This window comes from Aythya marila (assembly GCF_965140915.1).
Source record: "Aythya marila genome assembly, chromosome: 3".
NCBI classification, from domain to species: Eukaryota; Metazoa; Chordata; class Aves; order Anseriformes; family Anatidae; genus Aythya; species Aythya marila.
The window spans coordinates 36,259,787-36,331,165 of NC_139044.1; the positions used below are offsets into that span (position 1 = coordinate 36,259,787).

The 71,379-nt window shown below is 50.5% G+C and overlaps 1 protein-coding gene across 2 annotated transcripts; it reads right to left on the bottom strand.

Annotated features, from left to right (window-relative positions):
- Positions 1–2,427: 2,427 nt before the first annotated feature.
- On the bottom strand, positions 2,428–53,277 carry LOC309876733 (uncharacterized protein). 2 transcript variants are annotated; one of them, XM_082757383.1, is made up of 5 exons: positions 52,894–53,277; positions 37,547–37,622; positions 35,966–36,456; positions 16,588–16,641; positions 2,428–4,814 (listed from the first exon to the last, which is right to left on the bottom strand). In XM_082757383.1, exons 1-5 carry the CDS (start codon positions 52,960–52,962, stop codon positions 4,686–4,688), a joined length of 819 nt encoding a protein of 272 aa, XP_082613509.1. In that variant the 5' UTR covers positions 52,963–53,277; the 3' UTR covers positions 2,428–4,685. The 2 variants fall into 2 exon arrangements, with proteins under 2 accessions (XP_082613509.1, XP_082613510.1); XM_082757384.1 differs by lacking the exon at positions 16,588–16,641 and having other exon boundaries at positions 52,894–53,275.
- Between the last annotated feature and the right edge of the window lie 18,102 nt (positions 53,278–71,379).

Sequence of the window (71,379 nt, forward strand, 5' to 3'; positions counted from 1 at the left end):
TACACATAAGAAAACAGACAATGCAGAAGAGCTGATGTTGTGCATTGGCTGCAAAGAGAACAGTCACCTGCCAGGTTACACATATAACAACCCATTTTGCCATTGCTGTGAGCTCAGTTCCGTTCTTTTATTTGTATAAGGCAACAGCACTAACCTGATTAATTTATTTTAACTCGAGAACAGTATTAGCCTAAATGGTTCCACTTAAATCCCAGAGAAGCCATGGGCAAGCTCTTCAAACAGCCGCCTGTCCCCGCTCACTCTCCTGCAGATGGTTAACACAGCTGAGCTCAGGGCGCCTGAGCTGCACCTTGGCACAACAGCCCTCCTCTCTTTGCAGGGTTTGTTTTCTGCTCTGAAGGGAAACACCTGCACGTCTCCAGCAAGATTGGATCAGAGCAGAGAAAGCTTTCGGCTTAGAAGTTACAGGCTTCCCTCCCACCAGCCACAACCCAAAGCTGGTGGGAGGACTCGCCGTGGAGCCGGGAGCTCCAACAAACCCAAGGTCCTGAGGGACCTCTGCCAAGCAGACCGCACTCGCTAGTTGCTTTGCTCACACCACAGCCTCACAGCCAGCAGCGAGGAGAGCATTTGCATGAGGTATTTTGGAAGCCACAAAGGTGAAAAGCCCCATGCCAGTGGAAGCAGTGGAGCGCACTCCATGAGATGCCCTCAGAAGACCACAGCTCTCATTTCTGATGGCTTCCTCAGTGGTCTTCAGGAAACCTTCCCCCATGCCAGGGTCCAGCATCCAAACAAGACTGATGTCCTTAACCCCCTTTGTAAGGTATTCTGGTAACTACAATGAAGAATTACCACAAAGAGCTTAGTGGATACCGTTAACCTGTTTTCCTTCAGCTTCAGAGCTGTTACTGCATCAAGGCTTACCACCCTGTTTCACCACAAAAACCGCCTTGTTTTGTCAGTAGCACAGAGGCCCAGCTTGCAGGGAGAGGTGAGGGGTGGGCACAACCTAATGCGACCCAAACACGTGCTGCAGAGCTCGACTACAGCCCTGAGGGCACCAGGAACAGCGCTGCGGCCCAGCTCAGGCAGGCCACGCAGCTGGCTGCGCCCCGTGAAGCACCACGCCAGCTTTCTGCTGGACTCCAGCACAGAGCACAGCTGATACAACATAAACACACCCCTCTATATGATTATATCCTCACAAACAAGCCTACAGATGAACAGGTGATGAAGCTGTGGTGGCCAGTGAATTCTTGAACTACGTCTAAGGCCTCTGAGATAAGCATGCAGAAGAGGCAGGCTGTTTTGGGAAAAAAAAAACACCACAGAGAACTGCAATCTTATACAGGAGGTTGGAGCAAAGGGCCCAGGGGAGCCACCAAGTGCACCTCACAGCCCATGGAAAACAGGCCAAGGCCAATTAACAACGAGCTGCAGCTGACAGAGAGGGGAGGCTGCGAGATAAGAGGGATGGCACAGAGCCAAGAGAGGACGGGAGCTTGGATGGAGGGGCAGGAATGGTCTCCTGGGAGCAAGCCTAAGGAGGGCTGCTCAGGGAAATTAAGCTGGTATCTCTGCGGGGCCTTGAAAAAGGGGCCAGCTCTTCAGGCCTTGTGAGATGTTGGTTAAGATAAATTGCTATGAGCATCAGGGAAGAGACGAGATTTAGTTCAGGGAGATAGCAAGGGAGGGAAACGCAGGTTACAAGTACCTGATATAATGTTTTTTGAGCAAGATCCTGAGGAAAGGATGAGCTAGAGCGATGCTGCTGAGGAAAGCAGCACGAGTGCTCTGCCATGAACAAAGGGACTGCTGAGAAACTCAGGAAAGAGGTACAAGACTTAGCAAGCATAAAATCACGAGCACGAGAGCAGATGTGGAGTTACCCTCCCCCCCCCCTTTTGCTTGTGGGATGGGGATCTCCAGCAAGGTGATGTTCAATCCCTGTGCAATAGGCAGGTTGCTCAAAAGCCAAAGGGACTTTTATTGGAGGGAGCACCAGTGAGGGCCAATATTCTGTACCAGGCCCAACTTCAAAGAACGGAAAGAGCATAGATTCAGATTAGATGTAAAGAAAATCTTGACCTATGAGGGCTGTTTGGCACCAGAATGGGTTGCCCAGAGAAGCTGTGGATGCCCCATCCCTGGAGGTGCTCAAGGCCAGGCTGGATGAGGCTTTGAGCAACCTGGTCTGGTAGAAGGTGTCCCTGCCCGTGGTGGGGGGTGGAATTAAGTGTCCTTAAGGTCTCTTCTGTGATTCCGGTTTATTTAAAAACAAAAATGTTTTAGAAAAGCTCTTGGTGGTATGTTTTTCGAGGCCATCCTCTTGCAGGCACAGCTTGTGATTTTGCCTGGGATTGTCTGTGCTGTGTCACAGCTTGCTCTGCTCCATCACCTCATATACCCCTGCCCATAAGCACCCAGAAGACAGCAAACACACGCGACCCACCAGAGGTGTGAATACAGCAGCTGTTACGCTTTATTTCATTATTTTTATTTTTCCTTCTGATTGAAAAAGAAGAGACAGAGAAAAGTTACAAAAGTACTAAAAGGCAACAATATTGGCAGGACATCCCATTTGCAGCCCTGGACCCCCAGGGAAGGCAGCCTGCAGCACCCATGGACCAGCAGAACACAGCTCCAGGGCCGAGCACTGCAGCAGCTCCCATTTCAGCAGCACCGAGGGAAGCACGGGGCCATGGGGGCTGCTACCTCGACTGTCTGCACAGGGAATGTGCCTCTTCAGATGGGCAGCAGGCTGTGGCTGTCCCTTCCCATGAGCATGGGGGTTCAGTTTGAGGTGGTGATGCTTCCCATCCTGCCCTGGCTAGCTCCCTCTGGCAGCAGATAAAAAGCTGAGGTGTGCCATCAAAACAAGATAAGCAGAGTCTCTACAGGAACAGGAAGAATGAGTAGAGGAATGGGCCTGTGTCAGAAGAAGGGACTATTTGCAGGGAACCACAGCACTCTGCCCGAGGCACCTCACCAGCAAACCCTGGCAGTGGCCTAGCTGCGATGGCCTGGGGACAAGGAGCAGGCAGAGCTGGGGCAGCCTCAGGACAGCCATCCCCTCACTGCCTGGCCCAGCCGCTCTGCCTGGGGAGGGAGGAGGGCAGTGGTGGGGCATTCAGGTCCCCAGGCCTTGGTGGCCTTCAGGCTTTTCCCCAGTTGTCTCAGGGAAGGGCCCAGAAAGTACCATGCATGCTGGTTCACTCTCTGGCCTCCCACTCCGAGCTAGACTGACCACTGGTCTCATCCAGAGTGCCATCAAAAACCTTCACAGTGGAACAGATTTAAAACTAAAATGGATCTAATATTACTCAGAGTTGCTCCTCTTGATCCAGACAAGTAAATTACTTGCACCCAGCCAGATACAAGCTCAAGGGGAGAATACCTAGACAAAGAGGTTACTCTCTTCACCAGGTGCTGGCAATGAAGATTCATCTGATGAAGCAAGAGGAAATGTTTTGTTCCTCTACCTCACCATGACAGAATGGTGAAGAGCTTCTCCCATTAGCTGCTGCCGCCTCATAGCACAAAGCGCCCACATGCCTCAAGGGCAGACCCCAGACAAACTCCAGTGGTAAAAAGGCCAAGCACCATCCTACCTCCTGTAGGACTGTCCATGGAGAACTGTCCCTCAGCTTCATTCAAAATCCCCTCCTGTTTCTTCCACCAACAGGTGACCACAAAACAAAGACCCCTTCCTCCCACTCCATGCTACATCTGGGAATACTCGCTCCACTGGTGCAGAAGTGGGGTCTATCTGAATTTAATAGCCAGCCTATCAGGGGAGGGGAAAACTTGCTGGACACATTTGATTTGGTTGAGTTTGGTGATGCCAGTTGCCTTCAGCATCACCACAGGTGCAGCAGAGTACTGGGACAATGGCATGGACAAATGCTGCGTAACACAAAACAGAGACAGAGACCCAAGAGCGCACAGATCACCCCACCACTTCTCCCCGGTGATACCAAGACTGAAGGTGGGCATTCTTTTTCTGTGGATGGCTGAACATGGACCCTCCATTCTGTAATCTTATCTTAGCCCCCATTCTAGAATTTCCTCACATTTAAATCCTATTTTAGATATTACTGAGTTGCCAGCAGAGCAACTGAAACATGTAACTAGATTTTCCAGTTACCCTGTCCCATATCCCTCTCCTGGAGTCTTCTGCTCAAGAGAGCTTGAAGTGAATGCCATCATAATCTCAGAGAGAGAGCTTCTTGCTTTGCAGGCAGCCCTGTACAGCCTCTGTCTCCGATCCTGAGCTCACTTCTGACTGGGAGAAGGGTCAGGTCTACACCAAAGCATTGTAGACCTAAGTACTCTTGGAAAATTGACTGGACTGGATGTCACAACCTGATCACTCATCACAGCCACAACGTGGACCACACTAGCCCCTGAAACCCTCAGGGATATCTTCAACTACCACATCCATGCGCTTGCCTTGATGGCTGCCCTTGCAGTTTGTGACTGTCTCATTTTGCCCTTGAAAGACAAAATCTCTCCAATTACCAGTATTCGGAAGTGGCAATGGTACAAAAGCAGTCACTGCTGCAGAGCCGTATGTTTCCTGCTGCCAGAGAGACTGTATTGCAAAGATGTGTCATTGCCCCCTTCTTCCCCCACCCAACCTCCCTGGGCATCACCACAGCCCTTCTCACTGCCCGGCAGGCGGTTGGTTGATAGTTCCTGAGGTTTCTGGAGAAATTCCTTCAGTAGGCACATGACGGTTCTTCCACTGGAGCTATCGGGCTCAGAGGCTTCAAGGTGCTGAGGGAACGGAAGGCAAAGGTGGATGGATCGTACACGAAGTGGGGCGGCGGGCGGCCTCCGTTGATGCTCTGCAGGGGAATAAGAAGAGGGATGAAGTCAGTGCTCACATAAGCTGCAAGCAGTGAAGTTCTTGCTTCAAACTCTTTGTCTTGCCCCCACCTCTCTGGTACAACCATACCTCCTCATGGATTCATGGCACCTGTAGCCATCCAGGTACATGGAACAGGGTGAGGAAATCAGCAATGAATTTGGAAACCCAGAGTCCCAAAAGCATCACTGCCAGAGTGTATCATACAGAAGAGCTGAATTCAGATTCTCTTGTCTATAAAGCAGGGATCTACACTTTCAGAGCAGGGAGATAAACCAGGCCACCTCTGAACCCTCACTCTTCAGTCTTATTTTTTCAACAGCTCTCCAGTAATAATTTACAGATCACCCTTTCTCAATCCATGAAGTCCCAGACACTGAAATGCTCCAGAGGTTTGGCTCTACAGTTTAGGCTTCACCACTGTTTCTTCTCCCATCCCATTTACCACACTTCCCCTTACCTGTTTTTTTTTTTGTTTGTTTGTTTGTTTTTTGTGTGTGTGTGTGTTTCTGTTTTTTTTTTCTGTTTTGATGGACTTTATTTGATGCTTAAATTTTCCCACTTCCCATCCACCTGCATCCTCTCTGCTCTTTCTTTCTCCTGAAATCACACCCAGAAGCATTTGACTGGCTTTTGGGGTAAGCTCCAGTCTCTTGTGGGCAGACTTGAAATTCAGAAGCTCTAGAGCTCTTTGGGCTCTTGTAGAAATCAGCCTAAGGGCCAGATGCTCAGCACGTCTGGAAATCAGGCCTTCCCTGGGTTTTAAGTGTAGGCTAGAAGGTGACACCCAAGCCAACTCTCTGTCTCATGCCAGTTATTGTCCAGGCCTCCTGGGAGGGAATTTCCCTGAATGAGGATTGCTTACGTGTAAAGAAAAAAATAAATGAAGACAGATTCCCAGAACAGTCCTGGCTGTGAAATGGATGCACATGCAGGACCTACAGTAGCTGACATTACCTGTAAAGCCTTGGGATTGTCTGAGCCATGGTTTAATTAACAAATTCCCAAAACAAGTCAGTGAGGAATGGCTGGGAAACGCTTGGTGCAAAAAAATCCCACCCGAAGGCTCTGCAGCTTGGTTTGTACCATGGCCTCCAAAGATAACTCTCTCCCCTTCCCCTCCTGGTGTTCAGAGCATGGTCAGAGCTCATCCGAAGTGAGGAGACCAGAAATACCCATGCACTGCGTGACTGGATAGGAATGCTGCCCCCCACTAGACCTTCCTGGGACCCACAGATCCCAGAAGAAAAACGATACCAAATTAACCTTTCAACCCCATAACATACAAAATGTTTTCCATTTAGATCTCAGGAACTGTGTTTTTTTCCATAGGCAAGCAGAAGCACCAACGGGGTGACCTCCTTGCAGATGCTCTTTGGCCAGGAGAGGAGGTCCCACCGCTCTCTGGGCCAGCAGAGTACTTACTCATGCTCCTGCAGAGCTCATTCCCAACAGACAGGTGCAAGCTACTGATAAAAAAGTTCAGCAGCTCAGAAGCTTATGGAAATGCCCCACCACTCATCTCACTCCCATCACTGCTGGGAGGTGTCACTTGTTTTCATGGAGAGTGGAAAAGGTCCAGCAAGAGGAGAGCTGGCATGGGCTTGAGTGTTACCTCCCTGTTGCCTTTTCCACTCCCTTTCTAGCAAGATCCACAGCATCTCCTCACCCAGCTTGCACTAAGGGGCTGTTTCTCAAATAATTAGGCTTTTTAGGAGCAATCACCAACTCTGCTGTTTCCTCTAAGACAGAGGCACTTCCAAGTCAGGTCTTTCAGACAGCTGCAACCACGTATCAGCACGGCACACTGATGTTTGGGTACCACCTGCCTCTGTCCTGGATGGGTTTTCACTTGTCATCATAGGACAGGTGCACACAGCTTTTCCTGGATAGCTGCCCAAACAGTCCAGCTCACCCAAACACTCACACCAGAAGAAAGCTTCCAAGCCTGGCCTTGTGTGCAGGAGGATCTGGGAGCCTCTACGTCCAGGATTTTGGTCACAGCTCAGCCCCAGGGGGCAGCCTTCGTGTCAGAAAGGGCTTCTAAAAAGCCAGCATGGGCAGCATGTTCCTGCCTGGTTGGTCCCTCCTCTGCAAATTGAGATGGGCGTTTGAGAATGGAAAATGCCAACATGGTGCTTGGCATCAGCCGTGCCCGGAGTTTCAGCCAGCAAATCATGCCCTGCTACAGCCCCCTGACACCTTGGCCAGCAACATAAGAAACAAGAGAGGCAGATTTAAGGGCCTTTCCTCAATAGCCACCTGCTGTGGGGTTATATATGGTGTGTGCTCTGGCAAGCCCCAGAGCTGTGGGGTAACGTAGCAACCCCTATTCAAAGCTAAGGGGCAGAATAAATCAGCACATTTGTCCTTCTGCAGAGCAGAGAAGGTCCCCTGCCAGTGCCAAGAGGGAGCGGGAACAAAGATCCTGGCAGTCCCCTCCATTTTGAAATGCCAGACGGGATTAGGGAAGGCAGCTGAAATCAGTTCATTTCTGGCGGACGGCAGATGGAAGAGAGGCTGGGGAGAGACGGCTCCAGAGAACAGACGAGAATTGTCCACAGACCTCACCAGGCTCTGGGCAGGAAGGAGCCGTGGGGCTGCAATCTGGGCCTTCTGGGGGCAAAAAGCCTCCCTAGGGCACCGTGAGGAACCTGCTCCACTAGTGATGACAGGGCACCTCCTCTGCTAGGGACCTTGCACGAAACGGCCCCGCTCTTCCCACAGGACTGCGTGTTTTCTCTGGAGCTTGTACCCTGCTCTAGGGATGACCAGGCCTGATCTGGCTTAGCCCACGACACCATTTGGGATCACAGCATGTGGTGGTCTGGCCCCACTGAGCAGTGCGAGGCAAAGCCCTGTAGGTCTGTTCCCAGAACGAGGAGAGAGATGGGGCCAGCTGCCAGAGCGGGGAACACGTCCCTCCCGGCCCGCTGCTTGGGCCAGATGCCTCCCAGCCAGCCTGCCCTTCCCTTTGGGCACCCAGCGCCAGCCTGTGACACCGGGGATGTCACTCCTTCTCCAGAAGGCTGTTTGAGTCACCCCTGCTGCAGCAGGCCCTGGGGAGCTTGCCACAGCCCTGCCTGACAGCCCCTGCTGAGCAAGCCCAGGCCGGCTCCTGCGGAGGCTCCTCAACACTTCAGCCGGCTGCCTTCACTCCGATGGCATCCAGGCAGCCGGCACCAAACGGAGCCTAATATGGGCCCCGCGCTAACGGCAATCATTAACCAGAGCCCTCCGTTTGTTAAGCAATGTATTTACACAGCTGGAGAACAGCCCGAGATACAGCCACGCAGCTGCTGGCAGGAAGGCACCCATGCCTGGGTGCCCCGTCACACACAGCCCTGTGTGCATGCTCACCTGCTCTCACACACCTCGTTTCGCCCCTGGTACACCTGCAACTCTTCCTTACTCCTCCAGGCACGTACCCACTTCTTCCTGACTCAAAACTACAAAGCAGCTGTCCCCCCTCACGTGGACCTTGTCCGCTCGTACCTCAGCTCGAGCCAAGGAGGGCCCTCAACTTCCAAACCTGTACTGTAGCGACCGACTGTACCACCACCATTAAATACAGCTGGTAAACCAGCAACCCGGCTTAAAATATCTCAAACATATCAATATAAAGCGCAGCTAGAGATGGTCCGGGCTGTGACTGGATGCAGGTGCCCCAGAGAAGAAGGGTGAGACTAGACAACACAGAAGAGATGCAGGACTTCAGTCCTATTAGCAGCCCTCAGAAAGCCAAAGACATGGGCAACTGCTGCATAAACCACCTGGGACACAACTGTACCTTCTGGCAGGGAAGAAGTACACAGGAAGAAGATAAACAGGTGAAGGGTAAATTACTAACACAAAAGCCCACTGCTCCTAGAAACCCCTCCCTTGCCCCTATGAAGTCTAGGAAAATATCCAAAACACTGATTGTGAAATAACTTAATTTTGGACTCATAATTCCACAGAAACGTGGTTCTCTTCTCTGGACAAAGCAAAGGCAAGCGTGGCTCCAAGCACACTTTCAGATGTGGGAATTACAATCCCCAAAGGAAGGGGAAAAATGAAGTTACCTAACACAACAATGTCCTAGAAGGGAGTGGTGTGCTAGGGGTGATACGAAACACAGATCTGCTTAATACTCTTTGCTTCTCTTTCATAAGAGCTGCAGGATCCTGGCGGGACTCAAAATCAGAGCAGCGTGTGCGCTCTGCCAACCTGTTCCCTACTCAGGGCCAAGCCAGCACAGGAGTCCCTTCTCTGCTTCCTGTCTTCCAGCGGTGGACACCTCTCAGCAGTGGGTGAACGATCCCTTTGCAGCCCGTAGACTCACTTGTTAAGAAGTCCTTTGGGATGAAAGGCAGCATGTAATTGCAAGTTGTAAAGGCGCATCCGATTCCCACCACCACCCCGTGTGGAAAGGAATAAATCCCCAGAGGAGCCTTGGCAGAGACAGGCGCCTGCCCGCAATGCTGCCCGGCTGGGGCACAGCCGCCCTGCTAACAGCTGAACGAGCCACGGCAGAGCCCTGAGAGGTGCAGTGCTTTTAATTCCACCTCATTCTCCTGCCTTTCACCCATGCCACGTTGTTAGGAGAGAAATTGGTGACTCTGCAGCTTTGATGTGTGAAACCAGCAGCTGCAAGCAGGGGATGGGGACCCCCGAGCCACACCTCTAATCCTGGACACAGTCCCAAGCAGCGGCTTCTCATCACCTGTGCCGCAGTTTCTCCTGCATAAAGCAGGAGTACAACACGTAAACCACACTCAGGCAGCCAGGATGAATAACACCTCTGTGCTTTGCGACCTCCTGATGAGAAGTAATTTCCTTTCAATGAGAGTCTGGCTTCAGGCACTCTTCAGGACAGTCGTTGATGAGCAGGACCAGCTCCACCCGTGGAACAGCAATTCACATCTAGCTGCTTCTTCATTAACTCCTGTTGGCCTCTGACAATTTATTCCAGTCACAAACCTGGAACAGCTCAAGAAATAACTTTCTGAAGGCAAGCCCCTTCCCTCTCAAAGGTCTCTCCATCACCACCACGTCCATGTGCGGTTTAACTTCAGGGAACAGCCAGATGGACCATGACAGTTTAGGACCACTCTTCTCCTTTTTCTTCTAAGAAAAACATCAACTCCAGCTGCTGTTCTAACAAGGAAGAGCAAAACTTTGCAGTTAGCCCTGTTTTTCTCTTTTCTCCATGAGCCTTCCCTACGAGGCCTGTCACCTCCACCAGCGCGAGGCTGCCCGACACCTACATCCTTCTGCGCAACCACGCCGCAGAGACCAGCTCAGCAGTTTACAAACACCTCGCTGTTCCTCTTACAAGGGAAGGAAAAAAAAAAATCCATCCAACATTTGCAAATGCGTGCACGAGAGTTGTCAGATGGCAACTACCAGACTTCAAGAGGTGCCACCAGGCAGACAACACTGAACTTTTCTGGGAGGCACTTCAAAGGGCTGGGCAAACGCTTGCTGGTCACTTGCCCAAGAGCAGGAACGGGCCAGCTCCAGCTCCAAGCCCTTGCTGGCACCGGTGTAACAAGCCTTTCTTCTCCTCCCTCACACATCTCTGAGATGTGTCTTTGAGAAAGCTGCCTGCAAGCTTTGACTTTGCCTGCCTGACAACCTGACGCATGGAGGGTGTGCGATGAAAAGGCACAGACGGGTCATTCAGAGGGTTTTTCAGTTTGGGAACTCACCACCCCAAGGTCCCAGAGAAGATGCTAGTCTGAAGGCCACATGAATCCCTTGGGTACAAGTGAACGAACCCCAGCTTCCCCTCTCTTCCTGGTGGGGCAAGAGCATCCTCCCTGCCTCCAGAGCGACAGCAGCAGCCTGCCCTCATCATCCTCCTCGTTTTAGGCCAGGAGCCCCAGGCATGGTTCCTCTCTTGAGGCCAGCACGTGGTGCCTACCTGAGCACGTGCTGCTCCCCGTGTGAGCCTGGGGACATCCTCTTCCCTGCGGCCAGGCAGGCTGGCACAGAGCAGAGCTCTGCTTTCAACTTAAAGGGAGCCCAAATTAACGCTGCAAAATGAGTATTAATTATCCTGGCACGAGCAGGCTGCGAACACATGCTGCCGCAGCGCGCTTGCCTCTGGACAAACCGCTCCAGCCGTGGAAGCCAAGCACAGGAAGCGGGCGTATTATGGGAGAGGTGTGTGGGAAAGGATTGCAGCGCTGGGGACTGGGATCGGGAACGGGTGCCAGGTTCCCACAGCCATGTGAACAAAGGGGAGCAGCGGGCCTGGATGCAGCGGTGAAAGACGTGCCCAAGCGACCATCCTGGGCCTGAAGCTCCGCCAGAAAAAGGAGAGGCAGGGCCACTGCGACCATCTGCTGTCCCCTGCCTTCCTCTCTCAGCTCCATCACGCAGGTGTAACCCCAACGCCTCCAAACCCAGCTCTCTCTCAACCCCACAACCCATTTCCTGGCCACGTTCCCTAGCCCCTGAACCACAGCACAGCCACCACAGACACACGAGGCTGCCCCAAGAGCAGCATGTCTCCAGGCTGCACCTCCGTCCTCACCTCCTTTCCACCTCCCCCTGTGCCTGCTCCTAAACCAGACCCACCCAAGCCAGGGGCTGAGCTGAGATCAGGATCTCAGCATCCTGATTCACGAGCCACTCACTACTTTCCCAGTGCTATGTGGATTGCACAGCTCTGGGTTATTCCACAGCATCTCCTCTGCAAGCACTTACATGATTTAATGGGTGCAAGGGCATCCATGGCAGGAATTTATGAAAAGCAGGCAGCAATAAACATTCTTTTCTTTAATGGAGCAAAGGAAAGAGACATGAAAGTTCCTCCTCAAACTGCTACGGACAGGCTGGAGGCTGGTTAGCCTTTGCTATGAGACCCAATAAAGGCAGTGCTAAATAAAACAGTGTCTGGAGCCAGATATTTGGGTTAGTTTTTAAACAGACGGAGGCATCCCATCCTTCCCCGCACTGAGAAAACTCTGGACAAAGTCTTTTTGTCAGGAAGTATTCGCATCAGGGCCTGGGGTTCTCCAGGCCTTGCCATCGCTGCACAGAGATCTTCAGCAGGCAGCTGGGTGGCTTGGCTGGAAGGAGCACGGGGGTAGCTGGTTTCACCAACTGGTCAGAGGACATTCATGCCCTCGGTTAGCAGAGGATCTTCTCCAGTTTGCTCAGCAGAGATGAGCGATCTTTTTTTTTTTTTTTTTTTTTTTTTGTCTCTAACAGGAGACAAAAGGCTGCCTAGGTATCTGGAGTGCTAAAATCCCCACAGGGGGACAGTGCCCAGCACATAAGCCAAGGATGTGACTCAGAAGGTGAGTCCTTTGGCTTCTAAAGGGCAGGTTCTGGGTTCGGCACTCAGTCACATACTGAACACAAGCAGGAGGGTTGGACAAACCGACAGGAAGCTGCAGTTTGGGATCTCTGCTCCCTGAGATATCGGAACTGTTTAGACTGCATGGTATGGAGAAGGACAGAGCTCCAGGAATGGGGGCTGAAGATCAAAGCTGAAACCTCAGCCTTCCTCACACCCTCTTAAAACAAGTCACAATCTTTGCTGGTTTCTCAGTTTAACCCGCTCTGAAATTGCAATCATGATATTTATCTGCCTCTGGGATGTTATATTTAGCCATGCTTGCGAAGCACCTTGGGAGCCTGCAATGGAAGGGGCAATATACATGTATGTATGGCTAAACACACACAAAGAGTCTTCTGACCTCTTGTGAAACCTTTACTGCTTCCTGTGCAGCCCGAACCAGAGGTCTGCACCAATATTACTGTCACCTAGCACGCCTTGCATTCGTGAACAGCTCAGCCAAAACAACTCAGGCCAGCGTATCTCCTGCTCAGCTCCAAGCTGAAAAGGTCCCTTGTTTCAGGGGAAGAAAACCCAGCATGTTTCTGCAGTGGTCTTTTAGGATACAGATGTGAGAGATAAGAGATGGGGAAGTCATTCCAGGGATCTGGCCCATGTCCAAGCCGAGGGTGTTCTCAAGCACCAATATGATCAAGGCAAGAGCACAGGAGGTTTATGTTCCGATTTAAAATTATTTTTTATTTTTTTACATAGCAGAAAACACCTCTCTGATCGGGCAGGTTATCAGATTGGCCTTGAAATCCTTACTCTCTTTCTGCATGTCGCAACAAGAGCTCTCAAGACTCCCAGGGGCTCACCAATTGTGTCTTCTACCCACTTAGCGCTCCTGAGATAAGCTCCATCAGTCACATTTAGAGACTGCAAGCAGGAGTTTGTGAAGGAGGAACAAGACAGGGGACCGAATTGCAACCCTCACCCCAAGAGGCTCTGGACAACTGAAGGCCTGTGGTATTATGGACAGACTCTGGAATTACAGATAGGTTATGGAGGCCAACCCCTCACCTTGCACTGAGGCGTGCTGTGCCACGTGCACCCGTTCTGCACAGATCCATACTTCATACGCACGCTGTCACCTCTGATTTGTCTCTGTGTGCCTGCCCAGAGGGCCTCGTTCTCCTGATCCATTATCCTTCACTGGGGGCGGGCAGGCAGAGGGACAGGAGGGAGATTTCTTTTAACACTATTTTTTCCTCACTTACAGGCCCTGCCCTCTCAAAGCTGTTATTCCCCCAAAATGTTTCAAACATGACTGAGCAGCCGCACATTTGGGAGGTTTATTAATGTCTGAATCCCTCTAGGTTCAGAGACTTGTCACATCGCTGCCTCATCATCCCATGTAAGAAGAAGAACCGCTGAGCGAGTGGAAAGGCTGCAGCCTAACACCATCTGAGCTGGCCCCCAGGAAGCTTAAGCACAGGGGACAATGACAAGGTGGCATCTTAGCATTCAAACAGCACATGGAAAAGCAAAGGCCAGCCTGGGCCACCTGCTCCAGAAAGGCTTTCCAGGAGCGTGATCACTTCCAAGGGATGAAACTGTGTCAATGCCCGAGGGCACAGACAGGGCTCCTCCATCTGACACTCATCTGGGAGGCTCTTCCAGAAGAAGAGGGCAGAACAGCATGGCTGGGATGATGCAGGAGAGAGCATCACCTTGGGTCCTGACACGCCAGCAAAGCCCCAAGATGTCAAGGCAATAAAAATATCAATCAGATGAGGGTATTTTTACAAGCGTATGTTATCTCACAACCACAGGAGACACTGTCCTCACCAAGAATAGCATGAAAACGCTTCACTGACATTACTGAGCTAAGCATGTCTGCTGGCTGGCAGGTCACTGCCACCATCACCCTCACACTGGAGGTAAAAACAAGGCATGCAGGGTGCATACATAATCCCTTCTTTCCTCCTTCCTCAGCAGCAGAACCATGGGAAGAAAGCAAGGATCTCCGATTCACAGCCCTTGCAAAAACACCTTAGGCAGCACTGCTTCTCTGCCTGCCCTTCAGATTGGTTTATTTGCTGCATCTCCACAGTTCTACTCTGTCTGGAGGTCACTGCCCATCTCAGATCAGTGAGAGGCTGGATGCTCTTTACCTGTACTGAAACAAGAGCACTTGTACATCAGGGCTTCCCTGGGCTACACAACACAAGCAGGCCTCTCACCTGGCCTCCTGCTACCATCCTCTGCAAGAGGCCACAGTCAGGAGGGCCTCAGAAGAACCCTCCCGAGTGTACCAAGGTCCCTGGTGTGCTCACAGTTTCTGAGTTTCAGAGGTCTGGGCAAAAAGCCAGAAATCACAGAATGGCTGAGGTTGGCAGGTGCCCGTGGAGCAGGCTCTAGTCCAAAGCTCCCGCCCAGAGCAGGGTCGGCTGCAGGATGTTGCCCAAGCCTCTGCCCAGGCATGTTCTGAGTATCTCCAAGGACAGAGACTCCACAAGTTCTCCAGGCAACCTGAATTTCCTGTGTTTCAGTTTGTGCCCATTACCCCTTGTCCTGTCCCGGGGCACCACTGTGAAGGAAAGCCATGCCAAGCCTGGATTGAGGTTTCCCTTTGTGTGCAAGCACAGCATCACCCTTCAGAGGTACCGACCTCCCTCAGCTGCTTCCAGAGCTGAGGCATGATACTCAGCCAGGGGCCTGCTGCCTCCTCTCTGAGCTGCGTACACAAAAGTTCCCACAATCGCCTGAAAAATGGAAGCACAAACACTCCTCTACGTCTGCCACCAGGCCAGAGGCTGACATACCACACGCTGTCGGCATGGAAACTGCACGAGCGCCTCAGGTAGCGCTGTCCCAGCTGGGCAGGGCTGGCCAGAGACCCGCAGACGCCACGCCATCTGTCAGAAAGGTGTCCTCTCCGTTCCTGCTGTTTATTTTAGTGTGAGCTGAGGCGAGCTCAGCAGAGAGCGAAGGGATAATTCTGTCTCTCAGCTTCTCCAGGGGTTCTCAAAGCCGCAGTAATGAGCTTGGGCCCTGGGGAATCACCTCACCACAGTGCCCCAGTCCAGGGACACCCAGGCAGAACCAAAAAAGAAAAAGGAAAGCACATGGGGCAGGGGTAAGAAGAATGTGATAAACACATTGGACTAGAACGGGATTAGACTGCCGATAGGTCTGAAGGACAGGCACCATCTGGGGAATGCTCACAAGGGAGACAGCTCCACTGAAAACAACGGAGGCAGGAGCACAAGAGGATACAAAACAGGTCAGGATTTGTCATGCAGTCAGAAGGATCAGGTCACAGTGGGGCTGCTGGAAGTCATGAAGTGCTATGGTAGAAGGTACACAAGGAGTCCAAGACATACCATCCAGCTCTGCTCCTGCTCTAGCCAGCCCTACCTGCTCCTCGGCCTCTCAAATAACCAAAGGCACCCCCAAAACTGTGGTGGGCAAGGGCACCCCCCAGCTGCATACATACACACGCTAGCACTTCTGGGTACACCAAGGCATCATCAGCCCCATTTCCTGACAGGCAAAGTGTAAACCCTGAGGGATCCCATTCCGCCATTCACCCCTCTTTAAGACATCGTTGCTGGCTATAATTAGTGCAGCAGTTTTATCACAAAGGATATCTGTTTTCTTCCCCCTGAGCTGGTTTTGCCTGCATATCACAAATATGTGGAGGATCACGAGGGGCTCAGGAGACTGAGGCACTTGTTTTGGCTGCAATGCGCAAGGTCATACACGCTTCTCCTGCAGTGCCATACAGTGTTGACTGAAAGATATCCAAGGTACCCACACAGGAGATGGGTGGTTGAAAAGTCAGGGATGGGGTACTAGACACGAAGACTCGGAGGTGCAGACAGCACGAAGTACAAGCAGGAGAGTGGGAACAAACCTAGACCAGCTACATGTGTGTGCAGTCAACAATGCAAGATGCTCAGACACTGCACTGCCACCCCAGCTGCAAAGCCATCCAAGCAATCTAGCACTCTCATCACCCAGTCCCACATCCCATACCCCTCTGCAGACACCAGCACAGCACACTACTGCTGTCCCTGACCAGAGCTGTCTACCACCAATGACACTCACTCTTGCCAAACACCACTTGCTACCCCAGATCAGCACATTCGGTCAAGAAGGATCCAAACGACACAGGACAGCGATGCATAGCAATATGAGTTCATCACAGGAGACGTAGAGTTTTGCTCCAAGGAAGCTTTGAACCCATGGCCTCCAAAATGGAAAATGCCTCTGTACGATTAGCTTCATCAGCACTCAACCTGAATTGCTACTACAGTCTATATACTCCGGATCAGCAACTTCTGTTATGCAACTGATCAAGCCAAAGGAAACCTCCAGAAATAAACTTGCAGGTGTAGATGTTTGAAGACAATCACCACATTCAGATATTTGTGGAAAGATGAAGGAAGTGCACCAGTAAAGGGCAACTTACACGAATTTTAATTACTCTAGTCTTCGTTCCACAATTCTTCTTGAGCAGCATCTTCTGAAAGAGAATTAGAATCCAGGGATTAGTAGCAGTAGCATGAGGGAACAGAAGGAGAGAGATTGTAGGGAGTCTCTTTTCATCAATATTTAATTATCGAACAAGATGGATGGATGGATGGTTAAGTGAGATATGAAAGACAGGACTAAGAACTACCAGAAGTGGCCATCAGGCAATCAGCCGAATCTGAGATTCTCTCGCCCAGCCTAGACAGAGTCCCTTAGCAGTGGCTGACACCCCAGGTTTCAAAAGGAAGTACAAGGAATGCCAAAGAGGAGGAAATGAAACAACTGCCTGAAAGGAATTTTCTTCCTAACTTCTGTCAGTTGGTGGTTAGACTCTGCCCTGAAGCAGGTGAATTCATCTTCCTTTTATGAAGAAAAAAATAGCCTATTTAATGCAAGTGTGGATGTTCCCATTATTTAAGTTACTTTCGTTATGTTTATTTCAAATTAGAAAAGAAGTAAAAAGCACCTGCCCACAGCCCTAAAACCCTTTGCTATAAACTGTAAGAACCATTAAAGTCATCATAAGGTATGAACCACACCATTCAGCCACCAGGACATACTTGAAACAGTAATTACTTCAGTGTAACTACAGAAATACATGGGTGAGTTGCAGCCCTATCCCAGTTCTGAGGCAGGGCTCTGAAAGTTGGCAAGTGAATAAAATCATTCTTTCCCCTCAAAAAAAAATCCCAAAAAACACTCCAAGTGGAAAAACAAGGCTTGAAGAGAAAACACATTCTCCATTAAAAGTACCTAATTTTTTACACTGAAAACCTTGGTGAGGGGGACATGACAGGAAGAAATTTCTCCAGCAGTTTTTCAAAGAAATAATAGATTTTCCTAGCTCCTGACTGTTTTCTACACTTTCCACTTGGAAAGCTGTGTAAAGGGTGGGAAAACACTTCTCCCTCCACACACACACACTTTAACAAAGCAACTGAAGTGTTTTTCAGATGACATTCTTATGACAGAAGACCTGTGGAAAAACGTCCCACCACCCTCCTAACATGAACAGTACATAGCGAGATCTTCCTATTTCCTTGCTTCTTTTGTTTGTAGTCTTGTTGCTTTTTCCAATAAAAGGACAAGATAAAAGCAAGAATAAAAGACTCAAAACACTTTTTTAAAAAATAATACACTTATAGCATCCCCCCCCCCAAAAAAAAACAGAACCAACGAACAACTGAAGACAGTTCTCAGGTGAAATATATTATTTTTTTCCAGTAGAATGTACTTGCGCAGTGGGAATCCCACTCCTCCAACATCTTCTGTCATTCTGTGCTCCACAAACGCATTTTTACAGTGCTAATCCACACAGCCACCCAAAATTTGGAAAGGGGACTGGAAACCCACACACTTTTTCTACATGCACTAGCCTCTCTGATCCAAAATCCATCCCTCAGCATGCTTACAGCATGCATGTGTGTCTGGAAAAAAGACAGACACTGCAGCACATCTTGAAACTTGTAAATGGGTACTTTGGGGTCTGACAAAAATGCAATTCATTGTCCAAGCACGCATGGGGATGAAGAGAGGTGCTGTAAGGATTGTGAGATTTTTCTTTTAATCCTTCTGCAGGTGAAACCCAATGCTGCCTTTTGTTATTCATCAAGGGACTCAATCATGGCCACAGCTGATGCCTCTGCCCCTAGGTCTGCGCTGGAAGCACAGGCTGCCCTGTCAGCACAGCCCAAGGCGTCTTACCTGAAAATACACCACCAGGTCTTTGCACAAACCAGGCAGGAGGAGACACAGGGAACTGCTGGGCTGAACTGACCCAAGCCTGTGCTGTCCAGCTGAGCAAGTAATTCTCTGAGAAGTCCTATAAAAACACAGGGCTCCATTCCCAGCCATGCTGCAAGGCAGTTACTGGGAGGCTGGTATTTACCGGGAGGTTACTGCCTTTTTAAAGTCCCCCTGCAACCACTCAGTGAGAAGACCGAGGAGCACGAAGAATCTGGCGGGGCTGACAAACTACAGGGAGCTGGGAAAGGTAATATGAAGAGTTGTGAGGTCTTGAAAAAGTTTTGGTCTCTCTGTAAGCTTTTCTTCTAAACTGGCTGAACCCCGATGGACTGAGGAGCAAAGCTGTGACACTGCATGCCACAAGGCCTCAGCAGCACCACAGGATCCCCTGCCCAAAGAGGAGAAGCACACACCTCCCAGTCCAACCCCCACCACAGTCCCATCCACAGATCCCCTGAGGACTCCATCAGGGTGCCACAAAACAGTTTCCCAACTACAAATTAGCAGAGGCAGCAAGACCTTCAGTGTGTACACCCTGGCCTCCTATTAAGACAAATAAGGAGGAACAACAGAGACAGCAATTACAGCTGTGCAGCTACCTTTAGAGAAGGTGACAAAGACTGACTGAAAAGTTTGAAGTAGCCGTGGGTGGATGACAAGCTGCCAGACTCCACCAGGAGGAACTCAAGTGCTCAGCTGTATCCTAAGATCTCTATGCTTCTGGCAAAAAATGGAGGTACCCTTTTTGCTGATGCTGTCGCGAGGAGCTTTAATCACGTAAGGATCTTAATGCTATTTGCCACAGCTCAAAGAGGCTGCATTGTGTAGCAGGAGCACAATATCCTACCTAACAATTTGCATTAGTTAATTGTGATCTCTGGTATGGCTCCTGACGGACTCAGGAATAAAATCAAAACGTGACATCCCTGTGGTTACAGGCTGTAAAAGCAGAGCACAAGGCTCAGCAGAGGAGGCCCTCTGGAATAGATGGGTTTCCCTGCATCCACTAAGACTGGAAGCACAACGAGACCACTTGTGCTGCACTCTTCCAGCATCACTGCGAAGGTCCAAGAGTGTCAGAAGAGACACAACAGTGGGAGGAACAGAAGGGAGAGAGAACAAGCGAGCTACATGATCCTGTGGCTGAGAATGAATAAATAGGCGGCCAGGTATTGAACGTTATTCTATCTAATCAAATTGCTTCCACCTCTTGCAGCCACATGCGCTCTGCACCCAGCATAGCAAATCCATGCTTTACAGACAGTAAGCTAAGCATCTTCACAGAGTTTTCCATCCCTTGGATTTCCCTTTTCTCTCCAAACCTGAGCGCAGACTTTTGGATAAGGAAACAGCAACGCTGTGGAGCCTAGCAACAGCTGGGGACTTTCCAGGGCAGCCTCTCCTCATCCTCCCTCTGGAGGCCTCCACGTGACAAGCCAGCCACGAGATGCAGCAACTCGTTAACTCCTATTTGCATAGATGCAGGCAGAGATGAAGTAACATCAATTTGGCTACATGACTCGCAGTAGCCTAAAGCCACCAGTGACCAGCCTATAACAAAGGTGACACATTCAGTTCAGTAGCCCTGGGATTATTCCTAACTACCAGGCCAATCTGGAAATGTTGTTTTATTTCCTCGTGTTATTTTGCAAGAGCTAAGGCATGAAGAACAGAGATTTGCTGAAGGTCATGGAGAATATTAGTAGCAGAGCTGAGAATGAACAGAAGGGTTTGGTTTCTGAGTCTTTCTTCCACCTGCAGAAAGGGAAATGGAAGGAAGAGAGGCAGCGCCTGTGCTCAGCCTCCCTATTTCAATTAAAAAGTCCCTCCCGCTGGTCTCAAACAGAACTGTTGGCATCAGAGCTGAGACCTACAACTTGGGAGCACTGTTATTTACATGATGGAAAGTTTATTTTACAATCTGCTGTGGCTTCTACTTAAAAGGAGGAAATGACATGAGTAAGGAAATGTGGAAAGTCTTTTTGAGGGCACACAAGTTATGCCTCACTCTAAAATTGGAACGTTTTAGGGTTAAACTCCCAGAAAACAGCAAAATCAGTTCAAGCTAAGAACCCTCCCACCAATCCCACCTCCTGTTACACAAATGCTTTCTGCTCACAAACCAGTGACTCCCTCCCTCTTGATAAAGTTGCAGGGATTGGAAGTGATCATTTAGAGGCTTGCACATTTACCGAGTAACACACTAAAGAACCCCTGAACTGGTATGTGTAGCTTTGCGGCACAACCCTGCCCCATCAAAATACCACACTGACAGCAGAGACGAAACACCACCCCTGCCCCTTCTCAGAGCAAAGCCCTCTTATTCAGCCTCACTTTGGGAGAAATCCCCAATTAGGCAGTAGTGCTTCAAGTCCTCTAACACCGATTTGAGCAGTTCTGAACCTAACCCAGACAGTAAGTGCTGCGTGCCTGTATTTGCTTACAGACAAGTTACTGCGTCAAGAGGACAGCAATATATATTAACAGACAAAATACAGGTATTCTTAAGGCAAGGTCATTCTAGGAATAGCATAACTCTCAAGAAGGATGAATTCATATCACACTACTGGGGTTCAAAAGTAAATATTTAAAACTCTGACAATGAACAGGTCAAAGGCAGGCATCACAGCTTCATTTTCAAATATTTAAGAGTTTGGACAATCTCTTGAATCACTGTACAGTGCAAAGGATCAGCTTCTATATTAATAAACAGCCTTCATCTTACATCTGCTTTTTATATGTGCGTTTCTGTTTTTGTAATGGTTTCATTTTCACCACCTCCACAGGACAACAAAACAGTTCTATTGCCTGCTGATTTTATTATTATTATTAATTTAACCTTATCATCTGGTTGTAGTTTTAAACCTAGGGACCTGTATACAGTTGGATACAGCTTAAATATTAATATTTGTCACAAATAATTTTAGTTGATTTGGTGTAAGAGCACATAGGAACTTTCAGTTCAATTTAACCCATCATTTAATTTACATTAAATCAGCACAATTAATTTTGAGTCACCATCCTTGGAGATCTTCAAGATACCTGTAGATTTAGAACTCAGTAGCAGGTTTAGTTGTGGCCTTTAGTGCTAGGTTAAAGGTTGGACTAGATGATCTTAGAGGTCTTTCCCAACCTGACTGATTCTATGAAATGCTACATAATGATATACAACCTCCTTGTTCCAACTTAAGGATTTTGCAGACGTTTTCACTTGTTTAATGAAAAAGATTTCAAAATAATAATAATAATAATAATAATAATAATAATAATAATAATAATAATAATAATAAGCCTGTGTTCATTAGATGTGCTGTAACTTTACTCAAAACCCAGTTTTCAGAAGAACATCCAGCAGGGCAACCATTGTGCTTTTCTTCAGTTTTGCTGAGGACCATCCACAGAAGAGCTGGTATGCTTTGACTGAAGGCACGGATGTCTGACACTCATTGGCATTTTAAAGCTTTTGGCAGCACAAAGTTTTAAGCAGACTAAAACAAAAAAAAACAAAAAAACAAAAAAAAAAAAAACAAAACAAAAAAAAAAACAAGTCTCAGTTCTCTAACTTGCTCTGCTTCCATGCTGTTAACACTACCAGCCAGCTTCCCAGCTGTCCCCAGTCTTCCAGGAAAAACAAGGCAGTCAAAACTTGAGTGCCTATCACAAAAAATAAACATAGATGATGTGGCTTTGTTTGAAAAAAAGAACCGAAAGAGGAAGCTCTACAAAGCGCCAGGAAACATTACAACGTAAAGAGAAATCGCACTGCTTAGGGTACAGCAGAAGGCTGAGGTGAAGGGAACACGGGAAGCAAGAAACCATGCCCCATGATGCAATGTCCATAAACACAAAACCCAACAGAAACCCACTAAACCACCTGCCTGCTGTGGCTGAGGCAGGGGGAGCATGCAGAGGGGCAAGGCGCAGGGCAGGGATGCAGGGGGCTGAGGAGGCCAGGCCCTGCACAAAATGGTGGCTGTGCAGCACCCCTGCTCCAGTCCCACTTCCAGCCGACCCAGAGGGTCACAGAGGCAGGAGGCCCCTGAATTAAAGGAAGGGCATGGGCTAGGAGCAAGCAAAAGATTTTTTAACTTGTTTTACAGGCTGACGATGGACTTCTTCTTTAAATTCCTTGGGACCGAGCAGTGCTGCTAGGAGATGAGCATCACCCAACATGTCCACACACCCAGTCCCTGCAGCAGGGCAGCATCAGGAGGCTCCATTTCAGCCACAGCCTTAAATCACGATTATGTCAGGAGCTAGATGCTGCTCCACCAGAAGCTTCAGTGCTTCACAGCACTCTAAAATGCAAGCTATTTCAAGTGGTTTGGCCAACAGTTTCTTCCTACAAAAACAAATCCCAGCATCCAGAAGCTGTAAGCTGTGGTGATATCGTGGAATATCCTGAAAAGCTTTAATTTTTGCTGGAAGTTATTTCTACCTTATATTCCATCAAATTAGTCACTGAAGTTGTTGGTTTTTTGCCACATTTATCCTCCATCCATCTGAAACCCTTTCAAAACAATGCACTTAGTCTCTGAACACTGTCATAAAAGGCCCTCATCTCTACAAGACAGAGGAGCCCAGCAAGTACTGTGAACCCAACACCTCTAGTTTCGTGTTAAATTATCCCGCTTAGTGCCTCTGGACAGGGCAGCAGAGGAAACACTGATTACTAAGCAATCACTAAGAATAAATTCAAATAATAAATAAAACAGATGAGACCTTCCAAAAAATGTGTATTGCAGGGACTTGCCTGGGGTCATATGCTTGGCAAACAGCGGACCATGAAAGCCACAACAAAATGACTTCTGTGGTCACAAAATCCCCTCCAACATGATGTCATTGGTCACCCCATTGTGAGCATTACTGGGAGGGGTCTGGCTGTCACTGCTAAGAGAGACGGGTGGAAACCAACAGCGAATACAAGATGGCCCTGAACCACAGGTCAGTTTTAACCACAGGAACAGCATGTCTTCCCACAAGGGATCACTCTTTGAACAAGAGCGAGCCAGTCGAATCTAAATCAAGAAAGGCACACAGGTGATTGCAGCAGAGTGGCTGCTGGGTCTAGTCAGTGCCCACTATGGAAGGGTTTGAGCCAAAGCCTGGCCAACAAGGTCTGCCACCTGGCAGAGCATATGATTCCCACCACTCCCAAGGCCTAGAAAGCAGTAACATGGTTCAGCTTACATGTACAAGCTGTTCTTTCAAGCTCTCCCTAAATATCACACTGGAGCCACAGCTAATGCAAACACAGCTACCTACTTACACAGTTGTTGTCTAGGCAAATGGACTTCCAGCCTGTCTCTAAGTGACTCTGGTTTTCTACTGCTCCTCGGTCATCTTTGTGGCATACTGTTTCCAGATATGCTCTGGATCCGTATGGAAGCCTTGTCACCCTAGACACGGATCAACAGGCAAGATTTGCCCTGGCACTTTTACCACTAGCACTTTGATTTGAATTTGGGGATGGGGGAACCGAACACTCTGTATGAAGCGTCTCTGGCTCAGCTGCCACTTCCCCTGCTGGTCTGGCAGAGTCCGAGTCTGCTGATCCGCAGGGTACATCAGATGGCTCATCTATTCATTCCTCGCCAATCCCAAATCCCTTGCTGAGAGTTTTCTTTGAGGCCTGAAAAAAATGCAGAACTCCATTTGTTCAGGAAACGGACCTGACTGAAAACACCAGCACCTGTGGAGTAACAAAAATAAAAAGAAGGGGCAGGATTCATTAATTCCCTATCACTCATCTGCACATGCCAAAGTCACCAGAGTTCAAATGCTGGGCTCATTTGAGCTGAGGAAGGGAGGAGGGGTGCAAAAGGAGAGGGGGCTCTGGTTTCACAGCTGGCAGGCATGGAAGCAACTCCTGAGAAAAAGCTTGCAAGGATTTCAATTCAGGGTTGCCAACGTGACCATTTTGTCCCTTCATTCTTGGCCTTGGCTCCAAAGCTGTCCACAGGGAATGTCCAGCCTAGTCTAACTTATCATCTGATGTCTCTATAGTTTGTCTCACTTCTGTAGTTCCAGCTTGCAAAGCCTTGGCTTGGACGTGACTCCAAAGCCCTCCTTTCCCCATGGGCTTTTGCCACGGGCAGAACAAGGGCAGAAGGCACTCTGCCTCCTGCTGCTTTATCTGGCAGCAGTACATGGGCAACAGCAGTGCTGGGGGCTTGGGAAAGGCAGCCCCAGACCTCTCTGCTGCTCTCTGCTTAAACCCCGTCTCCTGAGTGCACCAAGAAGGGGTTAAGACATCAGCACAAGTCAGGCAATAGAGTAAACAGTTTCCTCTAAGCAGGAGGACACAGAAGGCTCTGAAAGTCATGCAGCTGTATACCCTGGGAATGAAGAAAAAAACAAAAATATCAGTGAAAGGTACAGACTTGTCAGCTGTGACATTACAGGGACACAAAGAGGAAGAGAATTCACAGATGGCTGCTTTGAGCCCAAAGGACGCAGGCACTACCAGAGGGTGTCCCGGCTGACCCTGCCAGCACCCTCAGCTAACTGCAAACACTGCGAGTCGCTCCGAAGGCTCTGTGGTTTCACGGGCCAGCCACGGGGCCTCATGCATACCAGACAGACAGTGAACAGCCCAGACATCTGGGACATCAGGCTTCCAGAGGAGTGCATGCTCGCACAGGTTCTGCCCGGCAGAGGAAAGCATAGCTGTAACGCATGGGCAGCAAAAGAAAAAAAAAATTAAACAGCTCACACTTGTTTCAGGTCTCTAGATTTTTAAGATAATTTCTTTATGTTTTTAGAGCCAACCTGAACGTGTTTGATGGTGAGATCAGGTATCTATGGTTAAAAGGATAAATTCTTAACCCAGAATGCCTGTTTGCCAGCCCCAAAACCTACCTTAAAGAGTACAGTTAGCAAAAGGGACTTTTCAGGAGGTATAAAAGCAGAGAGTACCCATCTCTAAGCCACTAAGGGAGACATTCAGTGGAGATCAATAGGTTTGTCTGGGCAGAACCTGGAATATGCACCTTCACTGTGGATCCTTAGAAGGCTGGCCTTGGTGGAGCTTCTCAAAATAGGACAACATGGGATATGCTCACTGCACTAAATCACAAAGGATTTTTCAGTGACACTGAAGGCGCACATTGTTTGTCCTTTACAATGGAAACCTCCAAAGGTAACTTAGAATCGCCCCCCATCATCTCCGCAGCTTGCACTTTGTCCTTCCTTCTAAGTAGGTATATGGCTCCTTTCAGTGCTGGTGATGAGCACCAGGCTTTGACACCCTATTGCATCCCCTTTGTCCACATCCTCACGGCTGCACGTGGCTCAGGATGACACAGAAACCGCTCTGATGTGAGGAGCAATGCAGTTCAGCGAGCAGAACTTTCCATGGACACTTCAATGCACCGATCTTCAGTGTCTCTGTCCACAGGTGCCAGCACAGGAGACTTTTTGAACATCCCCTGTGCAAAAGCAGCGACATGCCAGCCCAGAGCCAGAAGCAGGCCACTATACCTCTGAGCAGGCATCAGCAGAGCACCACCACCCTTAAAGCTGTACTCATGAAGAAATAGGTGGAGAACTGCTGACTTTATGTATGCTACTCCACTGTCTGCATCAAAATCTACTTTCCAAATACTTGGAAATCTTCAACGTAACAGCCTGTAAGCTACATACTGGAGCCTGTATAACACGTGCCAGTACTCATGACCACGCACATCAATCATAACACAGAAATAATTCTGTACTTCCTTTGTCCCCAGTCGTCATGCTTGTGGAATGGTCACATCCTAGGACCAAGAGAGCTCTTTCACCCACCACACTGCAGAAGGGCAAAAGTTCAGACCATCTCATTAAAAGAAGAAAGAGCAGAGTACAAAGGCAGACCTGGATGTCTCAAGGCCAAGTTCATTACGATTCTCTGTGGAGAGAAAGGTTGATCATAAAAGCAAGAATTTATACCACATTTATATGAATAGTTTTGAGGGTCTTAGAGTGATTGAGATGTTTGCTTCTGGAAAGCAAATGACCCAGCGTCTCCGCTCAGCACCATTTTATACAGTGGACAAAGCCACACAGAAAAGTCTCAAAGTTGCAGTGGTAGTTACTGCTCCTTTCTACTTCTAACCCTATCAGCTGCCACATCACGAGATAATCAGATTTTTTCAGCTTCTTGTGGTTTACCGTTTCACCCCTCCTCTATGGTCTTTCCATAGGATGTTCAGTGTAACTGCCCATAGCAAAAGAGGCTGCAAAACGCAGACAAGAGAGATTAACACATGAAGAATACCTTTCTCACATTACTGTAGCAGTCACAGATTTGAGAAGAACATTAGGTATATAAAGGAGAGATACAAGAATACTAAAAAGATGCCATGCTACAAGTATCTCTCTTTGATCAAAGTATATTCTCTAAGAGCACCACTTCCACTGCTCACAATTCATCATTCCTCTAATGACACTCAGGAAGTAACAGAGCTGGACATGCCACTCAGGGAACAAGAGGAAATTATATTAAGTTGAAAACAGCAATTTAAGAGCTTCATTTTACAGCGCATCAAATTCCGAACCAGAATGAAAATGCATGTACCACTGCCACCATGCTACTTCAGCCAGAGCTCTGAACAAAGCACCGCAGCTTAGGTTTCAAGACTTTCATTAAGGTCCGCTCAGCGCAGAGCCTTATCACCTAAGCAGGTACACCACGTTCTTGTGTGAGGCTCGTCTGTCTTTCCTGTACAAACAGCAGCAGCCTTTCCTGAACAAACCCAGCGGCGTTTGCTGACCTGTGGTGGTTTCCCCAGCTGCAAACTCCATCCCCTGTAAGGTAACAAGTACAGACTTAGGGCAGTAAGAAAACCACGCATCTGACTGGCTCTGCTTTAGGGATACTTATACTAGAAACCATACGGATTCCCTAGCATTGAATTTTGGAAAAGGCTTTGTTGAACTGTTCCTCATTTCTTAATTGTGTTACCCCCACGCCCCATCATGCCAGAGCCCGTAGGAGTGTCTGACGAGCCTGTGAAGCAACACGCAAGATAGGCAATTTCTGAACTCTCCACAGGTAGGCAGAAGACTTATCTACGTTGTCAAAAACGAGCATGCCTACAGCACTCGCAAAGTGACTTGTGAAATAACTCAGGGTTTCATCCTCTATATTATTGCTCAACCTAGTTTTTCCACAATAAAACTTAGGGTGAAATTATACCTTGCAAGGCTATGGGAGAATTTTAAAACACAGGCATACTTTTAGAAACAAAAATAAATTTTCTGTCCTAGCACAGACATGACCACAGACTTCTCAGTTACATTACGTTTCTAACACTCCGGAGAATCCTGAGCTTTGCGAAGTCATTACTATGGAAAGTTTTTTTAAATGAGCAAGCTAAGTCCAACTGAAGATTGAAAAGGATCATTTTCAGTGAGGAAAACCAGAAAACTTGATAGGGGTTATTTCAGTTATCTTAATTTGTGCTGTTTTAATTCAGTTGTGGTCCCCAGGACACGTATGTTTTTCAAACCTTGCATTTAGGAACACAACTCTGGAGAAGGGCAGAGAGTTTCAGAGGTGTACCCGCTCTGGTTTAACACTCTTTCCATTTACATGAGAAGTAGATGGCTCCGTTGAGTGCCTCCTCCTGCGAGATGAGCTGTGGACCAATGCCCAAAACTCCCCGCGACATCAACAGGCTTACAGAAAGGCAGAGCAGAGCCCAGCAGCACGGTTCTCATGTCAGCCAACAATAGAGAGGCTATTCAGAGTTAAGGCAGAAAATCGGAGCTCAACCCCAGCCCACGCCAAGGACAGCTGTGTTGCTGACAGCCAGGCTGGCTATTTTACCACACCAAAGCTCTTCTCAAAAAACAGTATTTCTTAGAGTGTTTGCTCTAGTCACACACTTGGCCTCAAAAGCTTAGCCACTGAACGCTAATGGCTGCTGTGGTTTTGAGTCTCAAACATGCTCCAGGTCAAGCTGCCTGCTTTTGGTCTGTGGTAGCAAAAACCGAGCACAACAGCCTGGTGTTATCAGTTAATCTGTGCCATCACAAGACCGCTCTGTTTCTGCCGTGTCCAAACCCACACCACCACCACCTCCCTCCCACTCGCAGGCCCCACCAGGAGATGGCAGGGTGAGCTGCACACTTGCATCACCACCTCTCCAACACCAACGCCAAGATGAGCTGGATGAGGAAAGTGGCCTAACTTCGGAGATATAGGGCTATGCAGTGCCAGGGAAAAATAAGATCTTGCTTTTCCGTGTCTTGCTAGCATAACTTTCGTGTAGGGCTTTGAACAAGCCTCTTGCAGGCTGCTTTTGAAGCAGTAGCAGTCCCTGTCACCTTGTGGGTGCTGCCTGGTCACTGGTGTAAGTGCCTACGTTGGTATTCAACACTTAGTTGCAGCAGCTGGGGAGGAACAAAGGAAAAGGCCTAACCCATTTCTTCTACTCCTTTCTGTTTCTCAATCTATATAACAAAGGACAGTGGTCAGAAAGCTGACCCCACCGCCACACGCTCTCTGGACAACACCAGGAATTGGCTCCCAAGAGCTGTTTACCCTTCCCAATCTCCTCAATCCCCTCAAGAAGTTAACTGTAAGGCTTCCTCCCTTTCGGAGGTTGTTGCCACAGGCCAGAGATGTATCTTGTCACGCCTGAGGAGAGATCCATTCACCCGCAGCCCAAACACAGCACAGGCAGTTGCAGCATATGGCAGAGCCGCCTGTGAACTCCTTCCCTCCCCAGGCACTGATGAGATATTTGTATCACAATGAGCCACATGCTGAGGGAGGAGCGGGGAGGGAGAGGTATCGGGCCAACAAAGCAGCCACGATGGGACCCAGCCCAGGCACTCCTTCTAGCCCAGCCACACCGAGGACAAGGGAGAGGAGGATAATCCTGCTCTGTTCTAAGACAGCGCTGTAGAGGAGGTCCTGACCTTCGCTGACAGGCAACAGCTATTAACTGGTCTTGCTGAAAAGTATAAACAGGTTGCAGCAAAACTTCTTAATCTGCCAGGCCCTTCAGGCTACTTGGGCTGAATTCAGAGAGAGAGAAGGAGGGAGAGAGCGCCAGCATTCTCCTTCTGCACTGTACTGTGTCAAAACAAGGAACAAAACATCCTTTGGAAAACCTTCTTCAAAAAGGGCCTGTGGCAGGCAACACGCGAGAGACAGCACAGAGACACACCAAGAGGATGGCCACCCTCGGGTATCCAACCCCGAGCCCGTTCTCACCCCACCTCAAACCCCATTTTGACCCGCGGTGTCGCTGCTGCAGTCAGGGTCCATTCACGAGCAGAAATTCTGGCGGCCACTCTCAGATGGAGGCACCTCCTGGTTTTGCTTGTTTTGTTTTTTTTTTGCTCAGAGGTGATGTGTTCAGGTTCATCTTAGTAAGGAAACACTGCCTGCTCTTCACTTGCTGAGCTAGTGCACCTCTTCCAGTTACCCTAGGATGGCCCAGCACAGGCTCCCTTGGCTCCGTTTGCTCCCTCCAGGCCCACACCGGTGGCTGAGGCCTCACATGAGCATCACCAGCATCGCCCAGAACATCTCCCTTGGTCACATCCCAAGGACACATGCCAGTGGTGCCCATATGCCCATTTGATCTCTCCCTGGTCTGCAGCCAAAGAAACAGCTCTAGCCTAATACCTTCTTACCAAGCTTTAGAGCTTAGAGAAAAAAGAAAGACAGCAGGGTTGGGAAGGTAGCCAGCAAGCCTGCCAATCTAAACAGTAAGCCACTGGCTTTAACCTTGGGCTCATAATTTACTGCCTCTGGTGCCAGGTGCTATTATTGTCCCTTTGGGAATCTGAACACAAAGAAAAGACACTACAGTTGTTTCTACCCATTCCTATCCTCCTCTCCCTCAGATCTCTCTTCAGTACATTTTCCCAGACTGCAGCCACATCTCATTTCCTTTCCTTTCCTCTGTTGCCTCACCCAAGCTCTCTACCACGCTCCACATCACTCTGACCGATCCAGTCACCACATTCTCTTTCAAGATCCAGAGCAGCACCTCCAGAAACCAGGTTTCAGATGTTTCAACAGATGTTCTTGCCCCTGGCTCATGCTTGGACGCAGCCCAGGTAGCACCTAGGCCCTGTGATAGTCCAGATAGCCATATTCACCAGCATGCTGACTTCCAGGAAGAGGTGGTGAAGTGACATGGCAAGATATCTAAGAAGAGCTAGATGAGTATTTCCAGACAGAAGCACTCCCACACTGGTTTATTCGTCCAGCTCCCTCTTGAACTGTTGCCCCTTTGCACATGTTGCAAAACCAGATCAAAAAAGCACTCAGGCAAAACAAGGAAGGGATTAAGGGAGAACAGCAGCAATGCTTGGCCCTAGAAATGGACAAGCCAACACACTGCCTGGGCTGACACAGTGATGGAAGATGTCCAAGGAGAAATGTGTGATCAGAATGGGAGTCTGCTAGCAGCACACCTGAAACATGAAGGGCCTCGAAGATGATTAGGGAGCTGGAGAGAAGTCCTATGGAGAAAGGTGGAGATAGCTGGGACTGTTTAGCATGGAGACGACTCAGGTAGGATCTTACCAACATCTACAAATACTGAAGTGTACAAAGGAGATGGAGCCAGGCTCTTCTCAGTGGTGCACAGTGACAGGACAAAAAGCAATGAGTTCAAAATGAAACATGGGTGAACATCAGAAAGCATTTATGAGGGTGACAAAGCACTGAAACAGGTTAACCAGAGAGGTCGTTCAGTCTTCCTGGGAGATATTCCAAAGCTGTCTGGACATGGTCCCGGACAACTGGCTCTAGGTGGCCCTGCTGGAGCAGGGAAGTTGGACAAGAGACCTCCGGAGGTCTCTTCATGATGAAAGCTTCAGAGTAGGACTGGGTTAGCCTACCTGGCTTGCCCCTGGCATTTAGAAGCAGCCACCATGGCAGCAGGTGAACTTCAGCCTTACCATCAGTGAAGTGAAGACATCACTCACCTCCTTCGGGAAAGGAAAGAAAACTATTACCTCTTCCAGGAAGCAGCTAGGCTAAACTCTACCTGAGTTACTCTCTACTCTGATTCATCCAGCCCTGGCAGCACACTGGCACTTCCATTACAGCGTGTTTTCACAGGGATTAGATAGAATTAACCATCCAGAGCACACTTGGGGATGCACAGCAAGTGACAAAGATATCTGCTGCCTGGCAGAGGCACAGTCACCTCCTCCAGGCAGGGTGGGGTTCCCCGTGCCTTCCCCTTGCCTCCCAGAGCAGGGTGTTCTCAGCAGGCACCCTTTCTTCCTTCCCTTCTGTAGGCATCGGACTGCAGATGCCTTCATCAGCAAAGCAGACGTCAGCTGGGGGGCACTGAGCCAAAGCATCCTTACAACAGACGTCAACACAGCAGAGAACATCTCCTCGCCTCCTTCAAACAGGCACAGGACGAGGCACCCCTGCTGTGCCCGCTGCCCGTTGTGGTACACATCCCCAGTCCCAGAGACGCCTGCCACAGAACTACACCCTAGAGCAGGCTGATGCATTTTTTTTTTTTTTTTTTGTCCGCAGACCTTCCCGTGCTGGGATGGCCTTGCAGCACAGCATTTGTTTCACAGGCTACTTCCTCACCAAATACTGGCAGGGGTGAGACGGACAGGGGCTTTGGTGCTGGAGGAATGGCTGCTGCTGAGCATTTTGGGGAGTAAAAAGTAAAAGCAAACTTGCAGGAGGTTACCAGAAACTAGATTTCTCACCCTGTAATGGCGCAAGCCGTTTCTGCAACAGTTTCCTTACCACGTTGCTTCAGCAGAGACGAAAGCATCAGCAGTGCCAGCAGTGGGTTTTCCGGCATCCCCCAAGCGCAGAGAGGGGAGCTCAGGAGAGCGAACAGATGATAACAATTTGCAGTAACTGACAAGGGCTGGATTCAAACAGGAGGCCAAGAGGTGAAAAGGACTCACGAGCTCACACGTTCCCTGTCTGGAAGCTATTTGTCAAGTCCCCGAGAGGCAGGCAAGGGCAAAGCCCAGCTGTGCTAAGGAGCTGAAATTTCACCCTGGATGCGTTACCAGCCCGAAGCCCAAGTACCAGGGCTCACACGCTGCTCCTTGCTCTCCCTGGTGGGATGACAGCCCGCAGCCTGCTTTCGTGCAGCCTCTGTGTGACCAGTATCACGCTGAAAGCAAGCTTTTGGTGCTGGTCACCCTGCCAGACCCAGTCCAACCAAAATGCTGATGCTCAAGCACCCAGCAGAAGGACTGTTGGGCTTGGTATTACAGCTAAGCTCTGATCAGAGCTCACGCTGCCCCAGGCCACCGGACACAGCCAAGACAAAGTTTCCATCACCCATCAAGCACTGAAACTGTTCACCTACCAGAAGAGTACAGCGTCTGTAGTGACAAATCCATGTGCTAGTACAGGGTATGTTCTCTTCTGTGCTGGCCCTTTTCATCCTAGGGTCTCAAAGCATTTTAAACGATGCATTAAGCCTCCATTAGACAATGGATGCTTGATATTATCTACTCACACATGCAGTTAAATCATAACAGAAGAGTTTCACTTGCTCAGGGCTACTTAATCCTTTCCTAGCATAACGCACCCAGGTATGCAGACTCTGCTTTGTATTTTAAAGTGCTGTTTTCCCTACCAGCACCCTGCCCACAGAGAAATGAGGACAACTTAGCTTTCTCTTCCTGCCAACCCAAAGCTGCCCTCCTTAGATTATGATCTCCCCTCCCTGTGCACGCTGCACCGAGATCTATTTCCACCTGCTTGGAAAGTCAAAGGAGCTCCAGCAAGCCATGCTAAATGGCACAGGAGGAGAGGCCCTTTGCTTCCTTTCTATCCCCTCACCCAGCATGTCAAGAACAATTAATCTCATCCCCTGGAACAAGCTCAGCAGCTCCAAGTAGCCTTTGCCATACCCTGGACCTCCTCACACCTCTGCCCACCCCCGTGCACCCTAGTGCCTCCACCTCAGGCCTTGAAGGATTTCCCTGCTCTCCTCGACCCCGTGAATCAGCACTGCCCAAAATAAGCCAGATCTGCCCACGTTAGCAGGGTGCCAGTCTTCCTGGGACACACACGGCCTTCATTAAACAGCAAGTGGCTGGCAGCAGGGCCTGCGTGTAATGAGGTTGCCGTCCAAGGACCACGACCAAGGGGCAGCTGGGAGAGGGCATTCACTGCAGCACCACGGGTGTCCGCACGAGCCAGGGGGTTTCAGCCCAATTAAGGGAAAGAAAAAAAGGCTCCTAAGCTAATTTTCCAGTCCTTTGGAGAAGTGAAGAAAAGCACGCATTGAATTCCCCTCGCTCGGCCTCAGTAGGGAAGAGGCTGAGCGGCCAGATGACCAGCCAGGGTGGGAAACAGGCCTGGCAATTGCCCTCATGCAGCCCCAGCACATGCACAAAAGTATCTCCTCATCTGAGAACTTACTTGCTTCTAAAACTCATTCATCTCGCCTGATACCGTGTAATCTGCCAGCTCCACAGAGCCACAGGAATGCAAAGTAAGGCTCAGGGAGGAGAGCGGCGACCACATCTGCTGCTCAGGAAGGTCTCTATCTGATCAGCGTTATCAGCTGTATTCTTGTGGGCAAGCACATGAGACAGCAAGGATACAAATCACAAAGCACAGCCTGATGCTCGGGGCCCAGATGGAGCCTCAGAGCAGTCCGTTAGTGTTATCGTTGCTCATTTGCATTGTTTTCATGACTAAAAGCCACATGCTGCCCAGACAGCTCAGAAGAGGCATTTTTGTTGGAGCACGAAGACAGACCATGAAAGAAACGTCCTGCTCCTGCTTCACAGGTGGGGAGTAGAGATACTGAGCAAGACTTGCCCAGTTTCACAGAAGGGTTCTGTGGCAGAACTCAAAACCAAAACCAGATTTCACATCCCTGTCTCGAGAAGCAAGTCAGCAGAAGTCTGAATCTACAACGCTTCTCTCATTATTTTCACAGCAAAAACAAGCACAGGTGGCAAGCAAAGACATGCAGTGAATGAGACTTTGTATTTCTTCCTTGATCTAGAATCATAAAGCCTCAGGATCACACCAGCTGAAAATTAATCAATTTTAAAAGATAAAACCAATACAAATAACCAGACTGTTACCAAATTCAGGCTGCATCTCACTTTACATGGGTTCTCCCATGGGTTCTCCATTTTTTTCTCCCCCCCCAGAAAAAAGTACATTTCTAACATCAAAAGCCATTAGCTTAATATCCTTTATTTAAAACAGGGATTCCACATCCTAGAAGTGGAAATGACATCTACAATAAAAATGCTATTAAAGAGAGAAAGACTAGATTTTAACTTCTTTCAGGAAAAAAAAAAAAGCAAAACATTGCTACAATTAACTCAGAATCACAGAGGTTAGACAACGAACCAGAGAGCGAGTCATCCTTACAAGGTTTCCCAGAAAAACCACAATGGTTTGGAAGGATTATTCAAGTCAGCCTCTAACCTGCTCAGTTTGCCCTTGCCAGCACACTCCCAAAGACACTGCCAAAGGGGACGAAGGGCAGAGCAGGTAGATGCTATGCCCAGCATCCACGTCAGAGAAAGCACCTGGGCAGAAAGAAAAACTTCTCCATTTACTCACACGCACTCTGAAAAACAGGCTGGGCACAGGCTCTTCAGCTTCTTTGTCTCCTCTCGTTAGAATGAGGGCCTAATTAAAGTCTGTCAGTATCTGTGGCAGATCTGGGTGATGTGAAATGCAAGACTGGGCCTTTTCAATGTTCTGGGAGCAGAGACTTGGCAAGAAGGTATGAGAGGGCGATGAGGAAAACTGCACTGAAAACAGAATTGTGTGGTGTGTATTCACAGTGTGCATGCTGCCAGCAGGACTGAGAACAGGCAGCTACGTAACGAGGGAACGCAGGGGTCTTATAGACCTTGGGAAAGCAATACCTAGCCCTTTCTTTTTAAGTGGGTCCATCTTAAAGGAGGAACCCTTAATGGTGGTAAAACTCGTATATCCAACCAAAGGCAGCAAAATTCCTCCCTAGTGAGAGGAAACTGAGCTGAAAATAACTGTCTTTAACTTACTGCAGTTTACCAGGGGCAGATGTTTGCAGCTATTCTTTCAAGCTGATGCTCTACCAGTGCAAGAAGGAAAACTAATAATGAAGAGCAAGCTGCAATACTAACTCTGCAGCAACACCTCCCGAAAGAGCAGCACCAGATGAGCAGTGCCCAGGTCAGCCCACCCCCCTGTACCAGGCATGCCCGGTGTACCTCCCTCAGCAGAGCGTGTTAGGAACATTAGGAATGAAATCCACATTTACTTTCACCACTCAGGTATTTCTTTACACAGATTGCCCCTGAGCAATTAGTTCATTTTGGAGTTAAGTGGTACAGGTCAGCTCATGGCAGCAAAAGTAACCTGCCCAAAGCAATCTCCAGTGATTTTGGTCCTGTGTCACACGATAAGCTGGACACTATGGGTGCTGCACCCCTAATGAGTAGCAAGAGGACAGCTCAGCTGTAGCAAGAGCACCAATTACACCTCTGAAGCCATGAACACAAGAAGCAATCCTCTGAATTTACTGAACCCTGCCTCCGTAACGCTTTTCCATCTTCGCTTCTCTCAAGCGATGCTGCTTTCCTCCTGTCAAGCTCTGCCTTACCTGCTGCATTTTCTCCAGGTCAAGGCTGGGCCTGCGGACCTTATCCCCGTATCCCTGCCGATGTCTCTTACACGGCATGACTTGCTCAAGGCCCGCCCCAACACTCGTGAAGATTAAAGGTCTAGAGGCCGTGCTCCGCACCAGGGGCTGGAGTCTTTTGGGAGGGGAGGCACTGAACAGCACGGGGCTGGGGCTGGCATGCAGCCCATCAGCCTGCTCCGCCACCGGCCGGAAGGACATGGCGCACAAATTCTTCACTTCTTCGTCGCTGGAGGAGGTGTTGTTGCTGTCACTGCAGCAGGCGAGCCTGCTGACCTGGGACCACTTCCTCTTCTCAGCAGCAAACTCCCGGTTGATGCGCTCCAGCTCCTCCTCTGAGCTGTGGCGGTCCAGGCTGGCATGGAAGAGGGCCCGCACCTTGCAGCATGGGTTCTCCTGGTTCTGGAGCTGGTTGGTGGCCAGAGGGGTCAAGGTACAGTTCCGTCTTCTCTCTGGTGGGAAGAAGAGAGAGGGCAATGACAGAGTGTATCTGCATCCCATGGCATGAACCAGGCCTGACTTCTCCTGACCCATTTTCTTTAATTCCTTCCAAGCAAGCTTCTGAGCTGTTTTCCACATTTTCTTCCACATAAGAAGTGTCCCTGCTGAATGCTCCCCCCCTGAAAGTTTCCAGATCTTTGTTAAATTACTTTAAGTAAGGCAGAGGAAGCATGTAAGTTGTATTACTACCAGCAGCACTCCCATAGCTCAAATAGGAGAGATCTGGTTTCTGGAGACAAAAGTCCTCTTCTTATTACAAAGCTTGACATACAAAAGACCCTGCCTTCAGCCATAACCTGGGATTGCTTTACCTGTTCTGCTCAACTCTTTCTGAAGTACATTAAGCAGGACTTTGAATTTTGACAGGACATGCCCTACGGGTCAGGAATCTGACTTCTCCTGCCCTTGCATAAGACCCACCTGAACTTGTGATAAACTGTGATAAAACTCACAGCATGTACAAGCAGCAAAAACGTAGCATAACTCAGCAGGTACGTTTACTACAGATTTCATCCGCAGCTCTAATCTGCTTCATACCATGTCTGAAACCTCCCTTCTGTCAAAGATCCCCAGCTAGATTCAACAACAGAGCTACCCAATACCCGTGGTACAGGAGGGAGGAAGGGCGCTAATTAGACAAGCGAGTCCAGGGGAATGGGGAAAAGGTCAAGACCAGAACTGACAAGGAAGATGAAGCTTTGAATGAAGATGATGCAGATACACAAGCATGCAACAGAAAATACATTTGTACTCCCAGCTCTGCTGGTGACCTGACTGGAGAGCTTGACTGCCCCGTATCTGCAGTACTGGTGGCTTAACATGTGGTTTATGATCTCTCTCTCTGGTAAGAAAAGTGTGACTGCAGCATCTGATTCCATCAGCTTCTCCCTGAGAGGTCCCAAAGCCTTCAAGGTGCCTGACTTAATGTATCTGGCTGGGGTACAGTGGGGACTGTGAAGGAGGTACTTGCAAGAACCCAAGCAAAAAGCAAAATGCACTTCAGCTGTAGCATCCCAGGACCCTCCTATCTTGTCCCTTTACCTCTGTCGATCTGAACAAGTTCCTGGTTCTCTCCCTCAGAGTCGTCGCTGTCCTCATCACTTGGGGGGTAGGAGATCTAGGGGGCAAGGAGAAAGAAAAGGCTTCATTGTGAACACTCAGCATCGCCCTGCTGCTGCCCGATCCACTTCCCCCTCCTGCCCCTCTCGTATCCTGCAGGCGTCCCCCCACCTAACCGCACGCACCCAGCCACAGCACCTCCCTGCGTGCACATCCTCATCTCCCAACCTCAAGCTCCCATCACATCCTCTTACTGGCAGCAACACCAAACACGCAGCCTACCGCTGTTTCCACCTCGCCGCACCACCAACTCTTTCCCAAGCACAACGAACGCGCCCTGCTCCCGGCTCCCCAGATACCCAGCTCATAACCACCATGGCCTACCACATCCACATCACGTGGGCAACCGAATCTCCAAACCCCCCTCGGAAGAAAATAAAAAGACATCCTGTCACCAGCACTATCATCGTGCAAGGCACCCATATGGATGCGGCATGTTAACTCTTGCCATCTCATCTACGCACCCACATTTCCCCCTTGAAGACGCACACGTAACCCACCAAAGAACAGACATCTTGCTTTCCTACAGCATGACTGAAGGATGTCATAGAAATAAAAGTGTGTGACCAACATCATGCTCTCCCTGCCACCATCAGTTCTTACAGTCCCAATGAACACCCTTCAATATTTGCTCCAAGAGAAATGGCACCTCGTGGATGTTGTCTGTCAGGGATTTTCAGAAACATTTGCGTTGGGTCAGCCAATGGCCACGAGCACGCCACTTACTGCATACCCAAATACCGCTTACTCTAAACACTTCCTACCAGTAACTCAACTCAGTAGCTACCTCTTGAGAAGGGCTGAGAGACCTGAATGTAAGTTTTTGCAGATTGGATCAGAAACTCAGCAGGATACGGCTCTACATAGAGGAAACCCTACCTACCTTGTTCCTAAAGTGACTTTTGTTCTGCTGCATGCAGCATACCTGGAAGTTATTACACCAGACCCAACCTCTGAGCTACGCAGCTCACTGTGTGGCTCTGGCAGTGCCAAAACCAAGTGAGTTGAAGGAAAATGCAATACTTCAGAAGAAGCATTTACAAGAGACAGTTCTGGAATAACATGATCACTGCAAGATGAGCTTTATTATCCCCTACGCCTTTTTATCCAGAAAAACAACAAACATCCCCATTATTCTTAACTTGCAAGACTCGGACAAAGCTATTTGCCCACAACAGTATCCAGTAGCAATAGGTTTCAAAAGAGTACACACTGTGCTTCCATTTTAAATGTGTTTGATGTGCTGTACTTGACTTTTATAGAAGGTGAGGCAGCAAGCAACCATCACACTGATAGGGACCCATTTCCTCTCCACCCACTGTTCCTAGGGAAACATCCTTGGAGTGCTTCACCTCCCAGACACCCAAAAGAGCAGCTATGCTTACCTGGGTGCCTGTGACTGATGTACAGCTGATGCAGAGAAATAGCAGGAACAGCAGAAGAACACTGACTGACACTAAATTGGGCACCATGAAGTCAACCCACCTACTTTGTCACCATCCTCCAGGGTTGTTTTTTGTTAAACCCCTGAAGAAGTCTGTTGCCACTTTTGTTTTTTTAAGAGCTACCTTACACCCTTCCACATTTACATTGCCCTTTAAGAAGCCAGAAAATATTTTCCCACCTTGCTGGTCTTTAAGTGACTTTTCAAGTTGTCAAATCACAAATGGGTGATTTATGAATTACCCCCATTTCTATTATTCTTGAAGTCAACACGGGCGGTTTTTCTTCTGCAACTACAATTTTCTTGTCTGTACTCACACACGTGTTGTTTAACAAATGCAGCTGGTGCTGAGGAGCACTGCCAAACTAACAGACCTGTAGCTGTCCCCAGAACAGGTATAATACCCTGTCTGTGCCGTGGTAGCTCACGGGGCAGCTGACACTGAGGTGCCACAGTGCTGGCTACTGGACAGTGGCCTCATCTTCAGTGCAAAAGCTCGGGCTCCGACTCTAGCTTGAAAGGTACTGACCTCAGTTTGTGGCTTGCTTCCACGTGAAAACAAAACAAGAGCAGCATTTGGACACCGCAGGATTTTCAGGCAGGTTTAAGGTCTCTACATGGGAAACCTCCCAGCTCTGGGTTTTGCACTGTGTAAATGTCGACACACGGCGTGGCATTGCTCCCCAGAAAGAGGCAGTGACACCTAGCACGTGCAGGTCAGAGAGCTACTGCACAGCGTCGCTGGCTTGAAAGGATTAAAATAGGAGCTGGATTTAAGTCAACGATTGATGTTTTGAAGGTCTGCGTGTCTGCCGGTCCTGGGCTTCCAAAACACCCAATCTTTCCCGTACAAGTGCAATGCAGCTGGCCCCTTCCCATACAAGTGCAATTTAGCTGGCCCCGATCTCATCATGGATAATTAGTCTTCGCCAAGTCCTCCCCAGTCACACAGGCAGCCCAAAACTAAATCCCTCTGAATTGCCTTGGGAAGAGAAACCCTCTTACAAACAAGAAGAAATCAAGTCTGTGGATTTGGTCTCACCATATATAGCGAAGAAATTAAGGTGGTAGGACAATACAAAAGGCTGCACGGAAAAAGGGGGCTCCCACAAGCTTGCTAATCAACCTCTTGAGGGTAGCCATGGAAAAAAGCAAGCCGCAGTTGGTTACCAGAGTGGGTGCTTATGAGCAACATATCAAGTGCTTCTCAGAAGCAATGCAATTAGAGGCATCTATTCAGCCACTCCTCCTGGCACCCATCTTTTCTCGCAGAAGAACATCACACCTATAGCACATTTCTCATGACACTCAGACTTCTTTCCTTATTCCTACTGGTTTATTATACCCTTGTGCTGGAATACCCATTGGTTTTCATTATACACATCACAGGTAACTGCAAAAGAGCCCTAAAATCCAGCAGCTGTGGAGCTTATGCATGAATGAAGTAAAAAGATGACAAGACTCAGCAGTCACGTTGCCTCTGATGTCCCATGACCTGCGCTGCCTTTCCAAAGTCCTCTCACTTCGGATTTTGTGTGGGTTACATACATGTAAATACCCTCCTGCTTCGTCCTCGCATCCTCCAACCAGAAATACCATCCTCCCCATAAGTCTTTTAGCAAGGCTTCCTATTTTAGCATTGTTAAGTTATCCTTTCATTAGAAAATCTTTCCACAAGTTACATCCTGGCTTTGGGAAACGAAGTCTTCCAGCCTCCACAAGCTCCCACGTATGAGATCCGAGCTCCCACGTTCCAAGCCTAACAGGGAACCCCTCTGTTCGTAGCAGACAAACACGAATCTCACCAAGTTCAAATTGGACACACAAAACTCTTTGCCATCACATGCCACGCAGGCAAAGATTAAAGGAAGAGCAAGAAAAGACTGGACATTTGTACAGATAGCAAAAAAATGCAGGAACTATAAAAGGTACAGAGAGCCAAAGACCGATGCTCTGGCAAGTTGGAGATAAATGGTCTCTCTGTTATTCTTCCTAGGTTTTGACAGCAAAACTTTTGTCTCTTCAAAAGTATTCCAGTAAACACAGGGGTGCTGTGTTATGGCCTCCAGCTTGCCTGGAAAGCTCTCCATCCTGGGTTAGCCACAGCTGTACTTCTGTCCTGGACAGCACAGCCTTGTTTGCCGCACCGACTCAGAACGCTGGGATAAAAGAACTTGATCTTCACATCAGAGATCCCACTAGATCACAATTTGTTTGCAGCACTGTTTAGATTGGAAGGGACCTCTTGAAATCCTCTAATTCAGCCCCGATCACGCTGGATCAGCAAGAGCAGGCTGCCCACGACCGTACCCAGCACGCTCTGTACTTCAACGCGCACAATTGAAGAGCAGAAAATCGCCAATTCACATGGACATCTGAGTATTTACAAGCCACGGCACAAAATGAGCCAAGAAACAAGCGTGGGTGCCCATCCACCCTCCAGTCTTCCTTCTGGAAACGTGTCGAATCTGAAGTTCAGCCTCCTGCCAACGAGGATCTCAGCCTTACAGCCGGGTCCTTCACTGAGGTTACTGCCCCGTGCACTTGGTATCACACCAACCCCCAGTGTGCAGAGATGGGCTCATGTGGCATAGCCAGACGGTATTTAAGGAGAAACAAGCGTAAAGCTTGTAATTTAGAGGGAGATTTAACATAAAAGACAAACAAGCAGGCGTAAGGAGCAGCTAGAGACAGAAAAATCTTTGTCTCCTCCACATTACTGCTTGTCAGATGAGTAATGGTAACTAGCTGCAGCCAGAATCGCCCCGGCCCTAAAAGGCCCGGTCAGCCTTAGGGCTGAAATCCTGTTGTATTTGTACAGTAAAGAAAACATCCTGTTAAACTGCAGTTCCTCCTGGGCTTTGCTTAAGGAAGAGGAATTAACTCGCTGTCACACGATCAGACGTAATTCCATGAGGATAATCTAGGAGCTCCCAAAAGGAAAGGCACTCTCACTTCCAAGGTAGAACCAACCTTTCCCACCAGGACGGGCTGCACCATCCCAAACCACACCAGCGGGGCAGCTTGGCACAGCGGAGGCTGCAGCACAAAGAGCAGGCAAGACAAACACACAGCTCGCTGCTCGCAACCTGAAGGGCTGGAAGCCTGCAGACGAGCATCCATGAGCAGGGCAGCACACCTCGGGGCACACGGAGTGAGTGCAGAAGGGTTTGCCCAGACATTTCCATGAGCAAGGGTCCGGATGGGATAATATTAGGGCAAGGATGTTTTCTCGCTTCTGGGGAGGATGGAGAAGCTCTTCCCTGCAGTCTGTTCTGACACAAAAATCCTGCTCTTCCATGACCAAAGGCTTTCCCTCCACCAGCCAAAGCAGCAGCTGGGTTCCCCTCCTTGCAGCATGAATCACAGAGGCATGCAGGCCGGAGGGCATCCTTCCCAATCCCTCCCTGGGAGGAGGCAGGGAGTTCACCTTGGGGGAGGCCAATGCTGCTTGTGCTACCACACACGAGGCCGCTTGCTGCACAGGTTCGTTCCCTGGAGCACCCCAGGGAAGCTCTGCAGCGAAGCCAAGCCCCATCCACGCACCCTGCCAAGAGACCTTGCTGAGTTGGTCTCAGTCACCGGCTCCTGGCACAGCAGCAGAAAGGGATGATGAGCTCAAAGACTACTTCTGCTCTGGGGAACCAGTTTCCATTTCTTCACACTTCGGCTTGAAGAAATGAAGCCAGCACTCAGTACTCACTCACCTTCTCCCCACCACACTACCTACAGAGCAGCTGCCACAGACACAGCCGTCCTACTCGAATTTAGTTAAAAACATTTTACTAAATATCCCCGCTGTTATTTTTCCACGTCAACAATTGCAGCAGTTGCCATGGGACGCTGCCTGATCTTGATTTGAGGGAGGTGCCATCCTTCCAGTTACAGCACGGGAGAAACTCTGAATTAGAGGGTGGGAAAACGAGACTAGGAGATGCTGGAAGGCAGTTACAAGCCAGGGAACAACACGAGGAAGAGGGAAGGAGTGAGCCAAACAGACCTTCAAAATTAACATCTAACTTGCTTTATCTTCCAAGCTCTCCTTTGATTTTTATTTCTGAGATACTCAGCATTACAAGGACCGCTTAATGCCAGCAAACCAAGCTGCAATGCTTCCTCTCTCCTAAATGAAAGCAGTGGAGTTAGAGATTAGGGGAAAGGCACAGCTCAGCCTTCAAACATCCACAAGTGAAATATGACTGCCCTAACTGCATGTGGATTTTACAGCTGGGGTCCTTCAACAGCTGGGTTTCCAACCATAACAGCCCGGCTTTGGAAAATCCTTCTAGCAATCTTTTTTCTATTACTATTATTTTCCTTTTTAATTTTTCTATAATAGCTCTGCCTCCAAACTTCTTCAGCCATTTCCTAGCAAATGGCTGGGATTCAGACCCAGGATTCCTTACCCTTGAGCACCGTCCTGCCTGACAGAGCAGCTGGTGGGACACAGCACTCCCCAGTGCCATGTTTTCCAGGCCTGTCCCACACCAAAGGCAGCAAAGCCATCCCTGTTTCTGCAGGAAAGCTGCGAGCACAGTCAGATATTGCCTCCTGCCTAGAGCCTGCTTCACCTTCAGTGGTTTCCCAGATGTGAGGGAGGGAGGCAGAGTCACTCCAGAGACCGCAGGTTGCAAATAGAGGAGTTTTTATTCTGAATGCTTACCTTATACGGACACCAGCAGGTGTGGGGACAGAGCGATTGGTAACTCTCAGGATGCAAGTGGGGAGAATAATTAACCACCGAACATGGGAACCGAGCTTCTGTTCTCTCAAACAACTGAACTTGATTTCCAGAAGAACAGGCTGAAGTGGGGTTACCTGGATTTTAAGGGACGAAAATGCAGGGCTTACACAGCTCATGCCAGGCCCTGCACTGCCTCAGCTGCCCCACATCAGCTCTCGTACAGCTGTCACCACCTGCAAACATCCACTTCGAAACCTCCCCCTCTGCTTCCCAGCACTAAGCTGAGGTCATTTTGCAGGGGATGGCTAAAGACAACAACCTCGGGGGCTTTCACAGAACAGCAGCAAGTCCCAGTGCTCCACCATGGCCCCAGAGAAGCAGAGCACAGAGCACCAAAGAGCACACGGTGTGTGAAGACGTGGGCTCCATAAGTCACCAGGAACAGCACACGTCTGATGCTCCGTGGTCACAGGGAGCTGAATTCAGCCGATGTCTCCAGTTGGGCTCTGCTGGTTCACAACAGATCGGGATCGGGTCTTACACACATGGATCAGGTGAACCGCAGCGATAGCCTTTTCCATCAGCTCTTGGCAACTCCACATCCACCACGGGGACGTTTCCAGAAGCTCTTCCTGAATAGTGTCAGAGCAGCACAACCAAGATGACCCTTTTAAGTTCCACTCAAGATAAGCCTCCAAGAGTCAGTATGTGCAAAGAGACTAGAACAAGCCCAGATCCGCCCAGCAGAGGCCACCACCACAGACACCACTGATATACGCACATGCTGCTCCCACCAGCAGAACCTGCGTGGTGAGAGGACACAGAAAGGATTGCTGGCAATTAAAAATACTTTTAAAAGCCCCCTAGGCAGAAAACAAAAAGTACCCAAAACACCCCAAATCTTATAGAACTCCTAAATCATATCCAAGCTTCAAGGATTCTCCTGGAGGACTAGGATCCACCTGCTACCTTTCGCACACCACGCACGGAGACAACATTTCACACGCATAGTTCAGAATGGGACTAGCAAAGCAAGCAATGCCAAAATCAAGTGTCAGGAGCACGTGGCAGAAAGCAGCAGCAACCTCCAGCACAGCCGTGCTGCAGGGACCCCCTAGCAGGAAGGTCAGCTCCCGACAGCTCCCAGCACCGAGCCCCAGCACTGCCCTGGCTCCCATCCCACGGGAGCGGTGTAATTCAGCAGTGTTGACACCACAGAGCACAGCAGCCAGAAAGACAAGGAGGAGCCTGAAGGATTAAAGACTGCAGCTCCACCTTCGTTAGGTTCGGGGCCTCCCCCACCCTGCAGGACCACAGGGTGACTTAGCTCCATCCGCGATTTCCAGCCCATTTGCTGCTGGACCTCCACTCCACGCATGGACCGACAGCAAGACGACGTATTGTGGGCTGACAGCTCTCTGGGACATGAGGGGAGGACAGGAGCTGGCACAAACACCACATCTGGTAACAGTTTTTCTGTTCTCTCAAGACCCAGAGAGGGCATCTGCAATTGCCATGAGATACTTCGCTAGCTGAGGGGAGGCTGCTTGTGTTGGGAGACCTCGCTTGACATTCACCTCTGCTCAGCCATAAAGCACTGCGTTAGCCAGATTTGCAAACACAAGGAACAATGCCTTACAGTCAGGCTGGAAAATGCATTTGGAGCACACAAGACGTTTCAGGCTTCTCGGCCTCTAGAAATCCCACGTTAACCCTTCTGAGTGCACACAGACACAAGTTGTTTCATCTCCGTGGATTTACACCAGGCTTGCTCTGTTTCACCACAGAGCAGGCCAGTAACATAGGACCATCCCTCAAGATCCAGCTGGTCAAATGTCTTTAAAGGAAGGTGCAGGACAATGCAAAATTTTTCCCTGTGTGTACCAGATCCGTTCCCGATAGGCATGAAGGGATTCCCAGTGGTTCCCACTTGGGATGATCTGGCCAAAGGTGGTGGTCTCTTCATCCAGCACATGGAAGGCTGGGCTACAGATGAGTGGCACAAATACAGGATTTTATTGTTTACTCTTCCAATGTATGAGCCAGAAGGTACAAAATTGCATCAATAAGCAGCAGCTTCAAAACAAATATCAGGTTATCCTTCAGCAACACGTAGTGTTGCAAAATGCCAGTCAAGGGTTTGCCAAGAACTGTGATCTGTCAGAGCCAGAATAAAGCAGTTCCTACGAAAAACATTATATGTACATGCACACAGGAGCAGTTGACTTTTAAGCCTCTAAATTATGTCGCTTCATACGTTCTACACCAAATACCGCTGCTCTCCCCTGTTAATTACCCTTTGGCCACACAACTTTCTTCATTTCTTCTGAAGAACCAACTCTTTGGAATGAAATAAATAAATAAAACGTACACAAACAGGCTGGCTGCAGACAACTGTCTGGAACAAGCATTTGGCTTTGTGCACAATAACTGGGTAACGGGACATGGGAAGATTACTTTGTATTTTTCCCAGCTTGTATCTAGACACCCTCTCAGCAAAGAGGAGCAGCGAGCTGACCACTGGTCAGCTTTCCTCACGCAGGAAATTCCCCTTTCAATCAAAGGCAGTTTTCTTCTCATCATACCCATGCAGAACACGGCAGATTATAACCTCTGAGAGTAACCTCCAAGAAGTAAGCACATTGGTTTAAAACAAATACAAAGCACCTGCATTAGAGAAACAGCATGACCCCATTAGGAAGAAGTAGGGTAAGACCCATTTCTGAACAAAAGGAGAGGAGGGGCCCTTATGCCATTAGCAACTTGAGTTCCGGGCTCTCCTTGAAACTAGGGGCTCAAAAACCAGGCTTGTAGCCCAGTCAAACCGATTAATCAGCTACCCAGGGCCAATCAATATAGTTTGTTCTCTGGAAATGTCAGAAACCAAGGCCTGTCTATTCTCACTGGGGATATGCATGAATGCTGGGGTACTTGGGTGTACTTTATCCAGGTATCTTAGGCCCTTTCAGAAGTCTAAATTCAGATAAGGACCATCTGCCTTGCAGCCAGGCAACAAGCCTCATCCGTGCCAAAAATGGGGGCCATTACTAATTAAAACCTTCTTACAGCTCTTTGGCTCATGCACTGGTTACTCTTTTCCTCAGAGGTGTTTCTAGCTCTGACCCCAGTCATCTTAGTCCCATATGAAGGCAGCTTGCTGAGGAACACAAGCCACAGCCCTGCAGTCCACCAAGCCTGGGGGACACCTCCCCTTGGAAAATGCATTCCAACGGAGAACAGGCGTCGATCCCTGTTCCCAGCACTGCATCCCAAACCTGGGCATACTGAAGGGGTTTTGCAGCAGGACTCTGCTTCTACAGCAAGCCTGGATGGTGGCTGGCTGCCCACCAGGAGCTTTCTCTGTGCCCACAGTATTTCACTCCCCATCAGGCTATCAAGGCCAGACTGGAGAGGCTACGATGTGAGCTCCTCACATGCCGTACCCACACCAGGCAAGGGGACCGTGGGGCAGCAGTCCCATTCTGCCAGGCCGCCTCAAATCATGGAAGAGGTCACCACGGGTCTGGGAAGCATGAAGAACACAGCGAGAGGACAGAGAAATGCCCAGAGGCACCCTGAGCTGTCCACCCCAAGCTGATCCAGAGGAAACCAGACTTCCACGAGCTGTGCTTCACCTGTGTGCCACATCCCTACAGCTCGGGCAGGCCTGGGCTGGCACAGAAATACCTCCACACAGGTCAGATGCGGCCACCCGTCCTTCACCTCCAGGCCTGGGCCACAGGGGAGGCAGGCTGTGTCACAGCAGAGCCCATACCTCACAGGGAATGCTTCCTGCACAGATAAAAGGTCACAACTAATTGGCTTCTCTCTAAACCCTCGCCTGGGTGTTCACACTGAGCACTTGTGGGTGGTGCTGGTGCCTACTCGAAACCATCGCAGCCGGCTGCACTGCCCAACAGGGCTGAGAGGATGAGTGGGCTCTGCCCACAGCCACCTACAAGAGTTACTGGGGAAGAAACCAGCCCCCAGTGCACACATACCTGCGGTGCTGGTTGCTAGGACGGGTCGGGTCACCCAGCAACCCCAATCCCACGGAACGGGGGGCTCCAGATAAATGCCTGGGGGTAGAAAGGGCTGGCGCTGCCTACGCTGTGGGTGGGAGCGCATTTCCCACTGAAAAGGGAACGCAGCCCTTGGTTCCCATACCGAGGCAGCCCGGTAACACTTCTGTGACCCCAGACACGCTCCAGGAACAGCCAGAGAAGCTGGCCAGACTGGCACACTACAGCCAACTCCACAGAGATGTCCTAAGTGGATGTAAGCTTTGCACCTAAAAAACAAACAAACAAAAACATAAACCCACTGCTTTGCAAAAGCCATAAAAAAGAAAACTGATTACCTAGGTCTGCTTCCTATTTTCACTTCAAATATAAGCCATATTTCTGCTTGAGAAAACATCCCAAACAGTGCAACATAAATTCAGGAGCTGTGAGACAATGCACAAGAGCAGAAAATTAAGTAGAACGGCACTGTCCAGCAAAGTAAGATGGATTAATCTGTTTGCACTGAAGAGCAAAAGTTAAACATGTAGGATTACATTTTGAGAATTGAATTTTTCATTCAAATAAAACCAAGAATTGTGGAAAAAGAGGAAAAAATAGATTTCTTTGTGACAGTAGAGGGGATTGTATATGAAACTATAGGCTAGGTTCAAATAAATAAGTCGTAAACGAGGCCAGCTGAGCTATCCCAAAGAAGCTTCCCTTATGCTGTATCTGTAAGATCTAATATTTTTCTGAAGCACCACTCTCTGGAATTAAGTCATTACAGAAGATTATCGGTGCTGGATGACTGCACAGAGAAGACAACAAACAGAAGACAACAAACCTTGAAAATTCAGAACTCAGAAGTGAGTAGAAAGTATTGAAGACCTATTATTTTACAAGGCCTCAGGCAGAGGTCTCAGAAACTTAAGCTTTCTGAGAGGCTGGGATTCGCTGCTCTACTCTGCCACAGCTAAGTACGTACCCTAGCATTTTTAACTCACTAACACCGTTTTAGTTCTGAATTATCACTGTTACCAGGTGTTAGTAGGAGGAATGGTAAAGCTTTGGTGTAAAACAGTCCTACAGCAACGAACCTGTTCAGCGGGATGCACTGAAAACCCGCAAAGGGGAGAACAGCTTCACGCACCACGGGGGACTGATGAAGCTAAGTTTTCCCTGCGCCAAGCTGTCTTCAGCCAGGCTGAAGAGCAGTGTCTGGCCGAGCACATGACAGGCAGCCAGCCCAAAGAAAGAAGGAAATTAATCTGCCCTCATTCATACAAAGCCCGAGCCCTTAAACAAATCCTTGAGTGTCTACCCACTGTGCGTCAACATAAAGATGCTACTTTGCCCCTTTTCGATCCGAGAAGGAAAAGGTGAAGTTTTTTAGCCCTCTTGCTCTGCAGAGGAACCAGCTACCGCTGGGACAGTCACTCACAAGCTGCTGTCTGCAAGCCCGAGGCTCACTGTGCACGGCCGACTGAACCCCCTTCACATGGGATCGGGACGATTCCCAGTGGCTCCTCAGGGCTGGCCAGCCTGAGCCAGTCTCAGATCTGTCTCCAGATGCAGACGCCTGCAGAAATACCTGCCATGAACTGCTAGTCCCCATCACTGCCTACTGGCTCCGAGGGTACGTGGGGAGAGCAGCCGCGGTGCCTTTGTTAGTGCCTCGCACTTCCCTTTTGAGCAAGTGCAGGGCTGGAATTACACGGCAGAGAACGCTCTGCTGTCACCAGGACAGACCCACACGTGACCGCATTTCGCTGATCGACATTAAGCAAATGACGTGTCCCAAGCAGTTCTAACCCCGGCCATAGAGGAGTGTGCCCGATGCACAAGTAATTCGGCAACTTCAATGGATGAAAGCACCAGTCGCATCGCCTCCGAAGTTGTTTGTGTTGACAGCGGAGCCGGAATGAAATTGCCACCCTTAAAGCACTGAGCTCTCTTAAGCTGCGCGTTGCAGCCAGTTAATTTTATACACCACAATCCAACTGTTTCATTCTGATAACACCTAAGGCCACTAATTAAGGGCTTAGCTTGACTGGCAATGTGCAGACTTGTTCCAACCAGATGCTCCCTGCCCCAAGGAGCTTGCTTGCAAGCACAGCTTACAAAACAGACACCTACACTTGATCCACTACACAACTGCACGGGGACACAAGAGTCGAGGAGGGATTTGGAAGAAAAGCACTTGTCTGAGAACCCCCTGCCCCAGGTTGTGGGGATGAACGAGGTGGTTTTTTTGTAGACAGCTGAGTCGGCTGGAGAGCACTTCTGAGCGCCCAGTATCAGGCCTCCATCTCGAGCTGCAACCCCAGGACACACATTTTAAAAGCCACCCCAAACACTTTGACTTGTACTTCAAGAAGGGCTACCAGTCCAAAGCTATGAAAGAAAATAATAAAAAAAAATAATAGGCTTAATACTGGCAAACCAGCCAAAAATTCAGGTCTTGAGGCCTCTCTCACTGTCCTTATTTGCAGCATGTCACTACCGTATGGCACAGCCTCCTTTCCTCACTCCTCTCCCCTGTCCCACAAAGCCTGCTGGGAAGATCCAGATGCCACCTGTTATCAGAGATAACCCCTAACCTGTACGTTCACATCTGCTGCTGGCACTCGATTTCTAACAGCCAGACAGAAATTGAAGGTTCCCAAATCTGGCCTAATCTCTAGCAAGTAACACCAGACTGTGGAAGCAAGAGGTAGAACAACAGGCTGAGACATAAGGCTCCCACTCACATAGATATTAATTAAGAAGAAAAAAAAAAAAAAAGGAGGAAAGTCCATTACTATCGCTCCAAAGCATCCTGGATTCGCTTACTTGAAGCAATGGCAACTGCTCATCTTCTGCAAGGGGGTGAAGACTAGAAAGACCCATCACAGGCACACGTGATCAATTCAGTTCAATTTCAACACGGTACCAAAATGAGATCTTCAGAGCGGGCAGACATTTCATCCCGAAAAGGTTCCCAAAGCTTGGATGCCAACCCAAGGCCGGTCAGATCTCCCAAGTTGACAAAAATGAGTTGACAATTTACCCAAGGACGGTCTCCCAGGACTTTGCCTGATTGCAGTGCTGTTGCGAGCCTGAAACACAACAGCAGTTTGTTTTCCCTTGAATTTGGGAACTTCCAACAAAGGTCATAAAGTGCAAAAGCAAGTGGGTAATGAAGGAGAACAGCTGCTAACCACCCTGCTTTTAAAGCTCAGCAAGCTCTTGGTTTCGGGGGTAGATGGAGATCAGTACATACCCAACCCAAACTAGCTGCTCATTCTCCATTACACTACTGCAGACGTGATGTTACGCTCACACCTAACTTTTCACCCAGTTTCAGTGACAGCAGGATGGGACCTTTTAAACAAGGCACATACCATGCATGCCAAAATACGCACACACCTGCACAGACCTCAGCCACAGCTGAGGATGAGGCAGTTGAGAGGACACGAGCCCAGCCTGCGCCTGGCAGCCCCGCACACATCCGAGGGCAGGGCAGAGATGGTGCAGCACACCCCGACTCACTGCGGGCTCCACGCACGGCGCAGCCACGGGAAGCTCACCGCTTGTGGCACCTCTCCCACGTCCACACCTGCAAAGAGATCAGGCTCAACACCTACGAGAGAGCTTTGCATGCTCCGTTAAGTGATTAGTATGCTGGTACGAGGCTCAAATAAGACCAGGCAGCTGCACAGGGTCCCCAAAGGCCTACAAAACACACATAAACCCAGGGTTTGAAAGTCTGGCTTTCTGCCCGCATGCATGTATACCAGTCGTTGTACCACTCCCCACGGCAGGCTGCAGGGCAGCCTGATGGGCTAGACATTAGGCTTGCTTGCAAGTGACAGCACAAGCTTAGGTCTGTCTTCTCAGCTGAGCCTGCAAAAATGCGGACCACCTGTTTCCAGCACAAAACCTTGGCACCAATGAGAACAAAATGGCTGCAGATACCCACTCCTGTGGGTTTCCCTGAGTGCCCCCAAGCATCCTGAAGGCTCTATGTGTCCCTGAGAGCTCCTTCCAGAGCATCTCATGGTTTCACAACTTGTGGAGCCAAGAGAAACAATTAAGCTAAAGGTGGCGACCCCAGCCACAAGCCCCAGAAACACAGCATTCAAAAGAAATCCCCCACTGCCTCTGCACAGAGGTGTTCTGCACTGAATCCGTTCACCACAAAGCAACATCTATTTTATTTCCAACAATGAGATCCAAATCTTCCTTCCCCGGGAAGGATAGGATCTTCTGGAAGAAGTACGCGGGTACAGAAAATTGAGGCAACACCAGCACCCTTCCTAACAAAGTTGCTATCAGCCTGTCCAGAGCGACCGTGCAGAAGTGCAGACGCGCTGCAATCCGCCTCTGTGTAACACATACAAAAGGCTCCACCACAGCCTGGTATATGGAGCCCCAGCCCCCATCCCAGGCAACGAGGGCTGCCACTTTTCCCACATCCCTGCTTGGATGTGGGGCCAGGCACTACACTTCCAGCAAGCACTGATGCGGGTCCAAAGTAACTTTGCTGATTTGAGGGGGTACCCCTCGATTCTCAGCACTTTTGCTGAATCAAACCTGGCAACCTTTTGTAACAGAGCTCATTGTGACTCCATGTTTGCCCCCCTCGCATACGGTTCAGAAATTCCTCCATGCATTTAGCAGGAAAGGTACAGATATTCTTTATCCCGGATCCATGATCCCAGCTTGCTGTCTGAATGCTAAACAAGGACATAAGCAGAGTTGGGAAAGCCACGGGTGAACGCACGGGGCCAGCCGGCAAACTTCAGCTCAGATTGCAGCCTCCTGGACCAGAAGGGAGAGCAATGCAAATACTGAGCCGAAAGGCACTGCAGGCAAACCGTGCGTGCCCAGCACCCAGCACAGGGGGGTTCAGCTACAGCCACACGCACACAAAAACTACCTGGAGAGCCACGCAGTTGCCTCCGCTGCTAAAGGCTCACCCCGTTAAAAGCAAACACTTGTAGAGTGAGAAATGCCAAATGCATTTGCCTTTACCTGCCTTCTACCTGTATCAGCTGCTGGAGCAGGCTCGGGGGGGGGGGACTTCACAGCAGGAGGCAGGGAGCTGCTGCCAGCCCCGGCGCCCGGGACCTGTCCGATGCAGAAGAGAGCTTACCTTCAGCTGGAAGGGCTGGATTTCGTTCAGAGTCTGGCTCCTGAGCTTTTCGGTGAGGACCTTCAGCATGGTACAGAGCCGCCGGGGGGGGCTTCGGCACACGCACGCACCAAGCGGCTGGGCTGGGGGTTGGGGAGTGGGAGTGGGGGGGGGGGCGCGGGCGAGGCCCCCCCTTCCCAACACCTTAATAATAATAATAATAATAAATAAACACCAAACTTCCCTCTTTTTTTTAAGGGGGGTGGTTTTTCTCTCCACGCCTCCTGAAGAGCCGCCGGGGCCGCTCACGGCAGCCCCCCCCCCCCTCCCTCCGCCCGCACCCCCCGGCCCCGCACGGCCGCGGCCGCCCCGCGCTCTGCCCGCAGCGGGGCCGCGGCGCCCCTTGGGCGACCGGGGCGGGCCGCGGCGCTGCCGGGGCCGGGCCTCCGCTTAAAGGAGCCCCGGCCCCCCGGGAGGGGAAAGGAGGGGATGGAGAAGGGGTCTAAGAGGCCGTGGGGGTCGCCCGGAGCCACGGGGGGGGCCTCCGGGCAGCGGGGAGCGCCGCGGTGCTGTGAGGGGGGGAGCGCTGCCAAGGGCTGCCCCGAGGGAGCCGTCCCTGGGGGTGTCCACAAGGGAGCTGCTGGAGGTGGCCCTGCCTGAGCAGGGGGACCCACAGAGGGTCCCGCACACCTCACTGATCCCCCAGGTCTGAGGCACAGCACTGGGTGCTCAGGTGGAAGCCGCCACCACCACGGCCTCTTCTTCTGCACCAGCCGCTTCTCCAGGGCTCCGTGTCCCCAGCCAGGTCCCCAGCACCTCCCTGGCCAAACAGCCAGCAAAAAGTTACCGGGGCTTGCCCGATACGCTCCCAGCCACTCTGACCCCACAGAAAGCCACCGGCAGGTTTCACGGAGGCACGAGCTTGCAGGACTAACAGAGGGCTTTTAGGCACTGCCGGCTCCATGCCCTGTGTCTGGGTGAAAGGCTCCCTTCACCTGCTACCAGCCCCCTGGGGCCAGCAGAGCCTTGTGTCCCAGCCTTTCTCCTGGGAGAAGTTCGGCAGCCTTGTGGAGGGCTCAGAGCTCACCTACAAGCTGTGGAGCAGCACAGGCTGGTGAACAGATCGGCTGCTCCTTCTCAGCCAGCACGCCTGTAACAAGATAAGGAAAGGGCATTTGTAAACTGCTGGCTGCAGAAGAGAAAAATATCTTCGATTTAGGGGAAAGGGACTCGGGCCAGCTCCAGTTAGCAAAATGCTCTTCTTGAAAGACTGCAAGAGGCACGGAGTCTGAGCCAGAGAATGACGTCCCTGCTTTCTGAGCAGTGCCACCTCAGATGCCTGCAGTAGACTAACTCATTTGTAAAGCTGTATTTGCTCTCTGAATTCTGCATTCACACTGTGGATGTATTTTCAGGTGTTTCCCCCTCCCCAGTCCACACCAAATTGAACTCACCATCCAACCTCAAGACCCTAAGTCACCATTCATTGTCCTAGGTTCTTCTGTTTCCTTATCGCGTGAACGCAGGACAACAGGTAACTGCATATACCAGCTCACCAGCCTGGCACCCTGCCTCCGACAGGAGAGAATAAGAGGCCAGAGGAAAGCAGAAATCCTCCATATAGGCATGCAGCAGCACATCTGTCGTGAGGTATGAGTTACTCCTGACCCCTAGCTGATAACTAAGGTACATCCAAAAGCCTGATGACTGAGAATCCATCTCTGAACACAGTACAGGGATGCACTGCTGCAGCCAGCAACAAGCAACTGCAGAGCCCTGTAGTAAAAGAAGCCCCTGCAGAGAGAAGAGCTGCAACCTGTTGTCACAGCTCTTCCTCCTCATGCGATCCCTGCCCCAAAAACAAGGCTCGACACACGAGCTGGGCGCAGTGGGCTGTGCTGCTGCACCATGCATCAGAAACACACACATGGGCTGCAGAATATTACCAAAATAGCAAAATACTTTCCAGGAGCAAGTTCTCTCCTTTTTCCAATGGAGAAAACTAAGGCTGGGAAAAATTACTTTCTGAAGTGACTTTCTGAAGGTCACAGCGGAAAGCCGTGGAAGATCCAAGAACACGAGCTGTACTTCCTGGCCCCTGGCTGCATGCTCCCAGGCTGCCCCGGCATGTAACCTAGCCTGTTACCAGATCACACTGCTGGAGCTATGCAAAATTCAGTGGTTTCGCTTCCCAAGTATTTCACGTGATCAGTTTGCTTGGCTTTTTGGTTCCTGTGGGTTCCTCACTCCTGGGGTTTTGATCTGAACACTGGGTTCAAACCAAATCCAAATCTCAAACCCCGTCAGAAAGGCCAAGTTTCCTCTGGTCAGTTCACAGAATCACAGAATTTCTAGGTTGATAAAAACATGAAAAAATTCATTGCATAACATTTATGACAAGGCCACACGCCTGCTCCAGCATTGCTCAAAAAACCTGTTTAAGATCCTGGCAGCCAGGCCAGGAGCCAAAGGAAGGTGGGTGGCAAGCTTCCCCTGCAAGAACACATTGCGTTGTGGTGACAGAGAGCAAGAGGGCTGTGGCAGGATCCTGCTTCACTTCCACAAAACCCACGTGTCACTGCCTGCTGCTGGCATGGAGAAAACACTCCTGGAGAACTGCATTTGCTCTTGAGGTGCCGCAGCTTCCTCCACCTTCCCCAGAGAGGATCCTGACCAGCAGGATGGGTGCAGACAACGCAGTGAGGATTAGTTTAACGCAGAGATCCCTCCGAGCTGTTTCCCATTGTGCTCAGAGGACAACCCAACACCTCCGCACCCTGTGCTCCCCGTTGTGTACAGCTCACGCCGTGAGACGCGAGATCAGGAGTGTGTGTGGGTGCAGAAGGCCCCACCAGGCAGGCCCAGCCAAGCCTGCTCACGAGGAAAGGGGCGCTGCTTTCACCCCTGGAAACCACCTGGGGATGATGCCCACCTCGGGCTCCCTTCCCCTGTGCCGCAACAGGAGCGTGCCCCGTCTGGGAAGAGGCTCAAGTGCCATCTATTGGGCATCGCCCCTTATTGCACCAGGAGAAGGAGATGGGTGAACTGGAAAAAAAAAATCCATCCATCTCCTCTCATTGTGGGCGATGTCAGAGAGGAAGAGCAGAGCTGCAGCCAGTGCCGGGCACAGAAGGAGCATCCGCTTGCCAAGGGAGAGCAGCAAGGCAGAAGCGGGATGAAAGCTGAGCCTGGAGATGTGGGTGCAAAGCCGGGCACGTCTTGAACAGTGCCACCAAGCAGGACCATCCTCCAGCTGCCGTTCAGCGTGCATCGGTAGAAAGCAGAGAGCCCATAAAAGCCATGAGAGTTTTTTGCAGAACAGTACAACTGAGGAAAGAGGCAGCTGGGGCATTCTGCATGGCAAAGGGCACTGGGCTCTGTCCACGAGCCACCGCCAGCCTTTCACAGTGGGCTACAGGTGCCCACAGGTGGAAAGAGGCCGCTGTTACCTTAACAGCTACAAACCAGATGGCAGATCCAACCCGAAACTGAACCAGCTGTGGTCACACTCAGACACCTCAGACATTCAGGGAGTGTCAGGAAGGAGTGGTCACAGCTGGCTGACACTGACAGGCATCTGTCCCCTTTTGGATGCCTGGTGCTTCTGAGTGATGAGCCATCCAGGACACATTCTTTTGTGGATGCTGGTTTGACTGATGCAAGTGGGAAGGAAGCAGAAGAGAAACTGAAGAGAAAGGTGTTCCGAAATTAATGACCCCTACTCTTTGATGGAGAAGCACTGACCATGCTAGCACAGGCCACATGAGTGCAGTAAGAAAAAGATAATCCTCTTAACAGCACTGCTGGGCAGCCCCATACCTGTTATAATCAATCCCCTTGGTGCCTGCTCTCACCCCACAAATGATTAGGGCCAATTGGAAAGTCAGCATGTGGCTAAGGCACGGAGAACCAGGGAGAGACAGCATTGCCATCAGTTTACACGCTTCTCTAGCTGGTGCTGCCAACATTTGTTCCTCTGCAAAAGGGGAACCCGAAGGGGCCCCATAAGATCCACGGGGCTGTGTGGTGCATGGGAACACCTCCAGGGCAACTGGAAACTCCAGGACAGCGGGGCAGCCTGGCTCCTCAAAAAGGCAAGTGAAAAGGAACAATGACTTCTGGCTGAAGGGTCTCTGACCTCCTCTGCTCCAAATACACTCACTGCAACCACCTGATGCCTATTTCTTCTCAAACACCTCAATGGTAACAATCCCAAGCTGGGATCACTCAGCAGTCCTGAGCCTTGCCATGCGGTCAGTCTAGAGATGCATGGACCATCCACTCTGTACATCCCACCCCCCAGAGAGGGCCAGGCTACTCATCAGCTGCCTCAGACTCAAAGTCCTTAGGTCAAAGACAAGAAACCTCAAACTACAGAAGGGCAGCATCGGAGAGAAGAGGCCTAGGCTCCTGCAGAAGAACGAGTGCGAGGAAACAAGCACTCGCTCTCTGCAGAAGGGTAAAATATTATTATGGTTGCTAGTTTGATGGGGGAAAATTCCTTTTCGGAACTTCCCGGCTGCCCAGACAGCCTCTGGGCTCATACCAAGTGTATAAACAAGACAGCTTTTGACATCAAAGAGGGTTCCCACTTCCTCTAGCTGGGCACCCCATCTAAATCTGCTTTTATGAGCAGTTTCAGTACTTCCAAGGAAAGTGGGGTAAAAAAGACATGTTCATATTCACCGGGGAAAGAAGTTCCAGGAAGAATTTCCAGGAGGAGCAAGTCTGGTCCTGCTGTCTTGCAGTTCATCCCTGGCGTGAGCAGGGTGCCTTGGTGCGAACAGCCTGGCTGCACTCACACTGTGACCTGACTGAGCCAGCCTGGGGGGCTCCTGGCCACAGTGCCTCACGCAGACCTGGCCAGAGCTCTCAAATTCCCATCAGAAAATACCAGCCAGACACCAGTGATGTTTCACAGAACTGCCAGGACTGCCCAGCAGCCTCACGCACCCCACCTCCAGCTCTTCAGTCAGGGGACGACAGTTCTGTGTCCACCAAAGCCACTGGGCAAACCTGTGCTGTGGAGATGCTCTTAGTGTGACAGGGAAGGCTGGGGAGAGGCACACGAGTACTGCCTGAGGCCTCTGCAGCAGTAAAAATATAGCAGAGTCCTCAGAGAAAGGCTCGGAAGTAAAACACACGGCCCTTAAAATAGCTGGAGAAAGAGTGCTCTCATGACTCAGGGTTTGTGGCCACAAACCAGCCAGAAGCCAGCAGAAGGGGTCCGAGCACCCAGTCAAATGGCACTTGGAGGAGGAGAACAAGACGACCTGTCCTCAGAAGCCTCTGCCCCAAAGGCTTAGATCACTAAACCTGCCAAGGAAGACTTCTCTAACAAGAATAAGTCACAAGCCTGTCATCTGTCCTCTGCTTTCTGAACTCCAACGCCACGCTGCATCTGTGCATTCCCCAGGCTCTTCTAAAAGCCGGGGCCAAATGCTGAAACCTTTATCGGTTTCTTACAACTACGGACAGTTATTGGCAAGCTCTCCGCCAGAAATCCCAGTTGGAACAGTTCTGCAGGCAGCATGGCTGTATAAACAAGGATGAAAACGGCCTTGGGAAGAAGGAAATGAGTTCGGGATCAGAAACAGCAAGCTCTGCATGCAAGCACACTAGCACTAAAATTAGTAGGAAAAGGGGGCAGGAGCGGAATAACGTCACGGACATTTTACCACACACTCCTCCCTGACATCCCTTTGCTCCTAGGGTAGAGCCTCTGAGCTAGGAGGCACTGTCAGAGCAGAGGCAGGGGCTGGCTGGCTCCTGTCCTATAAACCTGACCTACAGAGGGTCCCTCGCTGGGAGAAACCCAGTGAGAAGCCGTGCACGCTTCATCTTGCCTGTGTTACACACCAGCCGTCCCCAGAGGGCACAAGAGACCATGACTTCGCCTCCAAAGCAGCTCAGCCCTTCCCAGCCAGGCCTGGCGGGTGGGTGAGTTGCTTGGGGGTTTTCCCAGCTCTGAGTTCCCGTGGGCTGATGGCAGGAACTGGGATTGCCACAGAGCAGCTCGGAGCCGCTTCGGGCTGACGAGCACATACGCAAGCACCTAGCAGGAAGCTGCGCCTTGCTAGCCAAAGGTCTGGGTGGCTCCCAGGCAGGCAGCCAGGGGCACGATCCCAAGCTCCACATGCTCCCTCCTCAGCACTTATAGCCCGGGACAGTGTCCCCAAATCCCACCCAGGGCTGCCTTCTCGTTGCCCAGCACTGTGCGAGGGGCACTGCACTTGTCACAGCCCGCCACCAGGGTCCTGGCCCTCAACGGGTTCAGAAGCAGGGCCTCTACACAACCTGACTGCACTCGGGTGAGGCAACGCAGAAATAAATTGTCTTAGCTTCCACACCACGGCCAGCATTGCTAGATTTATTCAGTGATAGTTTTCTGGAGTTTGTTTCTGAAAAACTTTTCCTACTCAGCTGTGTCCTGGGTCCCTGGTAGGCAGGCAATGAGCCCAGACACACAGCATCAGCTCCCCCAGGTGAGCCTGCTCACACCTCACACAGGAGCACATGCAGCAGGTGCGTGGGATTCAGCCTCTGGGAGACCCACGTAGCTGTGTGGCAAAGAACAAGAACGACAGCAAATCATCACCACAGCACCAGAGCCATCCCAATATGTACACTCACATTGAGCAGGCTGTGGGCGGGACAGGCAGATGGATACCCAAGTCATACATCACGTAGTGCAGTGGTGGTCCCACCAGACTCACACAGGTAACAAGATACTCATTATGTCAGTGCTCCTCACCAAGCCCTGACCTACGTATTCTGATGCTAATGTGGTGTCTGCGTTGATGGAAATGAAGCTCAGGCTATAGTAAGAGTCAAAGAGGTTAGCAGCCAGAAAGAGGTACAAGAATAGAGCTATGACTAGACCAGACAGATGGGTCAGGGGACTTGGAGCACTCTAATTCTCATCCTCACCAAAGAAATTATGTTCCTGCACATAAACATAGGTTTGCAGCTGTCAGACACCTTTCTGTGCCACTCACACAGTGAACGTTCAAGAGCACCGTTCCCAAGAGACGTTACACCACCAGGACTGGTACAACTGAATGCATTTGCGGTGGTGTTCCTCTGCAAAATCTATCCAGTCCTCCCATAATTTCATATAGCAAAATTAGCGTAATCTTACAATCTCCAGGTTTAACCTGAAGGCAAAGAAAGCTCTTTTCTACACAGCCTGGTGAAAATTAGGCAGCCTTTGAAAAATTGCTGTTTCATATGTTTTTTATTTTTCCCCTCTTATGTTTTGGGTACCTTTGTTCCTAAAAATATAACAAAAATGTTAATTAAACAGAGTTCACTGTTGTTATATGCCACTGTCACGATGGCAGTGATGATACAACAGTGTAATTACAACACACTTTACCTTCCACAGCATCTGCTATTTAGGAAAAAAAAAAATCTCTAAAAGATCATTATCACCAGGAGTCCATGCTTCTTAGCTAAGGTGGCAGAAGAGTTAAAGAACCAAGGCCCATGTCCACAAAAAAAACACAATGCTCCATAAAATGGATCTCAGGAGAAATCAAGCATCTAAGTCCAGGCATGCAACCCTTAAACCCCTGCCTAATCCCTTGGGCTCCCAGACTACGTCTATACCAGTAAATTAAACGTGCCTAGGACTGTTCTCTGGCACCGAGGCCCCTGGCACAGGATGGCTTGCACCCATAACATTAAGCTCTTTAATCCTTCGAGCAAGACAGTCTGATCCAAAGTGGTTATTGGGAACAGCCCCTGGCCCACGCTGACTCCCTGAGCCATGCCTGGGAATTGTCTGGAAGAGTGTGAACGGGCCAAACCCATGGCAAGAATAAATTAACAGGAATCAGCTAATAGCTTCATAGGCAATGGAGATGTAGCACCACAGAACACTTGCTGGCATCCATGTGTCCAGAATCTGTATCACATAGAGTATCTATGCATATACTTATATACTGTGTGTATATACTTCTGTAGAATTTTATGTACTTATATCAGGAAAAAAAAAAAAAGTATCAAGTTCGGCCTGTGTAGGAAGGATTTCTTGGCAGGAGCGTGGTGGATAGGCGTTCACGCTGCTGGCTGACTACTGATCAGCAGTCCCGGCTTCCAAGCGCCTTCATCCCTCCCTTCCGCAGTAACCTCAAGTTTCTGCCTTCCCAGGCAATTTTCCCCTGAATCACTGAAAACCTGGGGGTCAATTTTCACAACTGGGTTGCGCGTGGTTCCTCCACGCTCAGAGGTGTTTGGAGAGCGACTTTTTCTGCGATTTCTGTGTGAATCTCCCTAACCCAAAGCAGCTGCGGATGGGCACGGGGCTCCCCTCACAACCTCCACCCCCCCCCCAAAGCCACCCGGGTTCCCGGCAGGGGGCAGCAGCGGCTCGCAGCAGCGGCCGCCCGCGCCCGCGCAACGGCTGTAACGGCCGTAACGGCCGCCGGGGCGAGGCTGCCCGCCCTGAGGCGGCTCGGCGGGGCGAGGGGACGCCACAAACACACACAGGGCGCTGTCACCCCCGGCAGGGACACCCCAAGGAGCCCGCAGCTCCCCCGAAACGCCACCACATCGCCGGGCACACCGGTGTGGGCTCCCCTGGCGGCGGTGCAGCCCGTTTCTCGTCAGGAGTTGGGACACCGGGGCCGCTCGCAAGCCCCTGCCAGGAGTTTTCCCATTGTCAGGGCTCGCCGAGTGCCTTCCCCTTCCAACCCCGCTGGGTTACGGGAAGCGCCGCAGCCGGCACTCGGCAGTGTCCCCAGGCCACCTAGGGCAGAGTGGGATTCTTCCAGGAAAGGCACGTTAGAGCCATTGCACACCACAGAGACAATTCCGACTCCTGTTTTGCCGTTTGCAGCTGTTTCCCTTACTGAAAAGGGGTGATCGCATATTTTTGACAGCATAAGCTAGTAGAGAGGGGAAAAAAAAAGCTGTAACACTGTTATCCAAACTCCAGGGCACAGCCTGGTCTGTGGTGACAGAGTTAACCCACAAGCAGATGGACGGGTCACCTGCACAGCGCCACCGCCTCCTCCAAACCCTAGGAAACTCGATGGGGGCAAACAGCCAGGGAAACACGTTGTCTAAGGCTCAGAACAAGGCCATAAGAACCAAAAAAATGGGATTACAGGATGGGCTTTCATTTCCCAAACCATCAGTCACATTTCTGAACCCCCGAGCCTCATTGTTTTCAATACAGCAGCAAGCATCTTAGCACCTGTACAGGGGCTGGATCATCATGAGGAAGGTCACCATGTAGGCACACATTTTAATTATAGATGCTTAAAACAACAATCGTATCTTTTTATGATCATGACCTCAAGTAAAATCAGAATGCTGATTAACCGGAGGAGGAGAACACACCATTAACGAAGGTGATGAAAGGGGTAAGCTGGACTGTGAGGTTCATGTTCTCTTTCTTAAGGCTGGTTTATGCTGCAGTTTTGCAAAAGCTAATTAGCTTTTAAGTACTCTGGCTCCCCAAGCTGCAAAAGGGAGAGAATTGCCTTTTGCACAGCAGCAAATGTGAAATTTATTTAAATAAATAGCACTGGCAAGGCTTGTGGAAATTGTCAGATAAAATTTGTCACCTAAGAACAGAGTACAAAGTAAATACAGCCGATAGCTTTATCGTGAGGGGAAATAGCAAATATCTTTGTCTTCATGACGCTGAGAAATATGAAGAATGAACAGATCCTTTTCACATTATTCCTTGCATTCACTTGCTGCAACACTCCTTATTAGATGTTTAGTTTGCTACTGAATAGGACTCAAAAGAGCCAAAGTGCTATTTTCCTAGCACATCAAACACAACCCCACAGAGAGTGAAACGCAAACAGAGAAACAACAAGAAGCTTTCTTGTACCATCAAAGATGTAGGAAAAGAAGCAAGGAAAGGTGGCAAACCACAAAGCTTGCCCAACAGAGAGGCCAGGAGAGGGGAGAGAAGCATCAAAAGCAGCCACAGGCATATAGGAGGAAAGCTCTAGCAAGTGGGAGGAAAGCAACGCGTAATACAAAAATAAAGCCCCCGGCCCATTTGGGCACACTCAGATTAAAGGGCAGGGGCCAGCCAAACCAGCAGCTATCTGGGAGCTCTTCCCTGGGGAGCAAGGCACCAGGTATGTAATAAAACAGCTTCAGGCACTTCTGTTCACACCCACTCGCTTTACTACTCGCTCTTCAGGTGACTGGAGTCTTCCCCCCGGGATGGCTTTCCCCAGCAGCCTTACCTGAATCCTTAAAGACAGGGCTGCCTCATTCTGCCTGCGGAAACAGCAAAGGACTGCGCCCACCACACCACCCCTGCCTGCTCCAGCAGAACTGCTAAGCTGCAAAATTTGGTGGAGCAACTTCTTAAAGACTTCCTCGTCACAGGGGTTTTTAATCAAATCCCAGGTGCTCAGACTACTAACCCCGAACTGACCTAAAACATGACCATCAGAAAGTGATGCTGGCCAGCTGTGCTCTGTAATCACAACGATGACAGCACACAGCAAGCCAGCTCTAAGTGGGACTGTGGTGGTGCACAAACAGGAGCTTCTCCTGGCTCAGAGCTTCACCGGAGAAAGCTAGTCCCTTGCTTTCCTAGATCGGAGAGGTCTGGCTCGATTCCAGAGAGATTAAAGGTGCTGAGCTGGGAGGGAGGGGAGGATCAGATCCTGTCATTAATGAAGGACTGGTCGCAAGCCTGCGGGAGGAGTCTATTCCATTACTAGGATATCTCCCTTCCCTCTGGGAAGCGTTGGCCTGGAGGAAGGGTCTGAGTTCTGCGTAATTCTTCAGGCAGGTCGTTAGGCAGGAGTCTGGTAGAGGAAGCAATTTCTTCAACCTCTTCTTCCTGCTCCTGTCTCCGCAGGCTTCTTGCACCGTGGAACAGAGGTGTTACCTGCGCGCAACCCTCACTGACTGCCGAGTGTTGGGAAAGCTGTGACTTCAGAACCAGTACGAAAAGGCCACTGAGCTGCTAAAATCCCACAGCATCCGAGCCACAGCAGCCAGCTTGCTCCCTGCACCTCCTTCCCCTGCCACAACAAAAGGTGAGCAGCCCCCAAGCTGACGCTTGCAACGCGGAGCAGTTGAAATTGCACAGGGCCTACTTCCAAGCCTGTCATTGTGCAAGTCTGGGAAAGGCACCAATTCTCCCCGTGTCCCCGACCCGCCCCCCAGGTGAAACAAAACACCCACCAAGCAGCAGGCTGGCTTGTCTGAAGGAATTAATAGCTATCAAATGATTTCGGTTCCACACGGTCTGTCAAAGCCATTATCGGGAGTTTGACACTGGCTATCACCCGCTCCTCCAGAAAGAAAGGGTAAAGAGAGGCAACACCAGGCAACTGCAGCATGACCTAGCCTCGGAGAAGGATTTGACATCGTGCAGATATTTAACGGCAACATTTATCCAGCAGGACTGACGTTCACTAGACTGGAACCAGGCAATCTGGTGTCTCGTAGTCGCCCTCTTAGCTCCTAAGGCTCAGAGCCCTGAAAGATTTAAGCATCTAAAAAATGTCAGGTGCCTGAAACCTAACTACCTTTGAAGAGCAGGGCCTCAGGGTGAGCCTGCTAACCAGCAGAGCCGAACCCTGTGCCACGGGGAACGCCAGCCCTGATGTCTCACCTGATACCTGGGGGGAAGCAGCCGAGGATCCGGAGCCCACCTGGTTAATGAAAACAGCATAGTATCTTGCTCCTTAATAGGGAGGTATAATCAATGTTAATCTTTTGGGTGTGCTACTAAATACCCAAAGGGGATGTTTGTTTTGCAATTTCCCTCTTCCCTAATGGCAGCTTTTCCCTGCCCTGCACAATCAGTCGCCCTGCAGTTCACAGCTATAAATATTTTTGCTTGCTTGATAGCTGCAGTCTGTCAGTGTCTTCCACCTCGAGCTTCACCTCATCCATTATCCAGGGCTGCCTTGTGACAGAGCTCCCGAGCTGACCTTCTCCTGTTACGGTGCGCGGGCTGTTGGCGTTGTGCAGGCTGCTCTCCAAGCTCTGGATGCCAAGCTGATCCACACCAGGCACCTGAGGGAGCAGCATCAAAGGAGAGCAAGCTCCTGCCTTGGGCAACTCGGAGGAGATGCGAGCTGTTTGCCTGAACCACCAGAGACAGCAGAGATGTCCATCTCGGAGGAAGATGGATGAGACAAGGAGACAGGGCAGGCTGAGGAGGGGCACAGAGCAGGAAAAGGACAGGGGGTGGTGGTGAGAAGGGAGGGAGGAAGCATGGGGTGGGGGAGAAGTGAAGCAACGCAAGCAGTGGGGGAGAGGCGTGGTGTCTAGGGAGGAATAGGGTTTGAAATAAAGGAGCAGGGTGCCTGACGGTGGGCATGGCTTAAGGTCAGGGACGAAGGCTAGCTGAGGTGAGGAGACAGCGTACGTGGAAGGGCAGATATTAAATGGAATAAAATGAACACAGCCACGGGTATGGATGGAGAAATCTAACTGCAGATACACTGAAGTTCCAGCTATGCAAGCAGTTTTGGAGTTGCTATATGGTGGACTTAGCAAGGGCCCAAAAAAAGATCCAACCCCCTTTTTTGGGGGACTCAAGAAATGTCTTAACGTGATGTCTGTGACTGCAGAGGATTAAACCTCATCACCCAGAGATTCTTCTCAGGCATAAAGCTTGGGAGGCTCGGGGATAGCTGGTGAGTAAGCAGCAGAAGAAGATAGCGTTAGGATTTACGGAGAGAAAGGAGCAGGAAGGGTCTGCAGAGAATAAGAATGGATTAAAGGAAGAGGACTTTTGTGCTAGCATTGTTCCTGGCTTCTTGGGCAGCTGTGTGCAAGTGCCCTAGATGAAGCTGGCTTTGCTGCAGGCTTTCCAGCTAATGTCATTTTAATTTCTGACATGTCACTAATGGAGAAATATTTAACATGTATTTATTCAACACCACTAAAAATACCCCGGCAGTCATGGGGGAAGGAGGATAGGGCTGATCAATGAGGGGAGGCAGGGAGAGGACTCTTCTGTAGGGACTCGGATGTGGTGCTTGCAAATGGGGTTTGGAAAGCATCTCTCCCAGAAACCTCTGCCGTGAAAACCTGCTGCCAAGCGTCACACCGGATCGGGGAGGGAAGTAGCTCTGTACCTGGCAGATCCTCATTAGGAACAAATACTGTTTCCCTGGTAATGAAGGAAAGGCTTAATCCATTTTCACTCCAGGTGTGTTCAGTATGCTCAGCGGGGTGAGTCCCTTCGCCACTGTTAATGCTCGCTGTGTTCGCAGCGAGAGGTCGCCCGGCAGGTCTCGATGTGTTTCAGCACGTCTGCAGAAAGCAGGGGGCAGTGGGTCAGCTGGGAGACAGCTGGGGACGTCAGGCTCTTCCCCCTTCTCCAGCGTGGTGCAAAGCCACGTTGCTGGCTCCTGTCTCGTGCTCCTCCCTCGTCTCTGCACGGGGAGCCTTGGACCTACGAGGAGGGGTGGCTGCATCTCGCCCCACGGCTGGGCAGTGCCGGGAAGAGGATTTAATCCTTCCCGGGCCAGCAGTGACCGTGAGGTCCTGACTCCTCCAGCCACTGACTGGACTTTTGGTCAGTAAATCACAAAGACCTCAACAGCACGGAGAAGCTCGTTTGCCCGCAGTGTGCAGCTCTGTCCCTGGGCGTGCTCATTAGAGATGGGCTCGCATGAAACGCTAAGGTTCGAGCCTCCATGAGCACCAACGGAGTTCGGATCCAGATGAGACACTGCTTGGATGCTTCGGTGATTGGCACCTTAGAAATTACACAGATAGACGGAGCACTCTGGAAATTGATGGGACTTTGCAGCTTTGGCTCTTCTCTGCTAGTTATAATTATTTAAGATGATGTTTCACATCGCATTCAAACTCCTGTGCAGATAGCAGCGGCAGAGAACAAGGGATCTCAGCCACCTAGGAGAGGATTATGTGGATATGACAACGTTCAAACCCACTGGGCTCTGCCACGCTGCATTATTTAAGCCCAGGAACCAAATTTAGTAACCAGCCCCTGAGGCGCTGAGCGAGAAACAGCTTCCAGAGCTCCCTTCCCTCACAGCCCTCTTGGCTTCCTCCCTTAAAGGAGCCATCCTTCAAGGCTTTTCCCTCCCTCTTCCCAGCTCTGGGCCTTCGGGATGCAGGGCACGGTGGCCGCAGCTGTACAGGGAAGCACGAGCCCGGGTGCTGAGGGCGTTAGCGCTGCCCGCTCTGCCCACACCACCAGAAGCTTTCCAGGCTCTCACCTTCCTGGGAGCTTGGCAGCTCCAGCGTGCGCCTGCTGGTAAAGTATGTGGGGAGAAGCACTTCTGGACACACCGACAGGCTTGGGCTTGTGCTTGGCTGAGCTCGCTCTTCGCCTGTGCTCGGTGACCAGGCGCCAAGCCACAGCAGGCCCTCGCCTCCCCGGTAGGACAGGAGCACCCACGTCCCCATACGTGACCCAGCTCCCCAAATCTGTGGGAAGGAGAGGTGGGACGAGGCGAATATTTAACCAGCACCGTGTCAAGCGCAAACACACGTCCACCGTGCTGCTTCGTCATCGCGGGGCATTGGTCTCCTACAGGCGTTTGAGGCAGCGTTACTCCCCGTGGATTCTGGCAGGGCTGGCTCGGGACAGCCAGCGTTTCCCTCAGAGGTCATTGCAGTAAAAGCCAAGCTGGGCCTCAGGGAGCCACAAAACAGTGCTGAGACCTGCCGGTGCTGCAGGTGACTCCTGACACCGCGGTTATTAACTGCAAGGCGTGCCCTCTCCCGGGCGGCGATCGGACGCCACAGCCTCTTAAAACTGTCTGCCGTCGTCTCTTAGATCCCTCCCTGGCCTCCAGCCCAATGCCCTGGAGGCAGCGAGATGGAGCTTGCTGTTTACAAACACAGCCTTTTAAAACCTTGTGCGGAATGAGAAAAAGGAGCAAACCCCGCTGAAGTGCCCTGGGAGGAGCAGATCTAATCACAGCGCGCCGGAACATCTTCCCCAGCCTCTCCTGGCCTGGACGAGCCACGGCTGAGCTGCCGGCGCGAGGAGCAGTGGCCGGCGAAGGCAAATGGTGAAGGCCAGCCCTGCAAGGAAAGAGAGGCTTTGGGGCTGCGTGGATGGAGCAGCCAGCCTGCAGGATGGTGCCGGCAAGCGGGCGAAGCTCGGCATGAGCCAACCTCATCCCATCAGCTCCCCCCTCCTCCGCACAGGCCAAGGGGCCGAGGGGCTGTGCCTGCGAGGACAGCGGCGGCAGCTTGGGTCCCTGGGGAGCCGTCCTCATCCCACACGGCTCCCCCGGGGCGCTGCCAGCTGCTGGGCGTGCCGCCCCAGCACGGCGATGTTCTGTGAAGGCCCTTTACTAGAATCCTTCCTGAGTTCTCGTCTCTGGGGGGGGGGGAATTCCCCAGCCCCGCCGTTGTGGGATACGCTATTCTGCAAGAACTTTTAAAATAGCTGCCCGTGGGGACGCGGCAGGCTGGAAAAAGAAACAAAAACCACTCGTTTTATTCTGCTGTGATCACTCTGTTTTGTGTGCCGGGCCCTTTGCCCTCCCTCCCTCCCTCCCTCCCTTCCACTGGAAATCGGCGCTTTGCAGGCGAGGGTTTGAGGGCCGTGGTGGCCTGGCTGTGCAGCCTGCAGCCCTCTCCTCACTGCTTCCAGTCGAGCGCTGCGCCATGCAGACGTGCAGAGCTCGCGTGCATCCCGCTCTGGGGACGGGACGCGACTCCTCAGCCCTCCTGAGGGAGCCGCGCGGAAGCCAAGCTGTGAAAGCACAAACTTTTGCCTGCTGGCAGCACGGCAAAGCCTGGCAGGCAGACGCAGGCCACGCGCAGCAGCGCTGAGAGCCCCTCGCAGGAAGGGCAAGGCGTGAGGCTGTTGGTGTGAGGCTGGCTTGCCTTGGGGCTAGCAGCCTGCTGGCCACCAGGAGCTGGCTCAGGAGAGACACCACGAGCAGGGGCGCTGAGCTCTGCCCTGAGTCCCCTGCCCCACGAGGCAGGTGCCGCTGCTGCGAGACCTTTCCCATCAGATGAGCACCGGGCCGAGGCCGTGGCCCATCAGTGGATTCTCTCCCCTGCAGCTCTCGTTTCTGAGAGATGATGATTTATTTATTTTTTGTTTCTTTTTTTCCGGGCAGTCAAGAACTAACGTCCGGGATCCGGCTGCTTACGAGGCACGGAGAGAGTTTCTAAAAGATGGCGATAACGAGTACGTGGGTGCCGGGGGAGGAGGAAGGCGGGGAGGGGGAGAGGAGGGATACGTATGTCACAGCTTACCTCAGAGCCAGAATTAGAAGCCGGGTTTAAAAAAAAAAATAAAATAAAATCACAGCAGGAAATAATGTGTGGCTTAAAATAGCAACATCAAATGGGAGCGAGAATGGGGAGTGGGTGGCATTTGAGGTTGCTGCTCTGTTCCTCCCTCAATGGCAGGGTGATTAATATGTCTACGCTCCTTGTGTTTATGTAACAAAGGGCACCAAAGGCCAGAGCTGCATTTTCACTAGCACTGCAGGGGAGTCTGTGAATCTGTTCTTCCACCCGTAGCATCAAGTGGGAGGCTCTGCACTTGTACTTCCTGCCCCAGAAACAAACAGAAAAAAACTCATCCACGCTGCAGCGGGGCACACGCAGTCACGTTTCCGTGGCTGGGCAGGGTGCAGAGGAGACCCTTCGAGGCTTTGAAGGTTCGCCCACCCCTCGCTGCTCTCCACAGCCCGCTCCCAGCACAGCTGCAGCCGTGGCCAGCCTGTCTCTGGCAGAAGGAGCCTGCTCTGCGCCTGCAGAGAAAGGTGGGAGGGTGTGCGAAGAGAGCCCAGGGGTGCAGGAGGCTCGCCCCTCTTGGGACACAGGCACCTGCCAAAATAGCCGCTCGGAGGCGCACAGCACGAGGGCAGATCCGCCGCGTGCTAAAAACCTGCTGCCCAGAGCTGATTCTCTGACACTCTGACACCAGCGAGTGTCCGGGACATCGGTCGGGGCGTGCTGCTGTCAGGGGAAGGGGAATCGGGCCCAGCTGTGCGGCCGCTCTCCCCGCAGGCAGGCAGGCAGGCAGGCAGGGTGGCACGCGGTGTTTGAACACGGCTCGCTGGTGGCCGCAGGCAAGGAGCGCTCCCAGCCACTCCACCAACGTGCACGATATCCTGCGAGTCAGCTCCAGCCGTGGTAAATATCTCCACCGTGCTTTCCCTCCAAGCAAACAGAGTACCTGCGTGGAAGAAATTCCTCAAGACGCTTCCTGTCTGGAGCCCAGGCTTGCCAGGGACCGAATTTCCTGTGAGGCTGGAGCTGGGAATGCAAAGCAAAGAAGCGAACAAGAAAATGCGGTGACACACACTTGGACCCGCTCTACAAAGATCCTCCTCAGCAAGCACGTTTCCCCCCTGTTCAAATAAAAAGAAAGCGGCCGGATTTCCAAATAACGGCGGGGCTATTCTTCATTAGTAATCCTTATTTTTACCCCACTGCTCCTCTTTCTGCCTGTTTTTTTTTTTGTTTGTTTTTTTTTTTTTTTTTTTTTTTTTTCCAGCTGCGATTCTCTGCCTTACACATCCTGAAAATGAAAGGGGTTGTTTTTGCCAACAGCAAAGTGCTACGCGTCCTTTCAACCATCTGGAAATAGATTTTTTTTATTCTTCCCCTCTCCCAGCCGCACGCGCACGTGCACGCACACAGCCGAGCCTTTGTCTCTCGGAAACCATTTCCCGCACCAGAGCCGAGGGGCGTGAAAAGAATTCAGTCCACCAGTCGCACAGGCGTTGCAGGGCCGGGGCTGGACAAACATGGGGCTTCCTGGGGACTTGTTCTGACCCAAACTGCCACCTCATGGGTCGGTGGATGGAGACCAGGAGAGGGAGAGACTCTCCGTGGATCCTGCCTGACCCCGCGAGATGATCAGTGCGTCCATGTCCGTAACGGGAGCTGATGTCCAGAGAGGAAAGAAGTAATCTGAAGTGAACATTACCACGATAGCTCTGTGCTGAGACTAATAGAGTCAAGCAGGACAGTCTGGGAGCCAGAGACAAGACTTGATCATCTCTTGCCCAGAGGCGCACGTTAAGTGAGCCGTGTCACCATGCTCTCCAGATGACTGCAGGTCTGCAAGAGGAGACAAAGGAGATCCAGAGCCGTACCGACTGGTACAAACACGCTTACGGTGTCCAGCTGAGAATGAGTAACAGCTGCTTGCTCATCGCCCTGATTTCTGTCACTACTGGTGTTTCTGAATGCTGAAGTGTCCCGGCGCTCTGACTCAGGGCTGTGACTCACAGGCTGTGTCTCTACCACATGGAATCACTCGCTTGCTCTCTCAGATGAGATTGCAGAAATCACAGATCATCTTGGGTCTCCTGCAGTGGTGAGGCTGAACAATATAGGGAGATATTTACAAACACGTTCGGGAAAGATTCATCCCTTCTCCACTAGACTGTCTGTCAAGGATTCATGTTAGAGATCAGTTTCACACCCACATCCAAAAAAAAAAAAAAAAAAAGAGACAAAAAGCACAAGTTTTTTTCCTTACAGAGACATTTAATTCCTCTACACCCAGAGCTCTAGGAAATCTGAAGTAGATATCGCGGTATG

Coding starts and splice junctions, on each gene's coding strand:
- LOC309876733 (XM_082757383.1), bottom strand. CDS start 52,962: ATGCTGAAGGTCCTCACCGAAAAGCTCAGGAGCCAGACTCTGAACGAA. Junction 36,457..37,546: donor ACTTGTTCAGATCGACAGAG/GTAAAGGGACAA, acceptor TCTTCCCACCAG/AGAGAAGACGGAACTGTACC. Junction 4,815..16,587: donor CTAGAGTAATTAAAATTCGT/GTAAGTTGCCCT, acceptor ATTCCCCTGCAG/AGCATCAACGGAGGCCGCCC.